Consider the following 60,759-nt stretch of genomic DNA (forward strand, 5'->3'; position numbering starts at 1 on the left):
GGAAAGAGCTAAAAAAGAAAAGCCCAAAAGCAATGCAAAAAGGGCAGATCAAACCGACCCTTTCTGCTCCTTGCTCTCTAATTGCTTACAGCAGGTTCTTCCAAAATCTGGGGCAGAAGGTTGGTTTCCAACATGAATATTCAGCTCAGGGATGAAAACGCCCATGTGGGCTGTCGGTGTGGGCCTGGCCACGGCGCCGAGCTGGGCAAAGGGACGCAAGCCAGAAGCAAGCAGGGCAGCACCCTGCTCTAGCCTTGGGGTTGGTAAACTTTGTGTCTTCCTCCCTAATATTTTCCCTAGAGAGCAGAAAGGGGTGTAGGAGGCAGAGAAGGTTGCAAACCCCAATGCGCTGCTGCAAAAAATGCCTCCAAGGTCATCTTGCATTCTCCCTGTTGAGAGGATTGTCCCATTTTGGTGCATGGGATTGGGAGTGGGGTGGCACCAAGCCAGCTGCCCTCCCCCTCCACCCCTTCCCTCCCTCCTGAGATCATTTTCCTGTGGATCTGGAGGGTCCTGTATTGGGGTGAGGGCTTCATAGTCAGCATCACAAGCATTGAGAGTTCTGAAGGCGGACTGATTCGTTGCGGGGGGCTGCTTGAGGAAGAGAGGAAGACACTCTGTGCAGCGCACCCATCACCGGGGCATCCCGGCAGCGCAATGCCACGGGAGCGCACACTGCGGCTGCAGCCTGGGAGCCGCATCCACGCGCTGTGTGTGCTGGGCACCCACATGGCCACCGACGTCTACGGGTGAGTGGGGTGTGATGTCCCCCCGACCCCAAATCCTTTTCTCCCTCTGCAAATTCCCTCCAAACCCACAGGTAGGTGATTTGATGCAATCCATCAGCACAAATCCGCAGCGGGCTTTGCAAAGCTGCACAAGTCCCAAAACCCTCCAAGCATCAGCATGTGCATGTGTTTGCAAAGGCAGTGGGTTTGGTCCATTTCTCAGAAAATTGCTGAAGAGCATTGGGAAAAGTCGGGATGGGGCATTTCGAGCAGTATCCATGGGGACAAATGGCAAAAGAGAGGGGAGGAAAGCAGCAATTGGGGAGAATCTTGCAATGTAACCCCCATGCCCCTACCGGAAAAATTCCAATGCTGCCCTCCAAGGTAACTGCAAGAAAAAGAAAGGAGACATGCTTTGATCCCTGTGCTCACCCAGCTGCTTTTGCAAATCTCAAGCCAAACAGCGCATCTGGCTTCCCTCTGGGTCCAACCTCCTCCCGGTGGGATTCCCCAGGCTCACAAACTAAATGAGTTTTGCACGAGTAATTAAACAGAAAGAAGCAATTTAAGAAATGTCCAGGCAGCATCAAGCAGGTTCTCAGGTTTCCACACTCAGAATCCCAATAAGTGATGCTGTAACAGCGATCCTGTGCCAGTACTCGAATGTCAGTGCTCAAAGGGAGCCTGGATTTCAGGAGACCAAAAAGAATAACTCCAGATAAATGAGAAATTAGGGATGGGAGACGCAAGGGGGATGCAAGAGAAAAGCTCTTTGGACTAGAAATGGTGCTTTAGCTGTAATAAAATCACCCCAAAATTAGAGTTTCCCATGGTAAAATTTTCCAGCTTGCTGCTCTGATCTGGGAAACTCTAGTTGGCAAATAAACACAGATTTAAAGTACACACCAAGCTGGGTTATTGGGTTAGAACAGCACAAAATGCTTTGGCTGTAATTACAGAAAATAGCAATCTGCACCAAAGGCTACAATAGTCATTTTGCTAAAATAGCACATTCTGCCCTAAAAAATAAAACACTTAAAACATTCCCAGGCAACAAAGAAAGGTAGAAAGGAGACGGTGATGAGCACAGAGTCATGCAGTTTGGGTGATGAGATTAATTACAATTGGGTGATTTTGTGTGCCAGATGTGCAGACCTATGAAAATAGGGTGCTCACACCTTTGAAAATAGGATGCCTTGCTTGCAGGGCAGCCCCAGCCGGGGCGGTCGCCTTTGGAGTGAAGCACACAGAGGGGGTGAACGTGGAGGTGGCTTTTCAGGGCCGAGCCGAGCCAGGACTACTGCCTGGTGTGTCGCATTGGCCACTGAATGAGGGGACGGTGCTGAGGTTCAGCATGAGCCGGGCCAGCACTGAAGTCAATGACAATAAGGTAAGAATTGGTGTGCTGCATGCTAGACCCCTTTCCTAACTGAAGAGCATCCTTCTAAAAGCGAGGGGATTTGGGTTTTCCAGGTAATTGTCATCTTCTATGCAGAGGGAGGACAGCCCATTGACCAAGCCAGGATCTTCCTCACTGGCATCGGTGAGTATGAAGACTCCAGCTATGAGCGGGTTTGCTAGGTGGAGGGGTTCATTTACAAGTACACCATGTGCCCTATCTTGGATTCAGGGATCTCCCTGGACGTCGACGCAGATCAAGATGGCGTGGTGGAAAAGAACAACCCCAACAAGGTAACCCAGCTGTATGGGAAGTCCTGTGGCTTGCAGGAGCCTTATCAGCGGACACAGCATCCCCACTGCACTGAGCCCTGGCATGGTGTTACAGGCCAGCTGGATGTGGGGACCTGAGGGACATGGGGCCATTCTGCTGGTCACCTGCGACAGGGACAGCCCCTTGAGCCCTGCCCCAGACTGTGATGACGAAAGGGTATTCAGCAAAGAAGGTAACGCAGCCCCAGTCCCAGCTCCACTTCAAAAATAAAGCAAAATCACAGCTATTCCCCCCTCTTTAATTTTTTGAGGCACAAAGGCTTGTTGGGGAATTGGCTGCTTTCTGCCCTGACTCAGCCAAGCTGCTGAGTAAGCCTCCCATGTGGGATCATGCTTCTGTCCTCATACTTGGAGTTAATTACCACCCAGAGGTCATACCAGGGCACAGAGTGTGGCCAAAAAAACAGCAGGGCTCAGCCAAGGGATGCTTGGGGCCAGGCAGCCAGGAATACATGCCTGTTCCTGGAAAACCAAACCATGCCAAGCCAGGCCAGGGACTGGCTGTGCCAGGGACAAAAAAAATTAAGGTATTTGTGCCAAGCAAAAACCACAGGTCTTGCTAGCAGGATGATATTCCAGCATGCGTGCCAAGGTTGGTAACAAGGAAAGCGCACATAGCTGGGCATTGGACAGCACAGCTGCACCCAGGTTTATTCTTGTATGCACCCAGATTTGCTGGATATGTCTCGGATGGTGTTGCGGATCGAAGGGCCACAGCATCTGCCCCGGGGGTATGAAATTGTGCTCTACGTTCACATGTCTGATGCTGACAAAGTTGGGGTCTTCCATATGCAGAGTAAGTCTTCTGGTTTGGGATGTTTTATCTCCACAAGCTCTTGTCTTCCTGTCACTGATTTTGTCCCATACTCCCCAGTCTCCATTGTGCCCTCATCATTCCTTTCCTTGGTCTTTCTAGCCTTGAATCTTCTCAAGAGGCATAGGGTGGTAAAGCCATTTATCCAAGGTCATCCAGCAAAGCAGAAGCAAAAAAAAAAAAAAACCAACAACAAAAAAAAAACAACCACCAACCATACATGTCCTGACATCCAGAGCAACCAACATGCTCTAAGATGCATTATCCCTCCTTGTTCCCTGCTGTGGACATGGTGTTTTGTTCCCTGGACTGACCCAGCCCACACAGATGCGCCATTAAATCCATCAGCACAGGGTTTGGTGGCAGGCTGGGGTCTGCCAGGGCACAAGCCCCATGAGAATTTCTTTGCAATGCTGGCTCCATTCAAGGGCAGGCTTTCAGACACCTTGTTCACAACTGCAAAATCCCAAGTGCTGAGCTATTCTTTCAAGGTGTTTGCTTCCACCCACAGAGTTTAGCCTTTGGCATAAAAGGATGATGGAAATTTCCTGTGCATGGGCAGAACAGGTCCAAACCCACCAGGAATTCTGGAAGTGGCCTGCTTTTGCTGAAATTTCCCTTTTGGTCCTTGCAGACCCATTCTTTGGGCAGCACTACGTCCACGTGCTGGGCAGGAGGAAGCTGTGCCACATTGTGCAGTATACCGGTGGAGCTGCCGAGCTTGAGTTCTTCGTTGAGGGGCTGCAGTTTCCTGATGAGACTTTCCCTGGGCTGATCTCCATCCACGTCAGCCTTTTGGAGACCTTGGCTGAGGTTGGGGTCTCCAGGGAAGGGGGGGGGCAGGGGAAGGATGAAACAACCCAAGGGCCATGGGGATGAAGAAGGAATAATTATCTTATCCTAAAATGAGCTCAGGATAAGGTATTTGGGGGGACAGTGGTAAATTGGGAGGGGGAGGTCCCTGATTTCTGCTTGCATCCTCCAGGGAATCCCCCTGTCACCAATTTTCACTGACACAGTGGTGTTCAGGGTAGCACCATGGATCATGATGCCCAACACACTAGCACCGGAGAACGTCTTTGTCTGCAGGTACAGGCCAAGTGATGAGGTCTCAATGGCTAAATGGGCATCAGCCCCACCCAGCATTCCTCATCTCCATTCTGCCCACCTCCAGTGTGAAGGACAACTACCTCTACATCAAGGAGATCAAAAACCTTGTCAACAAGGCTGGCTGTGACCTGAAGGTTTGCTTTGGCTACATCAACCGTGGGGACCGCTGGATGCAGGTAGGTGAGCAGAAGGGAGGGGGCAAAGCCTTCCTCCCCTGATGTGTCCCACGGGAGTTTTCATTCTTGTTTTAGGATGAGATCGAGTTTGGCTACACCCAGGCACCCCACAAAAGCTTTGCAGTGGTGCTGGACTCCCCCCAGGACACAGGGCTGGAGCAATTCCCCATAAAGGAGCTGCTGGTAACCCCACATACATTACAATGAATTACATGAAAGATGAGAGTATAGCACTATTTCTTCCCTGCACGGAGCAGAGGACTCCAGCTGAGAGTGTATTTCTTCATTCCCATTATGAGAGCAATCATTTAGGTTGAAAATGACCTTTAAGATCATTGATATCAAGCCCCCAAACCAAACTAACCTACAGAGTTCTACCACAAGCCATGTTCTGCTCCTCTCCACTCTCTTTAGGCATTGCCTTGCTTCATATTTAGAAGAAGCAATTCAGCCCCTGAGGCTGCCAACATGTTACACTCCAATTTCTGCTTTGGAGCCCCCCCAATCCCAATGTTACCTTCCCAGTCTCAGACAGGACTGTATAGCCAAACACAGGGCAGCTCCTCCTCTCACACAGCCACAGCCTAAGCCCCACAACCCCCCACCAAGGAAAAAGGAGACCAGAGGGAATTAGCCTGTCAGAATCCTTCTGGAACTGATAGGCTCAGATGCTGCCCACAAACCTGGGATGAACCAGCACCTAGACATCTGAACCCTCCTGGCTCTGTGGTTCATTTAATTGAAATGGGTGGGAGCAGGTGCTGCATGCTCAGTGCCTCTCCCAGCTTCAAACATCCCTTTTTTTTAAAAAAAAAAAAAAAAACCAACCACAACTCTTAGACCATAATTACATACCGTTGGGTGTCTTGGCTCTTTTTTCCCCAGATTGTACATTCCCCCTCCATCCCCATAAGCACATCCCTGCTTCATTTCTGTCACCTTGGGGTGACACTGAGGTTGTTGCATCCAACTGAAGCTGGATTTGGCAGGATGCCTATGCAGGACAGAGCAGTACACTGCGTGCATATCCATTTACTGCAAACACCCGTGTCCATTCCAGCAAATTAGGAGAAATCTGTGTTAACTGAAACACTCCAATGGTTTACTGCTAAGGAAACCCAACACTCAGATTTAATGGAAAACAACAGCTACCTGATCCTGTCCTAACCCACACTGGCCTGAAACAGAGAGCAAGGACAAGATTTATGCCCCCAGTGCCACTTTCACCCTGCCTGTAGGACTACAATCTCTCGGTTGGCCATTAGCCCCTGGCACAACCCAGCAGTAGCACCACAGGTTAATCACCCAACACCTCAAATCCCTGATATATTCAGTTCTGAAAATCAGGCTTAGATGAGATTTAAGCAAAGCCAAGCCCTTCGGGCGGCTCTTATGCCTGAAGAGGATTTACCTTCAGGGGCTGGAGCTCATCCCACTCTGCACCAGGCAGCCAGAAACTCCACTTTATGGCTGCTCCAGCATCTAATTAACTTAACATGGATGCTTAATCAGTAGTTGTGAGATAGCAGAGACCCACACTTCTACCATCCACCATTTATTACTGAGCCTAGATGCCCCAAACACTCTCACTCTTGCTTTTCCTTTAAGGCTGCATCTCCCTCTCCTCAGTATTTTCATCTGCTGGAGCATATCTGAGCTCAGCAGGAGGGATAAGGACACAGACAGACCCAGGGCAATGCCCACAGCCATTTCTCTTCCTGCAGGGACCTGATTTTGGCTACGTACGCAGAGAGCCTCTCTTCAAGGCCATCTCCAGCCTTGACTCCTTTGGCAACTTGGAGGTCAGTCCACCTGTCACTGCAGCAGGGAAAGAGTACCCACTGGGAAGGATCCTCATTGGCAGCAGCTTCCCCACGTAAGATAAGAAACCTGTGTCTGGGGGCAAAGGAACTACAAGTACCCCTAACTAGCACCTTCATTTCCTCCATCTTGGGAGAAATTTGTGTGCATATGCATAGTAATGGATAAATACTTATTCCCCTTTTTAAGATCAATAAGTACACAGATGTTGTAAAGTGTTGTATGATCAATCAGTATACAGAGAAGTTAGGCTAGTAAGAATACCACATTGGAAAAGATAATCAGAGATAAATGAAAAACACTCACCAGTACTGTAGATTCACAAGAAACTCCACAACGAACAATTGCCAGAAAGACATCCTTCCCCAGTGGCAGTCAGTCCTTAAATGGGTCTAGGAGAGGTGCAGCCAGGCTCCACCTCTCCTGATCACACAGCTGAATTGCCTTCACCTGTGCTCTTGCGGCTGACTCAGTGCTCACCTCAGGTAATCAATCAGAGGTTCAGGCCATGATTCAACAGTTCCCATACACCCTTATTCCCCCTCTCAGGGGTTATTGACATTGAGCGATGTAGCTAACTGGGCACGGTGGCGATGGGTTGATGGTTGGACTTGATGATCTTAGTGGTCTTTTCCAACCTTAATGACTCTATGACTTTGCCTCCAGCCCTGCAGGAAGGAGAATGACCAGAGTGGTACGGGATTTCCTCTTCGCCCAGCAGGTGCAGGCTCCTGTGGAGCTCTTCTCTGACTGGCTGGCCATGGGCCATGTCAACGAGTTTGTCACTTTTGTGCCCAGCCCTGATGCAAAGGTACCCCGAAACCCTGTGCTGTTCTATGGTTTCCCTTCTGGGTAACTAATCGCATCAGGGAAACTACCAAAGCTCATTTCCTTGAGAGTCCAAGCTGGTGTTTCCTTGGCTTCTCTCCCATGTCCCCAGAAGGAGGGCTCAGGCCACAAGAACATACATTCTTATCTAATAGCAAACGTCTTTATGTTTAAGAACTTAACCTTAACCTTCTTGCAAAAAGGCAAAAATGAGCCTGCAGGGGCAGTTTTCACAGGAAGAAGTACTAACATGGTGCTTTGGGATAAGCTCCTTTTGGTGACCATTCTTCCTCCTGCTTGCCCCAGAGATTTCGAATGCTGATGGCTAGCCCTGCAGCATGCTACAAGCTCTTTCGGCAGAAGCAGAAGGAGGGCCAAGGTGAAGCTACCATGTTCAAAGGCAAGCGGGCAGCGGGCAGCCTGGGGGGAATTGTGCAAATCCCAACCAGGGTGGGTGGAAGCCTGCTGTTCCCTGTCCTTAAAATAAAAGTTGAGCTTTGATGTAGGGCAGGACAGTCCAAGGGCAGCAGCACTCAATGCGCCTGGAGCAACATGCAGGTGTTGGGGACATGAAGAAGGGGACATTTTCCCATTCCATTGCCCTTCAAGGCTGGCAAGAGGGGCTGACATGCCTGTCCTTGCAGTAGGATGCCTGCCCACCCTCAAGCCCTATTTTGGGAAAGCGAGTGGGATGGGATAAAGCTCTGTGCATTGAGAGGATGCTGGTGGAGTGGGACAGAAGATCTCTGTAAATGCCAGCTCCAGCAGAGTAGCACAATGGGGGTCTCGTGTCACCCCAGATACATTCCAGTCACTCTGCACTGGCAGCCAGTTTGAGCAGCCTCTGATCAAAGTTTTGCTTGAGATTAAATTCATCTGTATGCATTGAGGTCAGAGAAGGACGTCTGTGCCACCATGGGGCCCTCTGGGACTCTGCCATCTGTCTGGGATTTGGCTTCTGTGGAGGGGATACCTCTAGTTTTATGGAGCTTGGGCAGCAAAAAAATTGTTATTCTATTAGCAATATATTTATATTCCTTGTGCAGGAAAATGGATAATCATAGAATCATAGAATGGTCTGGGCTGGAAGGGACCTTTAAGATCATGTAGTTCCAACCCCCCTATTATAGGCAGAGATACCTCCCTCTAGATCAGGTTGCTCAAAGCCCCATCAAGCCTGGCCTGAGACCTTTCTAATGCTTTCCAGGCCTGATGAAAATATTACAAAATGGACAAAGATTTCCCTCCTGCCTTGTTTCCCAATAAGCTGAGAAATGGGACTCCCAGCAGCCTCATCTCAAAGCCTTAACCTCAGGGAACTGGAATCTGGGGGCTTTTTTTCCACCTCTATGCTACATTTTAAGCCAAGTTTCTGCAGACAACATTTCATTTCACCTGTCGGGGTTTGTATTTGTAGGGTATTCAGGGACAGACACAAAACGGGTGACCATTAACAAGGTCCTTTCCAATGGCATCATGATGCAGCAGAATCAGTATGTCCAGGTAACAGCCCATATTTCTGAAAACCAACACTTCTTGTGATAATGGTCCAAGGGTGGCACAACTCTCAAGGGAGAAGTTGCATTTAGGCAAAAGTCACTCTTCTTCTGAGTGAGACAGTGTCCAGAAGGCCATTTTCAGGAACCTTGCTTGCCTGCTCGTCCCCTTGGTCCCTTCTTCTCCCCTCCCTCCAGCGCTGCATTGACTGGAACAGGGACATCCTCAAGAAAGAACTGGGCTTGACAGAGGAGGACATCATTGACCTGCCAGCCCTCTTCAAGCTCGACAAGGGCAAGGCCATGCCATACTTTCCCAACATGGTGAGAGGTGTCCCTGCTGCTCGTGTCCCCTTCAGACAGTACCTGTGTGTTCGGGGTTATTGAGAGGAAAAAAAACCTCGGTCCATGAGGCCCTGCTCCCCAAGGATGTCCAAAAAGCATAGTATTTTCCTGTCCAGAAAGGGAAAATATCCCCATCTGAGCCTGACAGGTTGGCCAAGGTTTGTTATCAGCCAAGGGTTTCTGGAACTTTGTAGCTTTTTGGTGCATATTGCTCATGGTTGGGTTAACCTAAAAAGCTTTAAGGTGAAAGCATTTCAAAGTGGTGAAACGTCATGGTTTAAATATAAAAAGGGAGGAAATAGCACAGGATTTCCTGGGGGAGGGAGTAATGACGATGACCCAATTTGGGATGACCCCAATGGAGGAGGGTCACCAACTACTATAACAATTCTTTGAATTATTCTGTGATTGACCAGGGAGGCTGCTGGGTGTCCCTGAAGCCCTCTGTCACCCCACAGGTCCCCATGCTCATCCTGTCCAAGGAGCTTGGCATCCCCAAGCCCTTTGGCCCGCTGGTGGGAGGTGAATGCTGCTTGGAGCACCACGTGCGCAGCCTCCTGGAGCCACTGGGCCTGAGGTGCCGCTTCCTGGAGGACATTTCCTCCTACCACGGGCGGCTCGGCGAGGTGCACTGTGGCACCAACGTCCACCGCCGGCCCTTCGCCTTCCGCTGGTGGCACGTCACGCCCTAGGCAGGCTGCCTCCATGGCCTGCTTTGTCAGCATGTGTTGTTTTAAATGCAGTGAAATAATAAATTTGCTGTGAGAAATGAGGTGGGGAGTGTTTCATAACGGTGAGAACGGTGAGAGGAGCACTCAGGGCGGCAGTGAGGTGAGGGCGCCATTTTGGGCCTCGGCACTGCCATTTTGCCGGCTGAGCACTGAGGCCTTGACACCTCCTCTGTAAAAAAGGATGAGGATAGGGATCACCTCTGAGTATAAGGAGGGATGCAGCGGTCTGCCACCTCCATAAAATGAGGGGATCCAGACGTGCCGGTCCACCACATCCTCCCTGTGTCACACTCAACATGGCACCCCTACACACCCAAAATGGCGACCAGCCGCAGCGCACCGCCCTCAGAGAGCACTTCTGGGGCGGAGCGGAACTGCGCAGCGCCAAAATGGCGGCGGCCGTGGTGGGAGTCTCCTTGAGGCGCGGCGTCCCCGCGCGTCTCCTAGGGGCTAGGCTACGGCCGGTGAGGGGACTGGAAGGCGGTCCGGGGAGTGGGGGGCAAGGGGGAGACGGCCGGAGGAGTGAGGGGAGGGATACTGGAGGATGGCGGGGGGCTGCAGGAGGGTGTGGGGGGAGGTGGGGGCAGGGGGAGCCCTGGGGGGGCGGGGACGACGACGACAGGATGCAGTGTAGGAAGGGAAGAAGTTTCAGAGGGGTTAGGAGAAGGGGGGTCTGGGGGCATGGGCTGTGTGAAGGGCACTGAAGGGGGTCTAAGGGATGAAGAGGAGTGGGGAAGGGGCCTGGGGAGGGTTTAGGGGGGAGATGGGAGCTGAGTGAGATAGGGGATCCAGAAGGGGATTGGAGAAGGATGTGGGAACAGGAGAAATGTAGGTGGGTCTGGGAGATGTAGGTTTGGTCCAGAGCGGGGTGGGGATGCGGCAAGGAGCTTCTGAGGGAATCTGTGGGGATGTGGCAGAGCCTTCAGGGCTGCGGGGCCCACAGGAGCACCCCTGAGTTGCCTCCTTAGTTTTGGTATCATCTCCTCTGTTTCAAGGAAGAGGAGGGAGCCCCAGCACAGAGGTGGCTGTGGGTGCCAAGGTGCACTGCTGTGTCAAATCCTTGGAAGGATTCTCTGCACGTGTGCCCAAATGCCAAGCCAGCAATGGATCCCGTAGCTCTGGCCCCAAAACTCACGGCCTCAAGTCATTTTGTTGCCAGCTAAAAGCCACCTGGAGGGACCTAAGGGCTTTTTTGCTGCTGTTCAAATACAGATCTGTCGAGGAGCCCAGACAGCGGCTGCAGCTACGTCACGTATCAAGAAGTTTTCCATCTACAGGTGGGATCCCGATAAGCCTGGGGACAAGCCCCGTATGCAGACATATGAAGTGGATTTGAATAAGTGAGTGTACCTGATTACGGAGCGCTGCTTGGCTTCCCTGGCATGCAGATGTGTTGGGGCTGCACGTGCACACAGGTTATCTGACAAGCAGTAATTCAGGGTAGCTGAGAGGTGTCTGAGTCAACAACTGAGGGTGTCAGCAGTCTCATTCAGCTTCAGGCATTGTTAAAACCTTGTTACGGTAGCCAGAGAGGCAGTGCCTCAGGTGTGTTATGCAGAAGGACAATACAAGGGTGTTGTTTCCTGATAAAGCAAATCTTACTGAGACCATGTGGGATCGCTTCCCTTCCATCACCTGTTGATGCCAAGTATGACAAGTAAAATTGTACTGTGAGTGCCACTGTCTCGGTAGTTGTCAGCAATAAAATGCTAACAGCTATATTTATATGGTAAATTTTGGGGCATATTCCAAAAGGAAGCAATTTTACTCATAGCTCACAGTCCCATAACTTGGAGATAAGGTGAAGGTTTTACTGTCTCTTCTTACAGTTCTCTTAACATATAATATGGCTAGCAAGCTAGAAGTAATTAAACTTCTAGTAGCTGCTTGTACACCCTAGTGCAGTTATCAGCAAGAAAGCTCTCATTTCTCAGTGATCCTGTGGAAGGGTACAGTCTTTCCTGTGGTGTAGAAACCTTTGCATGGGCACACGTGCCTCCACTTCCTTGAGCTCCTGTTACTATGGTCTTGCCAGAGGAATTCACGTCAAGCCCTTCCTGAAAGCTTCAGATACAAAGCCACGCAGATCTGCTTGGGAAGCATGTGACAGAAATCAGACTTTGCTGCTTTGAATTGCCCCAGTTAATAATTTCTAGGTGTTGTCTTGTCTGCCATATATAAAATTACATAAGTTGTCCAGGACTTTGCTTTTGCAAGCAGCACTGCCTCCTGTGACTAATGAGGATAGGCAGACTTGTCAAAACCTGACTTAAGAGGTGAGAGCTTTCAGGATTGTTTTCAGTTGTGCTGTCTGAACTGTCTTCAGCAGAGCCAAATCTGGGCCTCAGCAAAAGAAATGGCTGCTGTCCTGCTTTGACCCTGGGGAGGGAAGTGAGTTGTGCCACTGAGCAAGCGATCTCTGTCTTGTTGCAAAATATAGTTTTAATTGTAGCTAAGATGAAAGTCCTTTTAGTTGTTTCTTAGTTGGTGCTGGAGATAAAGCCAGGGGAAAGTATGTAGGTTCACTGACTTTGTTTTCTGCTGTAGATGTGGCCCTATGGTACTTGATGCTCTGATTAAGATTAAAAATGAGTTGGACTCCACTCTGACCTTCCGCAGGTCATGCAGGGAAGGTAAGAAAGATTTTTCAATCTGCTAAGCTGACTGTTGTCCAAACAAATGCTAACGCTAGCACTGCATGTGTGTAACCAATAGAAAACTTCAGGGCAGACCACAGCATGCCACTCTTCTTTTCTAGGTATTGAACATGAAATACCTTAGTGAATCAAGCAGTGAATCAAGCAGTGAAATTACAGCATATAATCACCCCATACTGAGTTACAAGCAAGACACATAAACAGCCCCAGTCATTCCTGTTTCCATCCTAATTGTGTTCATCTTGCCGCCCTCCAGTGATTTCGGTGTAGGAGAATTTAGGAAGGAGACATTACAGCAGCAGAATTGAGGGGAAAGATGTGTTGAATGGAAGTGAACTGCAGCCCTTCGACTAAGCAAAGTGAGTGAGGAAAAGGCCATCCCCTGGTTTTATGCTGCAGAGTTACCAGCTGGTTCTCAGGCAGGTAGTCATCAGCATCTTTGACTGCATTCAGACTTTCCAGTCCCAGTGACACTTTTCCCTGGAAAGAAAGACTTAATTCATGAGAGCTGTTGGTATGCTGAGATTAAGATTATTGTGGAGGAAAATGTCTTCATGGAACAACTTTTGATTTAATTGGTTGGGTTTGCAAGCACTAGAAATTTAGGTAATTGCCTGATGCCTAAAGACGTCCTGACTCAGATCTAAATGAAAAGCATGCTTCAACACAGACATTTCTTGCAGTGTCTGCATAGCAAGTGGAGGAATTTTATCCAGTGTGATTGTTCTCCGTGTCTGATATTTAGATAGCAAACACTGTTCCTGAGCAGCTGGAAGTAATTGCACTGAGCAGTTGTCTTTGAGAATCTAAAGACAGATTCCTAAGTTTGGTTGTTTTGATCTTGTCCTTTTCTACCATACAGAGGAAAAAAAAATCTGATCACGTGTTCCTGTTTCTTACACATGGACCTATGTCTGCAGTCTCTAATTGTCCTGGTCCCTTCTCGAGTTAACTGGAAAATACTTGTAACCACTTTGTGAGTGGGAGAAATGGCTCTGTCCAAGTGCCAGCCCTTGTGGGAAGGATTGCCGGCACACCAGGCACTGAGGACTGGCTCACTCAATGTGAGGAGTAGTGGCATTTTCCTGACTCATATCAACTGATATGTGTCAAATCCTCTGAAATTAGTTACGCCCTTTCAACACTTGTCATCTTTCCAATATAATGTCTTAAGCATCAGTCCAATTTGAATGCCAGAGCTTCTGACCTGAGCAGTATCAGAGACAGCTCTATAATGTTTTTTTTTTGTGAGCCTTGCCCTTTCCTGGGCTACATCTGTTCCTCGTGTTACTGGAAGTCACGAGCAGTGTCGCTTAATGCATTTGTTAAGCTATTTATATGCTATTTGTTCTGTGAACACGTGTTCTCTCACCATGGGGAGCTAATGAAAGCAGGGGATGGCACAACGTTAGCCTGCTGCAGAAAGGAGCTTCTGTCTTGGGAACTTATTTTCACGTTCCTGACCTTTAGGGATGCTTCTGATCATAACTGTAGGGCTGGTGGGGGTCCATCTGGCTCCATTTTATAATCCCACTGTTAGCTGCTTGTGTTTCAAACCTGTCAACAAATCGGAATGCTTCCCCCATCCTGAGTAGCAGCACGTGGAGTGTATGACACGAAGGGATGAAGTGTCTGAACACCACTGGTTTTGCTGTGGAAGTTCAGCATTAAGGATACGTTTAGAGCTTCATGAAAACAACTCCAGCCTTTCTTCTTTGTTTGAATAGCAATGTGCTTGGCCCAATGACAACTTGTAGCATTTTCCTCATCACGTACCAAGATTCTTAATGACATCAGAAGAGAAATCAAGCCAAGGGCAAGTTTGGGGTGAAGAGGAGCTTCCTCAAGAAGGATAAGAGGGTGAACATCCACTGCTTTACTCTGTTCTCTCTCTCAGGCATCTGTGGCTCCTGTGCGATGAACATTGCTGGTGGAAACACTCTGGCCTGTACTAAAAAAATTGACCCTGATCTCAGCAAGATCACTAAAATCTACCCTCTCCCCCACATGTATGTGGTGAAGGATCTTGTTCCAGTGAGTATCTGCCTTCTTCATCTTGTGACCAATGCTGACGCCATTCCAGACAGCATGGGGTTCAGGTTGGATTAGAAGGGATAATGTTGGGAGATGGCAACAAGATCACGACCCACAATTCACGTCTGAACTCCTCTTGATGCTCTCTGGCTTGGGTGGGTCTGCTTACCAGTGGTGACTAAATCTAGCCTCGTTAGGAGGAATGTGGCAGGCTGACGTACAAAATACCTCCTTCTGTATGAACGACAACAGATGTTCAGTCTCTCAGGCATCAATTCAACTTAACTGTGATCTTTTTGCCTTTTGTCTCCTAGGACTTGAGTAACTTCTACGCACAGTACAAATCTATCGAGCCTTACCTGAAGAAGAAGGATGAGTCGAAACAGGGCAAGGAGCAGTACCTGCAATCCATAGAAGACCGTCAGAAACTGGTTACCCTTTGTTAAAATTATTTTTACCATTAAAGTTCCTTACAGATAAGACCAGGGTTAAACATTAATGTGCAGTAGCGTCTAGTTCCTTTAATGACAAAACTGTTACAAAGCCTGATGTGGGTGGAAAGCGCTCCCTGAAAAGCAGTGTTGTGGCACGTCTGCATTGCTGGGGGTAACATTTGCTAATGAAATGCAGAACGCAGTTGTGCTGGGGACTCTGACCTCATTTCCACTGTCTGTGCTGTGAAACTCTGCCTTTGTAAAAACACTGTGAAGGGCTTGTAATATTCATGTGGAGATCAGGCAGTGCTGTTTATGCTGGGGTGTAGTTTGTCTAACGCAGCACTGTCTGCGTATCTGACTGCTGCATGCTAAGCAGCACTGTCCTGTTGCTGCATGCTGGTTTTATGGTCCTGAAACTAATGGCAAAAGCTGAGCCTGTACAGGGAGGAGGGGGAAGATTTTTGAAGAGTTTATAGAGCAGGTAAGTTAGTATCTGGATTTTTTTGTCTCCTGCAATAAGTGTTGATAAATTGACAGTTTCTCTTTTGCCTCTGACCTGATCATTTGCTCAACACTTTGAAGCTCAGCCCTGTCAGTGCTGTGATTGTTGCTGCAGTATTGTCTCTGAGTAGGCTCATAGTGGGCAAGCAGCCTAGATTTTGGCAAGTGGTAAAAGGGATGAGCATGAGCAACACAGAAGAAGGCTGATTAAAGAGGATATAATGAAAACACATGAGCTGCAGCCTAATTGTCTGCAGCGATCTTTAAAGTTGCCCATTATCTGTGTTTGCTGTGAAGCTAACATCTGATGAGCAGACGTCATGTACCTAAGGTGTCAGCAGCACCATGCAACTAGCTGTGTGCTGTCCTAACAACCACAGGATTTTAGTTTGAAAGAATTTCTTTCCAAGAGCAACGGTTAATTCTCCTACACCACTTCATAACGTTATCTGATGGCACCTGTAAGGACTTAAAGGGATTCTCTCAATGATTTCTTAAAGCAGCATCTTTGAAGTCACTTTCTCATTTAAGTAAAAAAATAAACCTAAAAGTAGCTGCAAGAGCCACGTGAATCTTCCTCATGATTAGTAAAGTTGCCTTACCAAAGCTGCTCTTGCTTTGGGAAAAGCCTGTGTGCTTGGACACGCAGGCATCTGAAAAATTCTTACCTTTTCCTCATTGGGACATGCCAAAAGCAAAGAATGCATAAAAATCCAGCAATTTCCACACTTGTCTCTTCAATTTCTGCACTTCTGTGGTTGACCATGGTCTCTCATCTGTGTGCAGGATGGACTCTACGAGTGCATCCTGTGTGCCTGCTGCAGCACCAGCTGTCCCAGTTACTGGTGGAACGGGGACAAGTACTTGGGTCCTGCTGTACTCATGCAGGTAAGGACAGATCCTGGGTGTCATGGGAACTGCTGAGGGACTCCTCATTTAAAAGCAGTACAGATATACCTGTGAGCACAACATGACACCTGGAGGTGTTCAAGAAATATATAGATGTGGTACTGAGGGACGTTTGGTGGGAGTAGCGTGGTGGTTGGACTAGATGATCTTAATGGCCTTTTCCAACCTTAATGATTCTTTGATGTAGTAATGGACCAGAATTCTTGAGCTAATGTTGGTTCTAAAATACAACACTGATTACTTCACCTTGGGAAATCATTTGGTATGTCAATGACACTGACTTTCAGGCCTATCGCTGGATGATTGACTCCAGAGATGACTACACAGAGGAACGCCTGGCACAACTTCAAGACCCATTTTCTCTCTACCGTTGTCACACTATCATGAACTGCACAAGGACTTGCCCAAAGGTAGGTGTTGTTCCTGCATGTGTCCCTTCTGCAATTGTTTCCAAACTGGCAGGGAAATGCCAGTGGTCGGTTTTGTTTTCTTCAAGCTCTGGTTGACTTTTTTCTTTTTGAAATGGTGAGTTATCAGCAGTCATGTTTGCAGTAGTGACTGTGCAAGAGAATATGACAGAGTTTACACTACATTACGCATCACAGAAACGTCTCTTCCTCATGATTTTAAGAACCTGACTGTTTCCAGGATTTAGGTATATGTCTGTAACATGCTGTTTGTGTGAGGGACACTGCCAGAAATCCGATAGGGAAGATAGTGTGATCAGTGATGTGAGTAATACATATAACCCCTCTCACACCCCAGCAGTAGTAGCTGTTCTGATGTATTGTGCAACTTGCATAATAGAGAAGATGACAGCAAGTTTTCAGTGCCGAGGGGAGTGTGTTTTATGCTGACATCCTGCCAGAAGGCATTTCCCAGGTCTGTTGTCTGTGGTATTTCTGCTGAGAACTGAGCAAATTTTCTCAAATGAGAGCATGCCTCTTCCTCTTCTTGCTGTAACCTTGTGCCTGTTGCAGGGTAGATAATTGAGTTTCATTTTCCTGCCGGCTGTATTGCTTGCACCCAATGGTAGAGTAAAATTCTTTTTGAGCTCTGAAGTAATAAGAAGCAAACTTTTGAGTGGATCACGGATGTGGGAAAATAAGGTGCTTGAGATCTGGGCTGACAGGTGTTTGTCAGGAGCACTGCCTGCTGGTTTTGTTTAACATGAGTCACTGACTACAGATAAATCCCCCCTTTTCTACAGAGCAGATTATCGTGCTCACATGCCAGCTGTAATTCAGCTAAAGGTGAAGGTTCTGTTTGAAGATCTGACTGTACACAGTGTAGGGAAATAACACACGAGGGCTTGGTCTGTTGATTTTGAGACGCATCTATAGTTGATAATACATTTCCCTTAAAATCAGCTTAAATCACATCTCTTACCTTGATCAGCTCCGAAAAAAAGACTGCATAGTGAGCTGTGCTCCGGGGTCATTTCCTGCTCATGCTTTGTCTCCTTGTGCTGCCATCACAATGCTATAGAAGGACATTTGTGATCTTCCCACTCTTGTTTTCAGATTAAGCATGCTTGGCTTGCCAGCAGTAGTGCAGGATTGAGGGCCTCTGTGATGCGATGTATGGAAACCTTGCTTTAAAAACTTGGTTGTAGCATCTTCATCTTGTGACTTAGTGGTCTTGCTGCAGTGCCCTCAGTATCCCTGGCAGCATTTGATGGAAATGCAACACTAGGCTGGGCTCCAACTTTAAAAACTGGTTGCTGAGCCTCTCCTCTGCCAGTTGTTCTTATGAACAGCAGCATATCTGTGAGTTTAACACGACTTTGATTGGGGGAAAACAGGGAGGCTACTCAAGCGTGATGATGTCTAGAGAAACTAGCTGGAACTTTCTCTTTGTAGGGTTTGAACCCTGGCAAAGCAATTGCTGAGATCAAGAAGATGATGGCAACTTACAAAGAGAAGGCAGCTGCTGCATGAAGCCATTCCCTGACTGGAAATGTAACACACAAACGTGCTTTATCTGCAAGTAACTTGCACTTGATTTCACCTGGTTCCAGCAGGAATGTTGGTGTTTTTTCCATATGCTTGTGCGTACAATAAATACTGTAAAAAACAAGAGTTGGTAACTCATTAACAATACGTAACTGATTCCTTTGCCTCTTTAGTGCACTGCCTTGTTGTTGAGGAACCCAGACGTCTCAGTTGCAGTTTTAGTGTATCCAGCTGCACGCTGGGAAGACACAAAGCTCTTTTTTGGGAGCGGAGCCATTTTTGCAGTGTGTGGTTCAGGGTGCTGCAGTGCCCGCATCTCCCAGTATTGTGCCGTGCTCAGTCCCACGGGCTGCGTTATGTCCGGAGCTCAGCAGCTGCAGCCTGTGTGTCCCCACGGCTGCAGTTTGCAGCCAGCAGGGGCTGCAGCCCGTGTCCCTGCCATGCATCGTGCACAGCACCCATGGGTTGCGTGCTGTGCTTCCGCTTTTTCACTTCCGTTTTTTCCCTCTGCGTTTCGGGACGCAGTGGCGGCACACAGCGGCGAGAGCAGAGAGACGCTACTTCAGCTGATCAGCAGGCTGACGACCATAAATCTTGGAGGAGGAGCAGAGCTCTCGGCTGCTGTCCTGGGGGATACCTTTAACTCCGGTGGTTCCCCCCACGCCGCGCTCCTCGTTGCGGCGCAGAGCAAACCGCGCCCGAGACAAAGGACGCACGCGGCGCCTCCCGAGAGGCCGCGCGGCTCCGGCCCGCCTGAGGCGGCGCTCCGCCCGGAAGTCAGCCTCGTTCCCGTCTGCGTGAGGGCTGTGCGTCGGCCGTTTCCCGTCTCACCGGAAGTACGTAATCGCTCCGCGACCGCAGGAGGGGCCGCCGCCATGGTGCAGCTCGGTGAGTGACCGCGGGCGCAGCCTGCCGGGCTGGGAGCGGCCCGTGACCGCCTCGCGCTCTCCCCGCAGGGAGCGGCCTTCTGAAGAGCTATCGAGGCGGACACGTCGTGATCCGTTTCGCCCTCGGCGGCTGCACCAACCGGCCCTTCTACCGCATCGTAGCGGCGCACAGCAAACGCGCCCGGGACGGGAAGTACCTGGAGCAGCTCGGCTGCCTCGACCCGCTGCCCAACGCCCACGGCGAGAAGGTGGCGGGGCTCAACCTGGAGCGCCTGCGGCACTGGCTGGGCTGCGGCGCGCAGCTGTCGCGGCCTGCCGAGAAGCTCCTGGGTAGGTGCGGGGCGGAGGAAGGGCGGCGGAGTTGGTCCGCGTCGCTCAGCGTTCCTCCTTGCAGGCCTGGCGGGGTTTTTGCCGCTCCACCCCATGACGATAACCAACGCCGAGAGGCTCCGGCGGCGGCGGCGACGAGCGCAGGAGTCCGTTGTGCCCCCTGCTGAGGGCGGCTCGCAGGAACCCGGCGCTGCGGTCTGAGAGGCGCCGCGCGACCCCGTGTGCGCAGTGAGTGCCCTCCGCGCGTAAGACATTAAAGCGTGATTTGTGCACTTCTGCCTGTGCTGCTCTCTCCCGACTCGGCTCTGAAAAATTAACAGCCAATTTGACATGCAACAGCTATGACGGGACCTTCCCAGCTATCGTGGAGCACAGAACCACACCAGGAGGCACAGAGCTTTCCCTAAAGGCACAGCAGCAGCTTTCATTTGCTTGCAGCGCTTCTCACGTTTGATTCCTTGGCTCTGATGCAGTTTTAGTGCACAGTTTGGTGATCCGTGAGCACAGGCAAACAAATGATCTGCATCTGCATTTCTGTTTTAGTTTCCCCAGAGCAGTTCTGAACCCGTTTGTTCTCTTAGAAGCACAGGAGGTTTCTGTCTCTGAAGACAGCTTAAGAGGGAGGGGGTTTTAGCAGGATAGAAGTGCACCTCACTGCGTTAATACACTGCTGGCCTTATCCACAGGAAGTGCTGACAGGCTGATAACAGCAAAATCCATGCTTAAAGAAAGCTCTACATTTAAACATGAACTTCTAGCATAGTAACTCTTAGCAGTATTTGATACAAATACTGTCAAACTCCCCATTCTTGGTTAACATTACTCACAAGAACACGAATCTTCACTCTCAGGCTGTGATTTCCTGTTGGCTGCTCCATTTGTTGTCTTTTGTTCAAGGAGACTATTGGATTCCTAGGAAAAAAAGATAAAGTTACATACAGCTTATATACATGGCAAATACTGCATCAACTCCATAGCTGACTTCTCTGTCTGCGGCTTCAGTGTACTCAAGTGTTTTGCATATGAACTAGTCTGACTAACACTGCATACTTACTTCCTGCCCCTGCAGTACACGCATGTTGTGTCAAAGAGGCAGACTGAGAAAGATGTCACCTTCATATTTTCTGTCAGTTATCTGCACTATTTGGGTTTGGGGCTAATGATATTGTCTTTCAGATCTAATCTAAAACTCCCTGCTAGGCATCCAGCAGCAACCTGCAAGCACAGAAATTCTCATTATCCCACAGAGTTACCATTTCCACAGTGTATTTTTGAAAGGAACAAAAAAGTAGAGTAAATGGGACTTTTAACATGAAGAACTGCTTACATAATGTATATCTGCAAGTCCAGCAGCTTATGCTGTTGTCTTGTGCCCTGAAATCTCACTCTAAATGCAAGCCCATGAGCAGCAGCACCTTCCTGTCTGTTAAAGTCTCTGCTGCAGAAGCAGCAGCTTGGGGCAGAGGAAGAGCCACAGTTGTTTTCTTAGTGAACGTCAATGAAAACCTTCCTGGCTGAAAAGCCAGGTTAACTGAAGCATTGTCTTGAAACCAGACGTGCAGACGTTTTCAATTTAGACAAATGAGTGCACGAGGTCTCCCCTGGCATTTCTACTCCAGAATCATACAACTCTCAAGATATTTATCGTAAACTGTGCAACCCATGATGTTGCGATGTTATAGCAACAGCTCTGCAAAAGCTTCTCTCTAAGGCAGCCTTCCAGTCTGAGGAAGAAAAAGATGATTTAAGAAAGCCACCTCAGACCTGAGGACAATTTCTTCTTTTTTCTTTTCCAATTAAGTGCATCTCCAATTTAGTACATGTTGATTACTTACGTGTTAGCAGAAAACAGCGTTTAAAAGTAACTCTTCAAGCAGTTCCCAACAGAGGCTTTGGGTGTTTGGGTTTTTGGTATCATTCTGGGTGCTGAAGGAGTATTGGTTCTTCTTGCTGCCCCCCTATTTTTTTTTCTCCTGGAAAATATCTTTCTTCATTTAGAGATTCAGCAGAAGTTTCAGTTATTCGGTTCTCTCTTTTGAGGCATGGCAGAAGTTGAATGAACTAAGATAAACTGAAATGGTTACATCTAGCTTAATCACAAACATGAGACAATCCATTAGGTATTTCTTCCTCCCTCTCCCCGTTTTCCCTTCTTCTGTACATGTCATATAAATACAGATATGAGCACCCACAAATCACTTCCATTAAGCAACTTTAATTTTTATTAAGTCATTATCATTAAACTTTATGAAGTCTAAACTATGGCACAGCACGATATCGCTTTCTTTCCTCAACACTTCCCTCTTACTTCTAACCAGCAGCCCACAGATTTAGACAATTTGAAGAGTGCATTCCAAAAAGTAAACATCGTATTGCAGCTCAGTTCAGCAGTGACCACACAGTAATTTCTGTAAAACACAACATGTGACAAAGGAGGAGAATAAGCAAATAAGTAATTTCTGTTTTTTTGTTGTTGTTTTTGTTTTTATGGATTTCGTACAACTTCCAAGGAATTCTGCATCATGGTGACATACTGGACACCAACATTATCACTAAAAACCCAAATCGAGACACACTGACATTGAGTTTAAAATAGAAAATGTTACATATATTCGATTGTGCAGTGCACTTCAGCATAGCAGTAGTTTTATAACTATATGTAAATGTATTTCCTACTCTTATTTACAGAGGGAAGGAGCGACAAATGTGACCATCAAATAAACAGAATACCCCAAGTTGGAAGAAACCCACAAGGATCCTTCGGTCCAACCCTGGCTCTGCACAGCACCACCTGAAATTCAAACATTATGTCTGAGAGCATTGTCCAAATGCTTCTTGAACTCCGTCAGTTGGGCTGTGACCATGGCTCTGAGGAGCCTGCTCCAGTGCTGGAAAATACAATGATATATACATATTGACATACAGCTTGATAAATACATTGATTTTTTTTTTCCTTCTTCTGTTTTTCTCTCTTTAAATATCTTTGTTTGCAACAAAATCATCTGAAATCCCAGCTATGTAGAAAAGGAAAGCATTCACAATCCACTCAGTGCAACAATACTGTCTACAAAACTTAGAAGGAGAAAACATTTTGAGAACATCCCTTCAATAGGAACAAAACGATCATCTTTTGAGTTTATAAGTTTGCTAAGACAAAGAATTAAAGGTTACACAGCAGACCAAACCAATTTCCAGTCATCTCTTTAGATTGTTGGAAATCAGGCACTCAGAAGTGCCAAATGTGCTGCTCATAAACCAGGTCCAGTTTCATCCCAAAGATTCTTGGAGATAAGAGGTCCCGTAATGAAAGCTGCACGACACAGGTATTCCTGCAGGTGTGACAGTAAGCCATGCTTTCTAAGCCAGAATAGATGGGATCAAGATGAACAGTCATCAGTCTGACACTCCTTTGTCTCGGAATGCTTGGCTTCATAACTTCAGAAGCGCTCCTCCAGGAAAGTAAATATCAAATAGCACAGAACTTATCACAAAAAAAAAAAAAGTGGGGAACTGCTAATAAAAATGAAAGGTTCTTACACACTGTACATTGTTTTAAGCACTATTAGTGCACCACAACAGCTAAAGATTATGCAAGTTATTTCATTTTGATATTGCACATCACGCATGAAAATAAACTTAGGTGAACAGTCAAGAAAACTCACTGAAAAAGGAATGGAATTCAGAAAAACCGCTGCTTCTGTCACTAGATAAGAACAAAAAGAGCCTCTGAAGGGATGCCTGCACAGTACGCCGAAGCACTAGAATGCCCTTCAGCCATGGGAAACCTTTGCACCTTACTTGAATATGAACACAGACTGACAAGAATCCTGTAAATGCTTCTAGCTTACATGTTTTCATTTTTGTTCTTCAATTTAAAGACTCTAGAGATTACCTGCAAATTGTGTAAGATCTCAGGCATTTACTACCTTCCATAGCCAGAATAATTAAGAGTTTCCACAGGTAACAAAACACCACCTGTCCAAGTAATAAGTCTTAGTAGTTTCACAGAGGTATGCAGATGTAGCTCTAGCTGACAAATCACTACTTCCTAAGCAGGCTTTAAAACGTCAGAAGGTACAACTGTACGAAACATAAGGATGATGTGCCAGTGGCTTCTGGCTTTCACATAAATGATTTCTCTTAGATTCTTAACCTAATTGTGAGAATCAACTTCTACCCAAGGAAACTTGGCTCACAAAACCCCTCCTACCCATCCTGCTAACTCAGTATTACAGTGTCAGTTAAAAGCCTAACGTAGGAATATGTGCAGATCAGGAACCATCATTGTGGACCACAGTCAGCACTTACAGAGCAGGGTTTGGAGCCACTTCCATCCCACAGCAGCTTCTTGGAGCAGTTCTGCTGGCTGGAGCTCGGTGCACATGGAAGCCCAGCCACGGGCCTTCACAGAGTACTTGCATTACGCTCCAAAGTTCTGAAAAGCCAGGCCAGGGCCAGGTCTGACATGTGGAAGGTGAGACCCACGTGTTGCCCTCAGTGCTCCCTGAGGTCCTGTAGGAGTTGCAGTCCTCAACAACCAAATGCCAGGCAACTTCTGCTCACAAAGCTGGTGGCACACCACGACCCTGGTCCTCCCACAGCAATGGAGCTCCACAGCTCACTGCCACCCAAGACATCGGGATCCACCTGCCTGAGCACCGGTCTTCTGGGTCCTCCACCTCAGGTCAAGAAACATCGTCCCCCCTGAGGAAAAATGGCACCGTATGGCAGTTGGAGGGAAGGTCCCACACTGCCACCAGTGGTTCCCACTGCTGTGACCACAAGTCCTGGAAACATAGATCAGCCTTTACCAACTTGGGAAAGATGCACAGTGCCAGGCACTGCCCTCCTGCAGGCAGGGGAAAGTTCAGTGAAACTGGCACACACCTCTTCTGTGGTTTCCCACGCCCGCTGCCAGCAGTCACCCACAGCCCACCTCCAGTCGCTGCCATCCTAAGGGCCCATGAGCCCACCTTACCATGATGGTTGAGGACAAGAATGGTGCAAGTGAGGTAGCCAAGGATGCAGCATTCTCCCATTTATTGGTCCTGCACACAGGGAAGGAGCGGGCTCTGCTCCTCGTTGGGTGGCAGTTCCTCAGCAGACAGGGTTGGCTCATAGATGACGCAGAGAGAGGAGAAGAGGCAGCCCAGGAAGGACACCAGGCTGGCAAAGTACATGGTGCCGCTGGCACTGCCCACAGCTGTCGTCAGTGGCCCCATGGCCAGGGCCACCAGGATCTGCGCCAAGAAGTACTGGCAGCTGAGTAGAGAGATATCAACACCCATCCCACGCCGTGTACCCTCCACGTGCGAGCCTGCAAACTTCAGGGAACACAGTGTGAGGAGGTGTCACCAGGAGCCCCATTCCCCATCCTGCCTGGGGCTCACCTCACAGCTCTGGTAGTAGTCGCAGAGTAGAGAGTAGGGCAGCGTGCAGAGCGTGGCAAAGAGAATGCCGTAGGTCGTGCACAGTGACAGTACTACGTAGATATTTCTGGAGAGCGTGGCCAGCCCTGTGCCCAGCCCAAAGGCCAAATATGCAATGAAGTACAGCGTCCGTGTGCTGAACCGCTCCTCCAGCTTCTCCAGTGCAGCTGCAAGACAGCAGTGTGGAAGTTTGCAACGAACCATGACTGTCCCCTGCAGTCAGCAGGACTGCACCTTTGGGCCCCACGGCCCAGACGTTGGGGCAGCCACAGCTCAGCAGTAACCATCACAGCTTTGTGTAATGGCAGCTTGCCATTCAAGCACAAAGGCAGACACGCAGTGCTGGTGGTGCATTATACCACGATGCTCCATCAGAGGCACACGGGCACTGAATGCCACTGCACCCAAACTACGTCTGCGCTGGCTGCACGTATTTCTGGATTCAACGTACACTCAAAATGTCACTCCTGAAAGGAACTATGTTATAACAGAAATGTGTTATCACTGGACTGCTGCCCTCCTCTGCTGTCAGAGTAGGCTACACTAAGTAGCACAGATAACGTGGTGATAACCCTGCTTCAGCTATCGTGCCACATGGCAGGCTGTGTGCAACATAAAAGCCACAGTTGTTACTGCAGAAACACCGCTTAAGGAACAGGTGTATCTTTCTGATAGGAGTGTCCGGGATGACCGTACTCAGTACCTGAATAGAAAGCAGCACTGAATGCATAGATGCACATTCCCCAGCAGCCCATGGTGACCCCAGCGTTGTACTTCTGATACTCAACTGAGTTGTGAGGGGCTTTTGGATTCCCTTCAAACACTACTTCTCCCATGAAGTCAGTGTAGAAGAGCAACATGCCCTCGAATGAGAGCCATCCTGAAAGAAGCCAGAAGTAATCCATTAGGACTGCAGATTTTCATTCTCTCTTGTAAGCCATGAATACTGCCATACAAATCACAACTGGAAACAGTTCATGCAACGTATTACATAATGTTTAGCCACCTTTATCTGAGACTGCTGCTCCCTGTGCATTATGCTGTTTGTCAAAGATGCTCGTGATTTTAACTATCAAGATTTATCCTTTGAATTCACATATGGAATCCTGTAGGCTTAATGCTGGCCATGGGCTACTGGTTTAGCAAGAAAGAAAAATCAATCATAGTCTGAACTGCCTGGCTAAGTTTCACACAGTTGCTCATTAGATATTAGTTCCAGATGCTGTTGTCATCCTGCATTTGGTTGTAATAATCTTGTAGAATTCTGCTCAGCGACTTCAGTTTCAAAGCATTAAAAAACCCATGTTGTTGCAATTTAAAGCTCTTAGTTCAGTATTGTTTCTCATTCTAAATCGAGCATTCTAGCTCGATTTAACAGATGCACTAATCTAAACCAAAGTTATTCCTTTTCTAAGCATGTAAGTTTTACAGTTCTAGGGTGTTTTTTTTTTTAATCATTGTTTTTTTTCCCCAACATTCTAAGAAAATAAATAACAAAGTACCTTACTGATGAGTGTATGCAGAACAAATTATGTTCTCTTCAGTTTGCAGCCATTGCAGCAATAAAATACTTACAAACAATCACACAACATAAACTACCTCATGGTGAAAACTGGAATGAACTTTCTCATTACCTAGGAAGTGGTTGATGCAGAGGTTACGAAGAGCCCTGGGCATGTGGCAGATGGTTGAGCAAAGAAGTCTCATGGAGAGTGGTTGCTCGGAGGTCTCTCCTGATCCATTCAACTCACTCTCATACTTAACACCATCCAGCAGGATATTAGCAACCTGCAACATAAGAACTTCCAGGTCAACAGACATTAAGAATAATCCAAATCACCTTTGAGCAAACCTATGCAATATTGTGCACCTATCTAATGATCTGAAGGTTAAACTCTGCTGCTCAGTTGTTCATCGGGGGATTAAGAACAGTGTACTCAGCTAAGAATGTCTGCAAATTCAGCCTTGGAACAAGTGTTAAATGCAGCACTGTGCTACAGGTTTCAGTGTACTTGAAACAGTAGTCTGCACTGTTCCAGAGTATTTGGCAACCACGTTCAGACGCTAGCATAGGAAAAGCACAAATTTCATTTCTGTTAATATAAGCTGTACCCACAGTCAGGTGAATTTGGTCCCTGAAGTTTTAGAGATGGTGAAGTAAAAGTGGACAGTTTTAACTGAAACACAGTCACTGCTCACTGCCTTGAGTGGCTGATTTCTACAGGCACAGCACACATAAAATCCTGACCCTAACAAAGTCTGCTCTCACAAACTGAGAAGTACAGCAACAAACAAACAAATCAACCAAGCAAAACCAAAAATAAATAAACAAAAGAAACCAAACCAAACAAAACCTCTCCCCTCTCCCTCCCCAAAGGAAAAGAAAAAAAAAGAAAAAAACTAAACAGAGGACAGTTTACCTCATCCTGGATCATAAAAAAATGGGTCAGCATACAGAGGTCTCAGACATTCCAAGTTATCACCAACAGTGGGAGGTGAGGTCAGAGTCTTATCCCTGGGTAAAGAAAACCTCACCTCCCTGATGAAACCAGATGCAATGACTGCCATAAGGAGAAGCTCATGGGAGATTCCTATCCCTGGCCCTATTTTGCAGGTATTTCTGTGGAAAGGGAAGATACAGGCTCAATAAAAATGTGTCCTTTTCTGCTCTCACATGGTAGCTTCCTATGTGGTGAAGGAGAGCTAAAAATGCCAACCTAACTTTCACACATGGCCTGAGGAGGAGGGGAACGCTTCCATTTCTGCTCTCTTAAACAGGCAGATGACAGACAGCTAACGAATTGTAATTCATACCCTATCCACTATTTTTCCAAAAAGTCACTGCAGGTATTCTGTTCCCCCAATGACTTTTATAAGCAAACTGTCGTGAACAGTCTTTAGCAATGAATTTGTGCACTAAACATTTAAAAATCATAGAAAGAGATTAAACAAACGCTTGGGTTTACATGGTCATACAATTGATTTTCTGCCCTTACCTGTTGGCTGAAAGTCACATTTCTTCTTCTGCTACTGTCTGGACAATGTCCTGTTACAATATCTGGAATGGCCAAGCTCTGAGGTCTTTTCAGGATGCCTGATGACCGTGGCTTTATTGCATCCAAGGAGCCCACTCTCAGTGCCTCTCCATCAGGACCTGAAGTTATGCCCCTCTCCCCTTGCTCCAGAATTCCATTTTCTTGTTGGTAACATCCATCTGGCACCCGAGGAAAACTGACACTGACAGGCTGCCTGGGCAAGCTAGCTGGAAGTGCTAAGTAACTACTGTGCCCACCTGTAAAACAGTCTATAAGCACACTGTCAATATTTGAAGTCCCAAACGACGATGCAAATTCGTTAATTCCTGTCAAGGAATTGTCTCTGCTGACAAAACTGCCATACTTAGGTGTGAGTGGGCTGAGGGGAGAAACGGGGCTTGTAAAACTTGCATATAAGTGAGCTGAGTTATGAGAAGTAAAGTTTTCGCTTACACCCTCTTCAAAGAGAGGTGGAGAAGGAGGGAGAGGAAGACTTGGACTCTTCATCACCTTTTTCTTCCTGCTAAAGGACCCTAGGGGTCTTTCTGGAATGCTAATTAGAGTCAGCACAGTAGTGATAGTCAGTATTATTGATGTGAAGACATAGATGACACGCAGTTGCCCTCCCACAGCTTTTCCAAAACTGGTTTTATCCCAATGTATTCCTCCAATAACATAACCAAAGCCACCTCCAAGACCTGGTGGAAAAACAGAGCTGAGATTATCTTCCCTAGCCAACCCATGAAGTCAGTAATAGCACAGTACCACTTGTTTAATGATTTATGAGAAAATCCAACATGCTACCTCTGTTTTACCACTTAATCCCTTTTCAATTCAAATGCAGTAATAAACACACTTATCTGCACCACATGAACAGTCTTTCTGTACAGACAATGTACAGAAAGAGGGAGAAGGACAGTGATACAAAAGCAATGATATAAATGATTTTAAATGCAAGTTCTTCCTTTGCTGAGGACAAATCATTTTACCTTCAGTAATTTCTGTCCATAAAATAGAAGTGCTCACCAACCTCATGGCAATGCCTTGCAATCAGTGAGCCAGGACTGTTTTTCTGAAATCTATTTTCTTGATTCACTTAGAACACACATCTGTGTTCAAGAGAGACCTAATTACTTCAGAAGAGTAGCGACCTCATTATTCAGCAGTGTGTCAAGTGTACAAAGTGCCACTGCATTACTACAGATAAACAGAAAAATTCTGATGCACCAGCTATCACTCACTCTTCATATGGTGAAAGCATTGACACCATCTTCTTTCTTAAGAACATGTTAAAGAACACAGAACAGTCTCCTGACAAACAGAAAAACTAGACTAGGACACTACAGCAGTAAGAGAGCAGAGTGCATGCTGTAAACACTTTGCTCTCCAATACAGCAACCAAAAATATCCCCATTTCCCACACTTGTTTTAAGTTGAACCTCCTGCCTGAGGGGTCATTTTTGTAGGGTTATAAAAGACACAAGGAATCTTAAGACACAATACAGGACTGTCTTGTTTGACTTCTGTCAGCCAAAAAGCCTTTTGCTTTCAAAGTTAATTCTTGCTTTCTCTACAGGTATTCAGCTTATGCTTATACAGGAAAAGACCAATAATTTACACTCTGCTTTCTCACAGCAGGGCTTTTTGGACTCACGTCATCCAGGAAGCACCAAGAAAGCATACCTGCTAACAAAGCATGGATGTTGAGGCCCCTGTCTTGATCCACTGGGCTGCATACATCCATCATGTAGGCATGGCTGGGATTGTCTGCTGAATCTGCACTGAAGTCCATGAGGACAACACCACAGACTGTAAGAACGATCCCCCATTTGTGGTTATTCACAGTGTCAGACAAGGCACTCCCAATATCCCTGCCATTCAGCATAAGCGAGAGTCCACACAACGCACCTGGGAATAAGAACAGTTAAATTAGAATCAACCAGTTACTTCTAAACAAGAGAAACTGCATCTTTCCAAGTTCTCTAAAAGCATTACACTACTCACACAGCCCTGCAGTGAGCACTGTTGATCCTGTTCATACAATCACAGACCTGGGAATGTGTGTGGCTCACAGGATATACATAATCTTTTCACACTGTTAAACCTTACAAGTGCCTGGAGTTGTGGCCAGTCAAAGGAGAACACTCTTGACCTTCAAAACATCACCTCTTCCAACTGTGACCAGACAGTGGATCTCCAGCTGACAAAACATCATTACCTCAGTGACACTCACCATCTTCTTAGACCGACAATACTCAACTTGAGAGGCCCACAGCTACGTATCATAGCAGAGAGATGCATAATCTTCGAGCTTAAAATCATTTCTACAATACGCACCTACTGCTAAGACCAGAATGAAAGGTCTTCTCCTCCCAAATCTTGATGTGCATCTGTCACTCCAGGCCCCCAGCAAAGGCTGCAGCAGGAACCCTAGAAAAGGAAATGACCATTAAATCGAATTCTTCTACAAGCCTGTTTCACAGAGGGTTTTCAATGGGTAAGTCTGAAGACAGTTAAAGGCAGGACAACATGGCACAGTGATATCTCCAGTCAGTATCAGTCACTCTGATGTACAGTTTAGTGCCTGGCATTTCTCACACTGGGGACTGGACAGTGTAGTGCACCACTGCTCATCCAGGACTGCTATGACAATGCAATTCACTCTGTGTCACCAGCTGAAAAGAGTACAACAGTGTTAAGCTCCTTACCAGCTATTTTCCTTACACCCCTTACGTTGGAGATCTTTTACTAAATTAGCTTGGAAGACAGCAAGAGTAAACATGCAAGTTGAAAAGGTACCCATCTGTGAGTAGGGGCCTATCTACTTTCTTCTTCTGAAGCACATCCTAGAAGGACAGGCAGAAAAAAAAATCTCCAAGCAGCCACAGCCATCCTACGGCTTTTCCTGTAGTAACAGATATACTCCCACCCCGACTCTGCTAAGTAATCCAATGACAGTAACAGCAGTGATTAACAGCTTTTCATCACTGGAATACCTCATTTGTTCTGGAAAATTCAACTAGAAGGCAAAATCACTACTTTTTAAACACATCCTGTGGGTGTGTCTCTGTATATTTCTTTCCACAGGGATGTAAACATACGCACCGATCCTTTCTGCCTTTTTTTTTTTTTTTTAGTACATGAACTCAGTAACAAAAGCTTACTCACTCTTGCACAGTATGTGACACTCTGAGAAGTTGCTAAAAGAACAGACCTTCTGATCATATCAGGCCCATTTCTGGTAAGACACAGCAGTAATTATTTTCCAACCAGTTGTTTAAAGCTATGGCTAATACTTCTTAAACGTGACATCACAAGGAATATACTTCTGAAGAGCTGAGGCAGAGAAAACTGTATAACCCCCCGCGGGGCAGAATAAAACAGGAGGAAAGGAACAGCATACCCAAAAGTTACCTAGTATGGGGCTGATGAACCACACCATTCCGTACAGCTGGTCTGGCAGCCCCATCTGAAGCAACACAGGTGTAACATAGGCTGTTTCCATGGCATAGCTAAACTCAAGCCCAAAGAGAATACACCCATTAAACAGGAGTTCCAGGAAAGATCTCTGAGGCTGGAGATCCCCAAAGCCAATCAAGTCAATAGGACATGGAGTATTTGGTGGTGGCGGTGGCGAAGGGCGGATGAATTTTTTCCTTTTCGGATGTCTCTTGAAGTTATTAGCCCGGTGACTTATGTGCTGTGTGACTGACCCAGGATAGCCCGGAACCTGTGACCTCCACGTTTCCTGAGAAGCCACACTTGGCAAAAGTGCAGCATCGCTGACAGGAGGTGTTGCAGATGGTGGAATCATCATGGCTGACAGTCTGGAAGAAAAATAGCTCAGCATAAAATGGTTGAAATAAGAAAAACTGTGGAATTTCCTTTACTGAAGTTCAGGCCATTTCTGAGTTATTTCACATATAGAGTACACAGTGAATACAATCCTGATGGGTTGAACTCCAGACCAACAGTGCCATGAGATACACGCTGCTCTCACCTCCAGCTTAGTGCTGCATTCTTATTTCTGCCCTGGCCACAGGACACAGCACCTCACAGCCACAGCACAGTGCTTTGCTGGGACACAGCACAGCCTTAGGCTGCTCCCAATGTACATCATTACCATTAGAGAAATACTGGCTGTTCCTTCCACACCATTTTCTAAAAGTGTAGGGCAGGCAAGTTCAACCCACTGCCTCCTGCTGAAGGCCAAGTCACACGCTATTAAACAGTGCTCCTTCCCTTTTTACTTTTTTATACAGACTCCCTGCAGCCTCCTCTTCTCCAGCTGCACAGCCCAGCTCTCAGCCTGTCTTCGCAGGGAGCTGCTCCATCCCTCAGAACATTTCTGTGGCCCTGCTGTGGATGTGTTCCAAGAGAGCCACGAATGACATCTGTCAAAACAGCAGCCACACACCTTAACCAGCAAGGTCTTGGGGACACGTGGCTCTGACACCTACCTGCACAGCTATGGTGTGTCACGAGCAGGGACACTAACCCACTCAAGATTTGGTCCCTGGTGTGACTCAAACCCTCACTGAGGGCTGGAACTGACTGCTGTTGGCCCTGCAGTGCTGCGCAGCCTCCCCAGGCTTCCCACCACCAAACAAACCAGCCCAGGGCGATGTCCATCACAGTTTACAGGTAGGCCATACCCTCAGGTAATGTCATCAATCACCCCACAACTGTAACAGGAAATCACCCAGCAGGAATCAGAGGGGTCTCCCCGAAAGCACACCAGTGGACACGGCGGTCCTCACAACTCCTCTGGTCCTGCTACCCCGATGGCAGTTTAGAAAGCCGAGGTTAGAAAGCTCCTCGCGGCACACAGCCGGGAGCCGGAGCACGAACTACACAAACCGCAGACACCCAGCACGGGACGTTCGTGCCACCTCCGCGAGCCGCTGTCCCGGTGACGCCCGGAGGAAACACGGACTGTAATGCGGGGCTCCGCGAGCGGCGCCTCCCAGCCGAGCGCTGCGTTACGCAGCGCAGGGCCCGGCCCGCAGGCAGCCCGGCCCGGCCGTCGCCACGTCCCCGTGCAGCACTCGGACCTCCTTGGGCCCCGGCCATCGCCCCGGGCCGGATGCCGACGATCTCCGCACCCGGCAGCTGACGCCGCCCGCTCGCGGCCCGCCCAGGCTCCGCTCTCAGCCCGGCGCTCCGCTCCTACCGCGGCGCACCGTCCGTCCGCCCGAGCTGCCGCGGGCCCCGAACGGATCGTTGCCGTCATCACCCCTACGGAGCACCGCGCGCCGAACGCGGACATCTCGGGCCGGACTCCCGCAGCACCGGGCGCCCCGGGCCCGGCCCCGCCGCCTCACCTCGGGCCGCACCGCGCCGCCGCCGTTGCCGCTCCCCGTCCCTCCCCCGGCGGCGGAAGCGGCCGCAGCGCCGGCGCCGCCCCCAGAGGGGAGTTTGGCAGCAGAGCGGGCGGTCCGCAGCTAAAGGGGCCGTAAGGAAGTGGATGGACTGCGGCGGGGTCTGCGGTGACAGAACACGGGGAAAGGATTCGAGCCGAAAGAGGAGAAGGTCGGGACTAGAAATAAGGAAGAAGTTACTTACAAGGCACGAGATGCCCGGAGTGGCTGTGCAGGCTCCTCTGGAGGCTCCTACGGAGGCATCCTAGACTCAGCTGCACGCCAGCCTGTGTGACCGACTGTGGGGCACCTGCCTCGGCAGGGGCTGGACTCGATGACTTTGAGGTTCTTCCCAAGCCCTGCGATCCCGTGATTCTGACTGCGCTTTGTCCGACATCAGAAGCCGCTCACAACGCTGAGCTTTGAGCTGAGGAGCTTTGATAGGCCTGTAGAGCAGGGCAGATTGGCACTCTGGGACCCAGCAGCCTTGTGGATCACAGCGGCTTTGTCTGCACGTGTACTCCACAAACTGTTCTCCTCCTACAGGACAGCAGGAACCTGCTTGCATAGAAGCAAAGTCATCAGGAAAAAACCGTGCCATTGTGACCATATCCCCTTCTGCTCCTTCAAAAAGCATAATCACCAAGCCTGCCTCAAACCAGTCTGCACGATATCCAAGTCAGCAGGGCTGTCACACAGTGAACAGCTTTCCTTCCTGTAGCATGGAAAAGCTCTGAGCTTCTCGTGCTCAGAAGGAAACACTGCGCATTTCTTACTCCCTACGAGGAATCATGGCCTGGCTTCATCTATCACTTCTGACCACCCCAACCTGGCAGTAATCCAAAGAAAACTACATCCTTCATTTACTACTCCGCATCAAAGTGACAAATTAATTACTGCTCATTCACTAAAGTCTCTCAAAAAGTAAAACGCAGAAGTGTCTCTCTTACTTCAGAGAATGAGATTTGCGGTGGAAGGTTCAAGTGGGAAGAACCGCTCCTTATTTGTTAATAAGCAGAAAAGTCAGCTTTAAAGCACTCAGGTTTTGAAGAAATGCAGAGTATTTGACTGAGTCAGCCCTGCTGCACTGAGCCTTAGCGCCACAACCAGTTTGGGAAACTCATTAGCAATTATATTCTTCAGTGAGAGGGTGGCCATAGCCACAAACCTGCTAGCATTCAAGAAGCATTTGGACAATGCTCTTCGATACCTGGCTTCGTTCTTAGGTTGTCCTGTGTGGAGTCGGGAGTTGGACTCGATGATCCTCATGGGTCCTTTCCAGCCCAGGATGCTCTATGATTTTATGAGATTCAGTCCAGATACGCGAATGCTTTTGTTCCACTGCCAAATCCAAATGAAGTCTCCTTTCCACATGTACCTGAAGAAATAAGTTTATATTATTGTAAACATGCCGTCAAGTCAGCAAGGTCTGTGGCTCATGCTGTATTTGCACTGTGTTCAACAAAGTATGACAGAAAAAAAAGCACAGCAAGTTTAAACAAGCGTTTCAATTATATGCTCTTAATGCTTATATGGTGAGAGTTTACCATGTAAATTACACCACCCTGGCTTCCCTTACATGTCAACTGAGTGGGTTCAAGGAAGTCAGTGGGAGGCGAATACAACAATGTGAGAACATAAAGAAGTTTACACACCACCTGCATGTCTGGCCCTAGCATACTGTCATATGACTTTTATCTGAGCTATTAATCAGTTCCTGAGTGTGGATTCCACCAGACTCCTAAACTGCCTACATTAATTAATGCAATTATATGTTTAAAGATATTTTAAAAAGCAGAAATATCCCCACTGCTGACAAATACACAAAGCAGGCAGGGTAAAAGCTGGCGGACATTACTTATATATTTATTTCAATAAGCCGGCTTTCTAGCAAAGCACCGATTTGGTTTGTGAAAAACTGGAACACTGCCATGGAACAAACATCAGTAACCTGTCAGTTTAAGCTGCAGCTGCTAAACCAAACTGAAACAAGAGATTACTGTCTTCCCTGTCACGTTACCTGAACGGCTTGATTCCTTGCTTCTTGTATGAATCCTGTGAGCTACAGCTTCCGGCCATCACATCCTGTCATTATCAAGATCAAAGCTTTCTTGGCTACCAGGAGTGTTATTTGTGCAATTCAGACTTTTAATCTTCTACTGGAAAAGGAAAACAGAGCTCACATCGTTAGCGAGTCCCAGAAATCCTCCAATCACTGCTTTTCTGAAGGCCAAGCACAAGGGAGGATGGGGCCACTGCTGTACTGCAGGATGGGGGGAGCGATGGCCAGGTGAAGCAGCACACAGAGGTCAGACCTACAACACCTGGTTCCATACAAGCACAGCTGATATTGATCTATGCAGGCCTGTCACACCAGCACTGCCCTTGGTGGGACAGGCATGGCACTGCACGCAATTGGCACCACAGAGGTTCTCTAGCAGCTGGGCCAGCAGAGGCTCAGGACTGGCTCAGAATACACACACCTGCAGGGGATTCCACGTTCGTGCACGAAAGTCAGTGTGGCACTGATATCAAGGGCACTGCAGAAAGATGGGAGGTGTGCCTGCCTTTTACTATGCATTTATTAAGACTTGGTTTTATAAACTGGCTGTGTACCTTGTTTAAATTGACTCTGGGAGCCTATGGGAAATACTACCCCACTTCCCTGTGTTTACCACAGAGGAAATGAGAAACTCACCAGCTCCCTAAGGCCAATTACTTTCTTCAAAACCCAACACTGCTCTGTGTTCCTGACTCAGTGCAGTGTTCAATTCTGTGCTGAGATGGTATCTATATCGCATTGCAGGATGAGCTGAATAGCACTTGATGTTAATTGCAACACACAGACTGCTCCCTTCTGTCCTTTATACCAGCTATCAAGAAAAACCAGAGAGTCTACTTCTACTGTTTTTAATTTAGCCTCTTCCATCCATACTGACTGCCTATCAGACAAGAGAGGCAGAGGGTGTCATCCATACCTATCTCTGCACAGCTTCTCAAGCCTAAGGAGAAATACTGCTATGAAATCTAGTCCATGAACCTGAACCAATACCTTCTGAATTGTCAATAAAAGGAAAGGAAACAACATACTTTAACAAGAGTTACAGCATCTCTTTCAATTTAAAAATCACATCATTCTACCAAGCCAAAAGACATCTTGTCACTCTCTTGCCACTCTGTTCCAGCATTTACAGAGAGTTCCCACTGTGAGAACAGATCAATTCAACAGTGGCATTTTCTCCATTACGCTCTGCTCGACTCTCACTGCACAAAGTTTGTCTTGCTAGCACACTGCACCCTCTTCCACACTTCAATATAGGGTTTTGGGGTACCCCGTGTTATCTAACGCCTTGCGTTATGCTGACAGCACTGCTGTGGATTCTACCATTAGTGATTGCCACAAAAACAACTGTTGTATGTGCACTCACAGCTGATGATCAGAAGCCTGTTGTCACCTTTCTCTATGGCCAGCTGACCGAAGTCATGATCTCCATATGTGTAACGCAGATGGCAGAGCAGCTGTTTACTTCTGTTTTGCACAGCATGCATCTATGGAGCAACACACCAATTACCTAACAGTAAGTCATAAACTACAATGAGTCAGACTGCTAAGTCCCTGCACTGCATAGATGAGATTTTTACTCCCATCACCTGATAACATAATTGCTTAATTAGCTCCTCCTGAATGCCATGGCTATGGTAGAGGAACGTTCCCATGCAGGACGTGGTAAATCTGAATACAAGAAGCAAGTGAACAGTGCAAAGGTAAATGATTCCTCCACAGCAAAACAGGTATATCTTCCAGTTGTATTTCCTATGCTGATCTGCTCCTTGCTCTCATGTTTTAGGGACAGAATAGAAACAAGACAAAACCATAAGAGTCTGGCCACAAAAATACTATCAGGGGAAGCCTCTCCAACCACATTTATTCCCGGACATTTGTTTTTCTGACATTCTACTACATGCTTATGGAAGTAAAGGGGTAATCCCTATGCTGGCAGGGTTTTTGAAACACCTGCTGCATCACTGAGCGTTATGCTACTGCTTTCCTTCAGGCAAGCGGAAAAGACACCGTTAAAGTGGTGCTTATCACGCCGAGCACAGGGAGACTCCACAGCCCCTCTGGGCAGCCTCCGCCAGTACTCCATCACCTGCACAGTAAAGAAATCGTTCTTGATGTTTAGACAGAACCCTCTGTGTTCCAGTTTATGTCCAGTGCCTCTTGTTCTGGCAGTGGGCACCACAGAAAATAGTAAGGCTCTTCTGCACTCTTCCTTTGATATTGATAAGATCTCCCTTCTCCCGAGCCTCACACAGGCTGAACAGTCCCAGCTCTCAGCCCATCTCACAGGAGAGGTGCTCCAGTCCCTTGATCATCTTGGTAGTCCTTTTGGATGTTCCAATATGTCTAGGTCTCCCTTGCACTCGAGGGTCCAGATCTGGATACAGAACTCCAGGCGTGGCTGCACCACTGCTGAGCAGAGCATGTTGGTAGAAAGCCTCACAGGTCTGGCTGTTTGAGATGCACTAGTTCTCTTTCACACTGCAAGCTCATTAGATTTTAAGAACATTTCCAAGCTTATAAAGCAGCTGAGCTGACCTAACACGAATGCATAGGAAGCCACAGGAAACTGAAGAACAACCAATTATCTGCAAGTGAATACCATTTTTCACAAAGACAATACAAAATGCTGATGAAATGCAGGTATTCACTTTTGGGACTATTTGCTGGCTGGTGAGTTATAAGCTTTCACTTCAGGCTGCAACCATCTGCCAGCTGACCGGCTGCTAGCTAAGAGTGATTCAAGGAACCACTGTGCTGACACCGCTGCTTTCCCAGTTCTACCACTTGTGATTCATGCTTGCACTCCCCCTCTTTTAGGCGAGCACCCAGGGGCCTCTCACTGGAGCTCTGATACATGCTGCTCCACAGAAGGACTCCTTTCATCCAAAGCATCACCATGCTCAGAGGGCCTTGGGATGTCTCCATTTCAGCAATAACAAAGAAGAGTTAATAAAGAGTGAGGAAGTGTCAGAAAAAAAAAATAAATACATTTTGCTTTGACTCCAGGGGAGAGGGAGCTGGCATCTTTTTGAGAGACAATTTCCTGAGTGATGCTGTGGGCGATACAGGAAAAGCTGTCATGTTATGTCAGGGATCCAACACCCACTGCTTCCACAGCACCAAATGCTCCTTTCCCTCCCGGCTAAAACGCACATTAAATATGATGAGCCTGCAACACTGAAGGGAGTTAAACCACAATCAGATCACTTTGCTTGGCTAAAAGTGTTAAATACAGACACAAAAAACCTGATAGTATTTGTGAAGCCCTGGAAGGGAAAACCCAGGTTGCATGTGTCTATTTGTAATAAAGTAACCTTCCATGAAAAAAAAAATCCACACAGGTGATGCTCTCTTCCCCAGATCCACACACACTGCCCAGATAGCAGAGAAGTTTCTGTAAAACACCAGAATTCACCCACATTTGCTGGCACTTCAGCCTTCTACTAACAGAAAAGAGCAGAAATACAGCCCCCACGCATGGCACACAAACTGACAGGATGGGACACAGTGGTTCTGAGACTTTTCTGTTGCATTTCCTTAAGCAACCTGTATACACTAAAAATTTGTGGATATCTTGAGACTTCCTGGGGTCAGAGGCATCAAATTCCCAGGAGCAGAATATCCCAGTGCCATAAGCAGCCACAAAAAAGGTCCAGGTTTTACAATTCCCAGCACCTTTGCTTGCCAACTGCTAGACAGGTGCTTCACGAGTCTCCCAGCATCACCTACCCTTCACCTCATACCTTCAACTACATGCATCCTCACCTCACATCTCATAGTTTGCCCATAAAGACCATAGCCTAGATTAGCTGCTGATCAGGATCTGGAAGGATCAAAAAATTGGAAGAGGCCACAAGATAGGACAGACGGAAGGTCACCGAAAGGAATGAAAGACATCGACAGCACAAGGAGCCTGGAAAGAACAGGGACCCTGACTGCTGAACACATACTGAACTGTGAGTCAAGGAAAAACCTCCGTGTAGGAATTACCAAAAAGTTCTCTCAGCACACGTTCCCGAGCAGTCGCACAGCAGTATATCTGCACCACTGTCAGCACCTGTGTGAACAGTTTTCTTAGACTGCCATACAAGACAACAGCTTCAGGGAATCTTTTCTGAATATTCGTTACGCAGGATCAGACCAGACCTTGGTGTCTCTGTTAAATTCTTGAGTCACCTCCATGGGTTACCAGCCAGAAAACCCAACATGAAATGTGGTCTGGTGTTCTGTTAATAATATACTCTGTGTTTGTTCATGATCTTTAATCACATGGCTTTGTGCTCTGTGGAACATCCTGTCTCTCTCGCCTAAACCAGTTCAGAGGTAAAGATGCTTTGGACTCAATCCAGACTGCATATGTATGTTTCTGTCTTGCTCTGGAAGCTGTACGTCAGTTTCAAACAAGCTGGCACAGATTGTATTATCGTATTTTCCTGGAGGAAAAAAATGAATCTGCCTATGAGATGAACAAACAGATAACCCTGCACACACACCCCTGCTCGCCCCTAACAACCCCCTTATCTCTACAAGGACAGAGGAAAACTGGAGGGTAAAGGTTAGCACACAATACATTTGTTAGGAAATTGCTTTATAAGAAACAATTTGTCTACTTCTACGTGCATGGGACTCCCTTCCAAGCTGGAAAGCAATCTGTAGACTCTTCTGAAGTTGTGAATGTGTATCCAACTCCCAGCCTCATAAAAGCAGCTAAAAATAAAAAATTAAAAACAAAAACAAACAAAAAAACAAACTACCACTGACCTAAGACCACATCAGGGTTTGGCATCTGGCTGAAAAATCATGGACTTCTTGAGGTTTTAATTTCAGTGAATTACTCAACTGTGCAAAATGGGAAAGTGAGATGCAAAAAGGCTGTTATTGTACTGCACTTGTAATTTCATGTTACGTAAAAAGATACTGACCCTGTATCCAGGAATAACGCAAATGGACTTAGAATTAACATCGTGTGCAAAGCATCGCTTAGGGTCATATAACAACATTAAGATATCTCTGTCAAACTGACTAAAAAGACCAGGCACAAATACACACACAAAATCTGTCTGCCAGATTTCTTGGCATATTGGACAGCTGCTCTGTTACACGTGACTGACACGTTGCTCAGCCTCTGGGCCAGCACAGCGGGGTTTCTTTTAGAACTTACCACACTACTCTGCTCTAAAAATCAGGAGGCCAGGCCACCGCTATGGATACTTGTGTGCTTGTGTTTTATTTGGCAGACTGTGCATACAGCTTTTCAGAGCTGAATCCTTACAACTCGATCACACCAAATAGCTGGTAATGACTTGCACTCACACAGACAAGTGTGCAAATATGACTGAGCTTCAGGACATAAGTGGGCTGCAGACCAGTAGGACACTGCTCCCCTTCTTTGGAACCTTCCCAGAAGGGAAATTTGAGAATATTCAGCAGCAGGAGCAGAACAGAAGCAGGATCAAATATGTTTTTCAGACAACCTGATGAAGCCCCCCTCCTGCACAGTACAGAGTTTGGTGGTGCAGAGCACATTAGATCAAAGAGCACAGGGAGGACACTTCTACCCCTCTGTAACATTCCACGTAGCTGTGATCCAAAGGCCAGTTATTAGTCCTACCCAGTACTGCATGCAGATTGCAATAAATAACAGCTGTGTACTCTTAAATCACATCTATATGCTCCTTGAAAAATCTTACATCCTGTAAAAGGGAATGTGAATCTCTAACACAACTAGCCTCTCATTTTAAATTTTATCAAGATAAATTTTATCAGGACTTTAATAATTTTTAGTCCATTTCAACTTCATCCAAGCAGAACTTGATAAGTTTAAGACAAAAGGAGATGGCAATCCATGTAATCTACCAGCAGAGGCCATACCTCTATGTAACAAGAGTCAATTCTGACAAACTCCACAGAACCTTTGGAGTTTGACATATGAATACAGAACTACAAATTCTCAGCCAATTTGCTTCAGTTTGCTCTGATTTCCCTATTTCCTCACTTACTGCTGAGCTTCAGGGTTCATCCACAGCTATCACAGCTCTCTTACCTTAATTCCTCTTCAGGCTGCTATAGATTTTACTGATAACAGGGCCCCATATTCAAATCATGCCCTACTGAAGTCTCCCCTTCATGCTTTATGTTGTTGTACTCTATGCTCTTACTCAGGTCCCAGCACTCCTACAGATGTTCATGCAAGTGCTCTTCTCCTTTGATTACAATGCACTAGTATCCTAACACAGAGAAAGGTGTTCACATCTGGTTACACTTCTTGGCACAAAGAACCAAGAATGTCTGTTTTCAGAAGTCTACAATTACAACTACTGCTGAAGATTAGCAGTGCCTCTGAGATGTAACTTCATCCCTTCATTGGCATGGTTGTAGCTGAAGGCAAACAACTGAAAGAAGCAGCATGACTTGGAGTACAAGTTATGGCATACAAAACACCAACCACCCCATCAGTCGGTTCCCCAGCCATAAAACAGACGCTAGGAAAGCGGTCTCAGGACTTGCAGTGCGTGTGCAGCCTGTAGCCCAGCACTGGGTACAAACACGCGAGCAGGAAAGACTGCTTAGGACAGTTCTGACACTCTGACACCACTGTGCGGTGCTAGAGACCAAGGCTGGCAATGCACTCTGCATTGGGAAGTTCTTGCTAGCGTCGCCTTGAGTTTTTAAGCATTATTTACCACTGCATTTTAAGCTGAATATAAGAAATGAAAAGGGGAAATTCCAGACTAAAGTTTCTCTACTCCTCAGGCACTTCCTGCACCAGTGACAAAAGCAGAACACAAATTGTCAAAAAAAAAAAAAGCTTCAACTTCAGCTAGTGACCTTGTCTTGATTTTAAGCAAAAAATATTTGCCTTCAAAAATTGACCTGGAAGCAACGCTGCCCACTTTTGTGCTCCTAGACTCAGAGTTGCTGCTAGCATACCTCCAGCGGACCACGCTCAGAAATAGGCTCTGCTTTGCCTCATCCTCAGTTTCTCTCTCAACTTTTCCTGCTGCTCTTCAAGCAGAGTGGGCACTTCACTGCCACTTGGTCTTCTGGGCCATCCTTTGCCAAAAGGAAATTACAAGCCTTCTCTCTGCTTGCCTTGTAATCACTCAGCTAATGGAAGAACGAAGTCCAGCAATCCCCTTACAGAGAAGGCAGATAATTCAAGCATTATCAAGCTAAAAGTGAATACTGCAAATAATTGAATAAGCCACAAAGTGTTCCCTGTACAACTATACCATACCCTGTGATCATAACGAGGGTTAACAGTGAATTCTCTTCTCCCATACAGACACGTAGGCATAATTAAAGCAGGGACAGAGAAAACAAAACTTACAGATTATTTTTTCTACAACTATTAATCCCTCTTTTCTTTTATTATTTTAATTTCCTTCCTGTCCTGACTACATTAGCCTGAAGGGCCTTGCTTTAAACAGGCGGATGCAGCATCTGATGTCCTTTGAGCATCGTATCTATATATCTATGTAGATCAAATACAACGTGCTGAACATAGAGGACATTACCGTTTGTTTGGCAGAGACTTTAGTGAAGACTTCAAGATGCTGGTTTTTTTCCTGCAATGCAAGGAAACACTGCTACCTTCAAGCCCTTCAGCAATAAACTATTAATTCCTTTGAGTCACAACAGAACGGAGACATTTCTTAAGAAGAACATTTTCTAGGTCTCAGTAGGGTGAGACAGAGCACAGTAGGGGAATCTCCTTTGTGCCGAGTGATTCCAGGTGCAAAAGACAGATAATGCAAATGAATCAGCAGTGCCTCTGGCTCTAGTTCTGAAATAATTTCTCTCCACATCAGGAGAAACACCCTGAGCCTAAGAACAGGCAGAGAACATCACTTTCTAAATCACCTCCCACAGGTGAACAAGTTGCAAGTTAACTTGTTCACTGCACATCAAACACCACCACGGGTCTCCGGGGCAAAAAAAAGATGGGCATTCTAACATGTCCCAGGTATTGCATTGCACTTCCTTCACAGCATCTCGGTAGCATCAATTAAAACCAATCTCCAATTTGCACTAAAATAATCTGATTTTAAATTCCTTCTGAATGCAGTTGATCTTGCCTGATCTTTCTCTGGTACAGGTGAGGCACAGACATACCCCAGATGATGGGTCCTGTCCCCACTATCTATTTTCAAAAAGGCCTTTTTGAAGGCCCCTATTTTCAAAAATTTCATCAGCATTATTGGACCAGATGATGGATTCACCATTACTATGCTGTTACCTTACAAATGTAAGGAAAATCACAGGGTAACCTCAGAGGCACCACATTCTCACCATCAGCAAAGTCCATCACTCTTGACCAAAAAGACCAAGGCAGTTCATTTTGTTCCAGCAGATAAACCCTTTCAGAAAGAACGTTATGTTCTCCCATTAGAGAAGGTTCCAAAACACACACTTCTTGTGGGAAAGATGACTTAATTGTAACCTAGAGAAACACACCAAGTAATTTAAGTAAGAATGCAGTGAAAATGCCTATCTGGAGTAGTTCCATGTGCTCAGAACAAACTAAATTGTGTCCTGGTAGGACTAAATGTAAGGCAGTTTGTTTTTGCTACAGAATAGGGAACTTCCCTCCTGTTTACTGGTTATTTGAAGGTCTTACTGAAAGTATGTAAACATGCAGTGTAATCACACTGTGAGCTTATAACTGGAATAAGCAGAAAGTGTTTTGTTTTTCAACGTATAAATGGAGAGATCAGTAGGAGGAAAACAAACAGTATTCTCTTTTTGTCAGGCATGCCTTCCTGTATGAGAACCCCAGTGCTTAGCAGATGTATAACCAGGTAAGCATTCTCCCCGTGATGCAAATATTCCTTACAACTACAGGCAATGTTGATGCTTGTAACTGACAGGCTCGTGAAAGATTTAAATAGCTAGGGGAAAATAAGCCATTAGGACTGCCTTTAATTATTCGGATGCCTATAGTGCATTCAGAACCTGAGATCTTTAGGGATAAACATGCCTCAGCTTTTAGCATTACACCTAAAGACCGATTCTTCCACGTTGGCCTTTTCTCTCTCCCTTCAGCCAACAGCACATTGCTTTACAAATAAAAGAAACTACTTCCTGTACACAAAATCACATACAATGAGATTTTGGAGAAAAAAAATTGCTTGTTTGTTTTTTTAAATCCGCAACAGAAATCCCTCCCCCCCACACACATCCTTTATTTCTGTTTAAGACTCACAGCCCGCCTGCAGGTACTGCTGCCCTCTCTCTGCCTCTGGGAAAGAATTAAGAGGTAATTAAAACACGGAGCACACGGTACTGTTAGTTGAACAATGCAGGTATACCCTGATACCTCACGTATCATTGGCTTACTTGCTGAGCAAACTGACCCGGTGAGTCAGCTATTACAAGAAAATGATGTCACACATAAAAATTCTGAACTAGTAACCTCCAATATTCTTTGAACACTTGGGAATAATTCCTGCATTAGTCAGGGAGCAGTGAGTGTAAGCTGCCACTGCCTCAGTGAGTCATGAACAAAAGACTTGGCACCTCTTAGAGCTTTGTGCAACTCTGCTTGTACTCTTCCACTACAGGCCAATGTTTCCCAAACTGAGCACACAGTGTGAGCACGGCTATGACCCCACTACGTCTCTACTAGGCAATGACTCATCCAAGTACACTCCAATCAATTTGAGTTCCATGATCTGTGCTTCTCCATGTTTAGACATATATATTCATTAAATCAGAAGCATTTCTACATTAGATCTTTATGCAGAAAGCTTCCACCATCCAGACAGCGTCTTACAGGAAGCATAAGATCAGGCTTAAGTGTTTCGCATCAAAACAATTCATTTCCAATCCCTCATTAAATCTGCTAAATTACAAACACTCGTATCAGTTATGCAGCCTTTACTGGCTTTGTCACTTATTCTGTCAAAAATGAAACTTCAAAGCTTGCTATCTTGGTAGGTGTTCCTGAAAGCCTCTCCATCAAGCAGGAGATGCAGCACTGTAGATTAACACCAAGCCTGCTCAAAGCACCTGGGTATGTGTCAAGGGAACAAGTCTCTCTCAAGTCTGAGGCGGAAACCAAAAGCTTCAACGTGCAGTTAAGAAAAGCATCCACTATTATCTACATGGTTTGGAATTTGCCTGTATTTGGACAGCAGATCTGAGCTGATGTTCTACTGTACAGCTCTTAAGATTAAATGAACGAATAATGAGTATTAATGGATATAAGGCTTGGATCTCCAGCAGGCAGTTTGCTATACTACCGAATAAAGTAGTTTTGCTTCATAGCCCTTTGCAGTGGCATCTGGCTGGTGTATAGTGGTTCCCAACAACCTCTGAGTCACACGGATGAAGCTGTAGTTTCTGTACAGCACTTATGTCTGGTGTTTGGTAGAGGGCAATGGGAGAAGAACAGCAAAGGAGAATAGCAAGTAGTTGAGCAATGAATTCTTCTCTGATCAGTATGCGCTGAGTGCACCACCTCCCACAAATAAGAGATAGGGAACCTCGAGTTCTCAGAGGCTCCATCTCCTGAGACTGATTATCTCCAATTACTACTTTGTTTTTGCGCACATATATTTCTCTTCCTCACCAGAAGCTTTTATTTTACTTTTATCCTTAGGGATGCTATTACTTGAGCTCACAGTGTTTCCACTCGATGAAAATCTGCTCAGATCCTCTGCGCTGCTCATCCTTGATGCCTACAAGTGCTTCAGAAGTACATCTTTTCTTTCCAAGGTCTGACAAGGCAATAGATGATACCTTAGCTTCACTGACTCTTCCTTACAGAACTTCTTCCTTACTTAAGTCTCTCTGGTCAATCAGAAACAGAAATGGTTTGTTCACAGAACCAGTGGTAGGAAAGTAGAAATTCCAGTTTCCTCTCTCAGCATTCCATGCAGAGGAATCAGTCGCAATGTGCTTTTCATTTTCCTCTGATTAACAAAGGAAGTTTACACATACTTGTTTGGTACAGACTTTTAAGAAACAAACTGGATTAGTCAAGTAGAGGCTGGAGCTGTGGAAAGTGCCTTATTACTTCATAGAATCACAAAATAACCCAAGCCGAATGGAACCCATAAGGATCATCGTGTCCAACCCTGGGTCCGTGCAGGACCACCCAAAATTCAAAGCATGTTTCAGAAAGTAATGTCCAAAAGCTCCCTGAGGTCCAGCAGCTCGGGGCTGTGCCCACTGCCCTGGGCAGCCTGAGCCATGCCCACCTGCTTTGGTGCAGAACCTTTTCTTAACCCCTCACCTGACCCTCCCCTGACACAGCTCCATGTTCAAAATGTCAGACGTTGAATAAGCACTGAAAGAGGCAATCTTTCTATCACTGGTGGCAGTAAGTAGATACTTGGGACCAGAAGAAAAGGATCCATCTAATTCTGTCTTCTCTAAGCGAGTTGTCAGTACCAGCTTCCCTAAAGCAATAATATAAGTTAAATATTAATCCTACATGCAAATAGGAACTTTTCTTACAGAGAAAGAGCTGATCTGGTTATCAAGTTTCCCATGTGCAATTCCCCGTCACTTTAAGGTCAATGACACCCACTGCACTTCAAGCAATCACCCTGGCTCCAGTGCCTCTCTCCGCTATGGAAAAGTCACTACCATCAGACCTACAGCAGAGCCTCTATAAGGTCCAGCTCTCACATCTTCATAACCCTGGAAAATGTCTGAGCTGTTAGTTTTATATCTGAGGAAAACAAATCTTTTGGTAAGAACAACCAGCAGGTGACCAAGAGGGGGACAGCTGGGGAGACAAGATCAATAGGTAGAAATGCCAACACTTCAGAAATTCTCTAACATGGGTTTTAGGTAATAGCCTATCTCATCTGCAGATAAGATGCAAGTGGGGTTGAATATGGCTCAGTAAATTGACTTGTCTCCCTTATCTTATTCATAAGGACTCCCTTGTTCGGAAGGAAATTTCCTTACAAAATCTGCTAAGTAGTTATAGTGATGAGAGGAGCACTGCTAAACAAAAGTAAAAACCACAAGGCACGTCCATGGGCTGGAGTCATCCTCTAGGAAGGACTGCAGGCAAGCAGCTCTCAGCACCGCCATCATCACAGAGGACTTGTAAACCATCTTCAAACAGATGGCAGCTCCACATGTACAAAAGGCACCAATAAGCACCCTCAGAAGGTTGGAATGGCCATAGCAGCCTCGAAGAACGAACGGCTTCATTTCCTTACTCAGTTATATACAGATGAAGCACAATTGCATCTTCCCCATTTCTACAGAAAAGCATCACTAAAGGTGACACAGCCTCAGCTCTTCTCTCATTGGTTTTCCAGTTCAGTTTCTTCTGAGCAGCCAGATCTAACACACTGAAGAGGAAGGCTAGCCTCTCCTAAATCCTATCCGACCTGAAATACTGGCTTTGCTGGCCAGAGGCCCAGGGAAGGTTGTAACTGTGACACTGTGTGCAGCACCTACACTTAACCTTTTCCCTCCCAGGTTACCAGAACCAGCATTTTAGCAACAAAGAATGCTTCACATACAGCTTTTCATTTCTCTTGCCAGTTGAGCACTCCTAATGCAATGCTAAGCAGCAGCTGCCATCAGTGCAATGCCTGCCAAACTGTGAGTCAGCCGCCGGGCTGCGCCTGGCCTCCCACCACCCCAGGGCCAGAGCCTTCTGTGCCAGGGCCTCCAGCACTTCTCAGGTAGGGCTTCAGCAACACCCTCACCTTTGGCCAACTGGCTGCCCTGTCCCACTCCTCCTGCCTCAACTCAAGCAACGGTCAAGTCAGCAGCGCCCTTTTTGTTTCTCCTTAGTTTTGCCTAAATAAAAATCCTTAGGAATCCCCGTTGCACATAAGCATACTTTCGGGCAATCCTGCAACTGCATCATAGTTTGATATGTTTACAGAGGTTTCTCTAGCCATAGCTAGCTCTGTATCAAAAAGTACACTATTTTTCCAACAAATTAATGGGATCTTACCAGCAGCTGGGACTGGCAGTTGGAAAATTCCTTGCCTTAAGCAGCAGCCACCCAGAGCTTCTGTTCTGAGGCTCTTATTGAGAAATATGACTTCTTCTGAAGTTTTAGGATGGCCTTATGCACGATTTAAAACAGAAAATCCAGACACTAATACATTCAGTTCCTCGGTTTATCATTCATTTATGGAAGTGAAGTTTTCAAAAGTTAATTGCTATGTTCATTTTAAGAATTGTTGAAGTAAACAATGCACAGGGTCATGCAGATAAATTAAATTCCAGCAAGCTGGACAAAGACACACAAAGCTTTCTGTTTTCCTGCTTTCAGTATGAATTGGGCAAATCAGAGTGGAGGGGGCCCTCAGGAGGTTCCTCATCCGACCTCTTTCTCCAGGTGGGATCATCAGATCACACCAGCTACCGCATGGCTATGACCTAAGAATCCTGTATGATCCTGCGAAGAAAGATCCCATGCCACCTCTTCTGCTTGAATTTCTTCAAGGCCCAAGACTGGACTTTCACATTCTGCACCCAAAAGCAGCACGGGAATCTCGTCCTTCCTCTCTTCTGCAGCGTTCTACAGAACGTCACAGAAAGACTCCCGAAGTAGCAAATAGTTTGCTTCCAGATCCCGCCTGGAGACCACCTGGCAGGAGCGCAGATGAAGGCACATCTTCCACTATGAGGCACCGCTATCACAGCTCCTGTGGCACGTGCCAATTTCCAAAGAACTTGAGGCAAACGAGAGATGCAGTCCCGCTGCGCAAGTCTTCCCTGAAGGAATTCCAAGTGAATTTCTAGTAACTGATGGCAAACGCTGACAGACTGCTTCCACACCCCCACCCAAGGGGAGAAAAGAATTCAACCTTACAAGCAAAGACATTACAGACTGGGAAATCCCAGCTACCTTAAGCCCAACTCCAGCGGCTGGATCATACATCAGATGACTTTGAGTCACTCAGCTATCAGGACAAATCATCAAGCCAATCCTTTCACTTTGACACCAAATGCAATGACTCTCACGACACGTCTTCCCACCCCTTGTTTGTCAAGTAACACTGCTGATACCCTCTCTACAAAACAAACACCAGCTACCATAAGCTGGTGTAAAAGCAAGCTGTTCCAGCTTCTCTCAAGTATGGATAGCAATGGGACAGTATAGGTAATTTACCAGAAACTGTAAATTCAAGAGATTGAATATATTTAATGTACCTTCTATGGCACTTAATAGTCTCAGGCACCTCAATCTCTAAAAAAGCCAAGTGTGTTCTGAAGATTCCACATAGCAGAAAGCCTCTGGAGAGTCACAGGCACTCGGGAGTTGTCATGTAGGGCACAAAGCCCAGCTACCAGGCACTGAAATGAACTGCAGATCAATCGGTCTCATGGATACAGGTGGTAACTTTGGCTAGTCACACCTGCCAGAGGAAAAGGTAAAGCTTAAAGCAATTTCTTTTCTCTAGGCTGAGTTTAGTTTATCTTACTGCCCACAGCAATTTCAAAGCATGTGTTGAAGGGCACTAAGAACAATTCCTCAGTAAACAAACTGGTAGGGGAGAACGGCGCTGAGGCATCTGCCAATATCCTTGTACCTGACTGTCTTGTGGTGGGGTTGTTTACACAAGGAGCATCTTATCCTCACCTGGCAACGTGTCCTGATGTATTACTGTACATTTTGTTTTACATCAAACAATTTGTTTTACACAATATGTTTTACTCAACTTCAGCCCTGCGTACTGCCTCTAACACAAACCACTAGCAAATACAAAGAAAGCACTCAGCAGAAATGGAGCAGAGCAAACCTTTGCCTTCTGTCCGTTGCCTGCTATGGATTTAGCAGTCAGCTCTACTGACATGTCACAAATGATGACTTATGGCCACTACCTGCTTCAGGTCCTCCTCCTCCATCATTCGGTGCTGAGGCACAAGGAGATTCAGAACCAACCCTTCAGAGTACTATGAGCTCACCCTGCCCTGAAGCAGCACTTTTAATGGTTAATTTACTAGGACATGGACTATTTAAAGCCACCCTTTCCTTAAGCCTTATCTGTTTGTTTTAAGATACATGAATTTGTACTTTCACTACACGCACTTCTGGATTAGGTTTTCCATTGAAATACAGGCCGTCACTTGGGAGAGAGCCAGCTGGCATCAGGAGACAGCACAGCTCAACTGCTGTCAATCACTGCACTGGAATACAATACCATTGTGATGGACAAGGAAAAATGTGTTTACCAGAGGTTATCACCGGTGTTTGGTGTATGCTGGGGACAAGCATATGAGCAGACAAACATTCTCATAGGCAGTGAGCAGCATGGGGGAACGTGCAACAGCGTGCCGGCAGAGTACTGAGCACACAGATCCCTGTGTGTGTGTGTTTTTGAGTATGTTAAGCTTATTTTCAAAGCTACAAGAAGAGGGTTTAAGAGAAATCATTAATCTAACACTAGAAAAATTTGTCCTTTGCAAAATCCCACCATTCCCCATTGATATACAGACAGCATCTTTCCCTGCTAGAGGGAGAGGATAAGGAAAGCAGGAGGTAAAAATCTGCAATGCTAGAAATCATATCACAGACCCTTCACAAAAGCCTGATTTTTAAACTTTCAGGAAGCTTATTTTTAATCTCCCAGAAAACTGACAAATCCCACCAGCATTAGAGAGAGCCTGTGTGTCAAATCTGAGTCACATGCCTTTGCTTCATCAAAAAAGTATTTGATGGCAGATTTTGTTCAGCTTATTTACAGGTTGGCAGGTCATTTTTCAACTTGTCAAAACATGTGCCAGGCATGAGTGCAGCAGCCAGATAAGCTATCGTGTAGGTAGTTTCTGAAAACAGCATACAGAAACACACGTTTAATACAGATGATTATCATTTATACTTTGATTCTAGCTTCATTCTACTATCTTTACATCACTGTAATTACACTCCACATTTCCTTCATGATTCATCATTGCATAACAAACTAGATAGGTGCTTTATGGGTGTGTTGCAGGTTTGCACAATTAACTCAGTCTATTGGACTGGAAATGACGATTTGTATTAACTGAAAAGATCATGTGGCTGTGTAGTTTGTGGGTGTTGGTTGATTAGAATGGAAAGTGCCAATTAGAGAAGGAGAAAACGACAAACTCATTATGTTTAAGGAGAAGTACTTATGTCTTCCTGGAAATTTTAAAATTTATCTGCAGTAGGGTTCACAGTTGTTAAGCTCCAGAGAAAATGATTCTTCCTGTGTCTGTGAGCACACTGGGATAGCAAACGAGGAGATGGAGGGATAACAAACACATACGATCCAGGAACAGGATGAGAGAACAGACCAAGAGCCTCCTAGAGTCACTTTAGCACTCCTGAATGCAGATGGCTATTCTTGCAACAACGCCAGCACCAAGAAACTCTGGTCGATCTTGGTTTTCTTTTTTATTTTTTTGCCACATTTCATAGGAGATTCAATACACTGAATATATAAATTACGTATCATGCATAAGTGATCTCTTAAAAACATAATAAAACAGCAGGAATTCTGGCAATGAGACACTTCAGTTTATTTCAATGTAATTAAGCACATTCTGCCACTCAGTGTATCCCCAGCCTTGCTTTTTCTGCTAACTTGCATTGATGACAGCTGCAACTTTCAGCAATTGCTACAAGGTTCAAAAGTACGAACCGTGCGCCCGAGTTTACTCTGCAATATTTCTCAACAGCCCGAAATACGGTCTGTGTGGGCGTTGGATGCAAGAGGAAGCTCAGCTTCTGTCCAAATGAATCCAACCAATGAAATCTGAAGAGAAAAAAGCAAACAAGCAGAAGCCCACACAACCTTCACCACCACAAGCTGGGAGAGAGAAGAGATGGCAGAGTGTTGCACAAAAAGGTTTTTCTGAGATTCACTGTGATCACAGCAGCTTTTCTGCCCTTCTCACCTGCTTGCAGCCAGCGCTGCTGTGCACATTTAGAGCTGAGACCTGTCCTACAGAGACACGTGTGTGCACATTCCTATGACAAGAATCTATGAGTGACATCCACGCTTTAGATGTTCATTTTGAAATGTTTCAAGGTAACATGATCTTCAAGTGCTCAGCTCTTCAGAAAATCACACAAACTCATCCAAGTAAACTTTAGGCCCTGAAACTGTAGCTGTCATTCATGAAGAGACGTTAAAATCATGTCTGATTTCTGAAGCGACAACAAAACACAACCAAACCCAGCAGCACAGTCTCATGGGGGCGTCCATAGTAAAGAACCAGCAGTGCAAATACAAGCACCCGCCTCAGTAAAAGCAGTCAGCAGACTGTTGTGTCCCCTTCCTCACGAGCTGCTGAGGCAGAACATGAAATACGAATAAAAGGAGCTTTACAATGTCTAGAGGCCAAATTACTGCACAGTACATTTCCACAACAATGCACTCAGCACTGCTTCGAACCATCGCTCCTTGCTCGGTAGCTTTTCATCTGAAATCGCTGCTGCAGTGCACAGAGCACCCACAGCTGGCACACCACACGCCCCTTACATCCTTGGATACCCAAAAGACGTCTATGTAGTGAGCTCACCATGATAAAAAAAGCACGTTGGAAAAGAAAGAGAGTAGAAAACTAAGGTAACAGACCAGGATAAATTCTTGGGAAGGATGAAAACAAACACCAGCTGTGCTGCAGACCCCTAACATTGCAAGTGAGTGCATCCCAGGAACTCCCATAGAAACACTGCCATACAAACACGCTGAGCCCATCAGCTGGCACAGAGCCCTGCGGCTCTGGGAAGAGAAATATTGACCGGGATTTGAGTCAACCCCTCCGTTTCAAATGGTCCTCCCAATGAACTGCAGTTGGAAGTTTCTCAGCACCGCCCTGAAAGAATCCAATTAATACCCAAGCAGCACAAGCTGTGGGTATTCCAGCACAGCAGAGCGAGGCTTTCTGGCGACCCGTTTGTGTGCCTGAAAGCAACAAGGAACTCGATTTGGAAGAGCTGTATAACAACGCGCCTACGTCAGCAGTATTTATGTAACATTTCTTTGAGGCATTCCAATGTTACTGGATGGAGAGTGAAAAACAGATGGGACTGTGGCCATTTCTGGGAAACACAAGTGTGAACCACCACCTATTTTTAATTTATCAAGTTCCATTCCAGTCTAAGCTGCTACAGAATCTGCGTCAATCTTTGTGTCCTTTTTTGATCTCTTCCCTCACTTAGCTTATGCTTATGTACTGAAAAAGCCTGAGCACATGATTACCCCATCCAGGCAACATGCCTTTGAAATGGCTTTTTAATCTACACTCTCCACTCCCTGACAGACTGACTTTTGCAGTATGTCTGTATTTGCTGTCTAGACACTTGCATATGCTAACCTCTAATTTAGCCCTCCCTTACTGACCCATGAGTTTCCTCCCTTCTGTGGGTCTTCTGGCTAAACTGGAAATGCAGCTCACTCATTCTACCCTATACCTGCCTGCTGTAATTGCATTCGTACAAATCTGACCAGTGAAATAAGCGTATGTTCATCATTTACAACAACGAATCCTTACGTTGAAACAAGTTTTGCAGTGCTCTCCTAATCCCCTGCCCTTCTTAAAGAATGAGTGGTCCTTTCCAAAAGGATTCAGAGTATCTGTGTAGACAGGAATCTGAGCTGAATCCTGTGCTGCGCACCCAGTTACACAGGCAGAAAATGATGGGAGTATCTGGTCTAAACGTGACAAGGAAAGGAAAATACATACATGCCCTAAGAATAGCCAAATCTGATGTCAGTCTAAGGCAATATTGCCCCTAGCATGGAGAAAAAAAAGAAAGCGTCCTCTCCCAGCAATCTGACAGAAGGCACTTCCTCTGCAACCTTAATGAGTGTTTTCCTTCAGTCTCTGTGTGCCCAGTTTTTCAGCCCATGTTAATGCTTCCGGTGTTTGCAGTGCTCAGGGATGTAATGAGGGTGTGCAGATGAGAGCTCACCAAAGCCATTCTGTACTTCCACTTTAAATACTATCTTTGCACCACAAACCACTTCCATGTGCCTGAAGCATAAAAGATTTGCTATCTGTGTCAGCTTCTACAGATGACTTAAGAGGCAATTTAGCATTATCCAATTGCTTTAAAGTCGAGTTCATCCAGGGCCCATTATTCAGGCTGTGTACAAGGCTGGATTTCAGCATCAGGACTACACAGTTCCATATTGGTGCCAGTGCAATCTGAGAGCCTGCACTACTAATCTAGATACACCTTACTCAAACTCACTGTCCCTGCCCCTTCCTTGCACACCCACACATCTTTCTCTACCCCAAACTACGTACCACAGAACGCTGCATAACATCCCTTTGCACAGTGAGAAATAACATCAAATTTATCCGCTTCCAATTTGGGTGAGATAATTTATTGACTCGTGTAGCAGCATGAATTTACTACTGCTGCGTGACTGACTTGGATTTGCTATCAGTTCAGTGAAACTATAGCAGTTTTGTTGCACCCTGTACATATTATGATTTCCTTCATATTAACACATGCTCCAGTTCATTTCCCTCACTCCAAACTGATCGATGTTGAAAGCTTCAGTAACTAAGAATTTTAGCTACTGTGTATGTTGGTTACATTCTCATAATGTGTACATCACAATGATAGGAGAGAGCTATCCAGACTTCTTAACCTCAGCATTCATATTTAGAACCACTCTGTCGGACTACCACAAAGCAGAACAGAAGCTGAGAACCTGAATGAGGCATGAAGATACATAAGGGTCACACAGTTTAATTTCTAGTGGGCACATCCTTATTCTGCTTGAAGTAAAAGGTTGTGATTTTCATGGAAGAGATGAGGGACACAACTCATTCATTTTGGAATCCAGCACCCAAGCAGAGGCCAATGTGTTCAATATTAATCTACCATATAAATTAAATTCAGAACCTTCCACGATGGAAAGGTTTGTTCACAGACCATCTTCCATGCTGCTTCTTGCTAGGTTTTCCTTTCCCAACCAACCCCTTACTATGGGGCTGATAAAAGCTACATTTAAAGTAACTAAAGAGACAGATTGTCTCAGTTCTACAGGAGCACCTCTGGAGGTGCTGCAGAAGCATATCTAAGTTGCCTCCATTCACATCACTAGTCACACAAAAACGAGCTCTGCTGCATCTAACTTACACCTTGTTTGCCTCTCTTTAGAAAGGATTTCTCCTCTCTGATTACTCACCTCAATTACTTCTTCTAGTCATCAACAAGGCAGAAAAGACGACTATCTTAGTTACTTACCCCCTTTCAGGTAACCAAACTGGAGGCGCACACAACAAAAATCGAACGGAGAAAAAATCCATACAAGCTTCCTGCTCAACAACAGCTTACACACGTAAGTAGGATTAAGCTATAGTATAGCAGCAGCCATTGTAAAATGAAGTTACTGTTCATAGAATGCGACAATCTATAGAATGACCACATAAGAGCAATATATACACACATTTAATATAGAACATCAGGTACGTTACTTCCCAAGTTAGTATCTTAACATGAAATGTAATTTCGTAGCTACCAAAGGTGATGCTGCACCTTTCATTGCTCCAGCTGCTGATATTTTTAACTCTCTCCTCTCAAACAGAAATAACAACTGAAAATGTTAAGTGGTAAAAATGAGAACTTACCAAAAGAACAAGATCATTAAGAAGGTACACACCCTCACCTCCACCAACAACTCTTAAATGAGGGCTGGGAAGGATCCTGGCTCCATCCCTTCCATCACTCAGTACATTGCATGCACCTGAGCTCCCTAGGGCTGGCCCTGCCTTCCACCAGGTGCTCCGTCACTGCTTCAGGCCGTGACTTAGCATTTCTGCTACAACATTAAACAACTAGAAGGACTAACATTACTTGGAGTTAGTCTTTAAGGCAATTATCAAATTGCAGGGAATAGTTCACACTTGCCTACAGAACTTCGAGGTGGTTGAAAAGTTCTGAAATACTGTATATCACAATGAAAGGGTAGAAACTACAATGTAACTGTCAGGACAGAAATCAATTTCCTCTGCACACAAGTTAGCACAGAATCTATTATAAGGAGATTATGATGTTTTACTTCTTCAGTACATTCCAACAGCAAGTGACATCACTGATAAATGCTTTTATCCAGTAAAGTAATCAAAAATTAAATGAAACGGGACTTCAGTGAACAAAAACTAAGAGTAGTAAAATTCAATTGCATTACTTGCACTTGACCCAAACACTAAACTACCTGACAAAATAACACTGACAGAAGTACGGAAGCTATGAGGTATCATTTCCAGGCAAAGCTTGAACATCCTCTCCACGAGCCAAAGTTTCCCAGGTACAATCAAGTTAAAAACCTGAGCACCTGTTACTCCTCAGTTTGCACCAGAAGAGGCCACTGCAGCAGTTCATCCTGCTGAAGCCACCTCAGTGCTCTGAAGCCCATCTTACAGAAGGCTCGTCTCCTGCATTGTCACAAGAGCATTGAGGGTTATTCGCACCATCAGTAAACATCAGCACACCAGAACTAAAACCAAAACCAGGCCACCTCACTGCTCCGCGCATTTATGCAAACAGGACAACTTAAATGTAACAGAACTTTAAGTTGCACGTGCAGGAGGAGACACAAATCTCAGCTGCGACTTGACGCCACACACCCTGCAACACCAGGGAATGCATTTTCTTGGCAGTTTTCTCGTCGTTGGGGATTTCAGAGGCCTTTGCTCGCCAAAGCAATGAGGGCACAAAGCAGATTTAACGAGAACTTTTCAAACTAGTAAATAACGGTGCATGAGAATTAACACAAAGCCCCGGAAAGAGGAGGCTGGCAGGAGCAATTCCTGCAATACTGCCAGTCTTTTGATTTCCCTTAGGGCGGAGCGTCGTTTTGTTATTGCTGCTTTTAGCGCTGATGAAGCAGTCGAGCCTCAAACGCCTCAAGGAGAGCACTCGCCGTCCCTCACACACAGCCATCATTTCCACACAGAACGCCTCAGACACCGACAGGGAGCCGAGCGCAGACACGAAAGCCGCACCACTTCTCACCAGCCGGCGCGGAGGCAGCGCGGCAGCCGGTCGTTCCGGGGTGGGGCGGCGCCAAAGCGCTTCCCGCGCTGCCACCGCCTACGGGGGGCGTGGAGCTCCCCCCCCAACTGCAGCAGACCGGAAACACATACCGGAAGTGCCGGCGGAAGTCCAAGTTGCCCCGGCCCACTTCCGCCTCACCCCAGCTAGAGCCCGCCTACTGAGCGCCACTTCCGCTCCGCCGGAGCCGGCGGGCCCTATGGCGTGAAGGTGGGGGCCGGCGTACCGAGGCCGGTTCCTGCGCTGCCGGCACTTCCCGGCCGTACCCCGCAACGCCGCTCGGTAGCCGTGACCGCTTCGGACACGCGCGCGGCCGTCGCCGCTTTAAAGGCTTTTTCTGACGCGCGCGCAGCGCGGGGAGAGAGGGGGCGCGGCGCGCGGGGCGGTGCTCCGTACGGCCCCTCCTCCCGCTATAACAGCGGCGGGCGGCGCGCAGCGCGGCACTGCCGGTCGCTGCTGCGGTTCGGCGCATGCGCGTCGCGTCGGCGCCCGCGCGGGGACATGCGGAGCTGCGCGGCATCAGGGTAAGCGGCGGCACCGCCGGGACTCGGGCCGGAGCCGCTCCGCCGACGGGGAGAACGGAGCAGGAGCCGGGGCGGGCGGGCGCTCCTCGGGAGACGGCGAGGATCGGTTGGGCCGCGGCGGCAGAGCGCCGGTTCGGAGCCGCCGTCCCGGCCGTGCGGCCCAGCCCGGGGTGCGGGGCGAGGCGGCGGCGGCGGCGGGGAGCGAACGGGCGGCGGAGCGGCGCGTTCTGCTTCGTCCGTTCCGGCCGCGCTCGCCTCGGATTTTCGGGATCCGCCGCCGCTCCCCTTTACAGCCATCCGCTGCGTGCGCTCCGCGCGGCTCGGGCTGCTCCGCTCTTCCACGTCGCTTTGTGCCCTGGTTTATTTTCTCCCCGCGGTACTTAACTCGCACGGGAGGTTCATTCGGTCACTGCACGAAGGCCCGCTTTTTGAGGGGCTTCTTGGCGAAGCCCCGTGCCCGTCGCTCAGCAGTGCAGGTGTTATTTCAGAGGAGAGCAGCTCCCCTTCTCAGCACGATAAAACGTATCGCAGTGCTGCTGATGCTGCGCTCATGATCGGGAATTGTTTCCCGAATGTAAGCCGGCCCTTTTCACGTTAGCATTTTCAGGAGGGTGAAGAACCGTACCTTAAACGCGCATCTCAAACTTGACGAGCAGAGGCAAGGCTATTGTCCTGCTGTTTACTTATTAGCTTTCTGCTGGTGCCTTGCAAGATACTCCCGGTTTGCTGTATAGGACCATGAAATGGCAGCCAGGGCTTTACCTGAACCCAACTCCCTGATGAACTCTTCAATGTAACCCTGCAGAGATGACTGTTAGAATCCCGATCCATTCTCTGGTCGGGCGATTTGCCTCTGTGTCCATCACCTTCTGCGTCAGAGTTGTGGAATATGTTGTGTTTGTGGCTTGGTGTGATCTGAGTGGTGGTTTTCTGCCTGCACTAAGTGGGCATCATCTGAGATGTTCTACAGCAGAATGGCTCATTTCTGGTTGGCAACAGATTTAAAGCAACCTTCTCTTGAGACTGCTGTTGCTCAGTGGCAGTTATCTGGTTGCAGAAAAGACAGGAGCATTTAAGAGATGATGTGACCATGATAGAAGAAACATTATTGAGGGAATTTCGGGGGGTTTTTGGTTTTGGTCTGTTCAAGTATTGCAGTAAATGTAATAATGTAATTTAGGTTAAGTCCAAAACACTTGAATATCAGAAGGAGTGGTTCTATCTCAGGTATTTGTGCTAAATAGAAAGTCAGAGGATGGGGGAAAGGAAATTACATCACATCGTCAAATAAGGAACAGCTAGCTAGAGTGGATGACTTGTAGTGCAAAAATGTGCCCCTCCTCCTGTGAATTGCTTTTGAGATTCATTACAGATACGTGGTGGCAAGGTGAGCAAAAATAAGTTGTCAATTTAAGGTAGCCACATATTTTTTCCCCTCCCAGAAGCGTTAAGGAGATCTCACTCCCACGCTTTCTTGTGTCTTACAAGCCATGCACGAGCTCTTAGCCTGTGTTGCATTTATAAAGTTTGTCCAAGATTGATGTAGGAATTTGGGAAAATCTTCACAGCAGACATATCCACTATGTGAAGTGTTTGTAGATGTTGTACAAACCAGAATCCAGTTTCCCTTATTATGAAACTAGTTTGCCTCAAATAGGTTGTAGCAATGGGACTGGGTTGTGAACGGGGAACAGAGTAACAAGGTTTTGTTATCAGTGATTGTCCTGAGCTAAGGTATGTAAAAATGCTTCTTCCTTCCTAAGTAGAAGAATGCTCACAGTGTGGCTGCAGTAATTAGCGATCCACACAGCGTGAAAACTATATATTGGGTGGTGATGGTTGTTTCCCAGTGCACTCCAACGCTGGAATTGCCACGGTTTATATCGACACTGTAGTATTAGTAGCTGTAGTTTTATTCTGGACTAACCACGTTCCTTTTGAATAGCACTGAAACTGCACCAGCTTCAGAAGCGCTCAGAGCGCTGCGATCGAAGTGCCAGAATCCATGTGGAAGTAGGACAGATGAGCAGAGCAACCGGAAACCCGTTCTGAGTAACACACGTTGTGCAAATGAGGAGCACGCAGGCACGAGGGATCCAGAAAGCTGCGTAACTGCGTGGCGTCCACTTTCTTTAGCTAACGCCTGGTATTATTTATGGTAAATATAGATCCTTAAATCTTTGAGGACGTGGTATCAGGCCAATGTTAGAATGGAAACTCCCCCATTAGATACCCTCCTGGCCTTTCAGATAGTTTGTTCAAATAAATGACACGTGTTTTAAAATTGTACCTCAACTCTCTGAGCTCAGGACTGAGGAAAGCAGCGCGCAGTTACGTGGCTCCCTTACCTCTGCGACCCTCCTGGCTGGAGGCACGGAGGAAGTTTCATAACTCCGTCCATTCGCAGCTCCTCATTGAAGTGCTGTGACGAGTCACCTTCTGTGCATTCAGAGAGGGTTGTTAGGTGCAGGCGGTAAAATGTCTATTTTACTTTCAAAAAATAACAGCATCTATCGAAAAAAGAAGAAAATTACCCTTTCCTAGAGTATGTAAATATTTAAATTCATCTCTGAAATTGCACTTGACGTTCCAGAGGGATTTCAGAGAGGCAATTGTGCAACCATCAGTCTTGAGAGCTGAGATTTAGACAGCGTTCACAAAGCTGACACAGTAATTATTAGCAGTAGTTTTGGCGTGGGATCTGATGGAGGTTGGGCCTCTTAACAGGCCCTGCAAGGGCTGTGTGTTATCATAGCAAACACATTACATGTGCTCTCAAATGACAGCAGTGCTGCCCCCCTTCCTGTCTCTTTTTTTTTTTTTAATATTCTAATCAATGTCTCATGCTCCTGTCAGATCCTGTGTGCTCACTGAGGTAGA

General features: G+C 46.6%; 5 protein-coding genes across 15 annotated transcripts in view; 4 read left to right on the forward strand and 1 right to left on the reverse strand.

Annotated features, from left to right (window-relative positions):
- The first annotated feature begins 652 nt into the window (after positions 1 to 652).
- On the forward strand, positions 653 to 9,785 carry LOC100546062 (protein-arginine deiminase type-2). The gene is made up of 16 exons (XM_003212187.5): positions 653 to 749; positions 1,935 to 2,118; positions 2,202 to 2,271; positions 2,359 to 2,420; positions 2,515 to 2,632; positions 3,130 to 3,255; positions 3,908 to 4,086; positions 4,259 to 4,362; positions 4,448 to 4,559; positions 4,635 to 4,742; positions 6,284 to 6,435; positions 7,047 to 7,191; positions 7,515 to 7,608; positions 8,626 to 8,711; positions 8,903 to 9,028; positions 9,508 to 9,785. The coding sequence occupies exons 1-16, from the start codon at positions 658 to 660 to the stop codon at positions 9,739 to 9,741; spliced, it is 1,992 nt and encodes a 663-aa protein (XP_003212235.1). The 5' UTR covers positions 653 to 657; the 3' UTR covers positions 9,742 to 9,785.
- A 323-nt stretch (positions 9,786 to 10,108) lies between these two features.
- SDHB (succinate dehydrogenase complex iron sulfur subunit B) lies at positions 10,109 to 18,397 on the forward strand. Its single transcript, XM_003212173.5, has 8 exons — positions 10,109 to 10,244; positions 10,993 to 11,120; positions 12,328 to 12,413; positions 14,335 to 14,471; positions 14,786 to 14,902; positions 16,196 to 16,297; positions 16,606 to 16,728; positions 18,181 to 18,397. Exons 1-8 carry the CDS (start codon positions 10,170 to 10,172, stop codon positions 18,256 to 18,258), a joined length of 846 nt encoding a protein of 281 aa, XP_003212221.3. The 5' UTR covers positions 10,109 to 10,169; the 3' UTR covers positions 18,259 to 18,397.
- A 616-nt stretch (positions 18,398 to 19,013) lies between these two features.
- MRPS16 (mitochondrial ribosomal protein S16) lies at positions 19,014 to 22,447 on the forward strand. Of its 3 annotated transcripts, none has more exons than XM_010722684.4 (4): positions 19,014 to 19,161; positions 19,230 to 19,490; positions 19,555 to 19,735; positions 22,179 to 22,447. In XM_010722684.4, the coding sequence occupies exons 1-3, from the start codon at positions 19,149 to 19,151 to the stop codon at positions 19,689 to 19,691; spliced, it is 411 nt and encodes a 136-aa protein (XP_010720986.1). In that variant the 5' UTR covers positions 19,014 to 19,148; the 3' UTR covers positions 19,692 to 19,735; positions 22,179 to 22,447. The 3 variants fall into 3 exon arrangements, with proteins under 3 accessions (XP_010720986.1, XP_003212223.2, XP_085098422.1); XM_003212175.5 differs by having other exon boundaries at positions 19,555 to 19,718; XM_085242296.1 differs by lacking the exon at positions 19,555 to 19,735.
- On the reverse strand, positions 21,686 to 33,872 carry SLC45A1 (solute carrier family 45 member 1). 7 transcript variants are annotated; one of them, XR_014887849.1, is made up of 10 exons: positions 33,009 to 33,272; positions 31,369 to 31,781; positions 30,292 to 30,384; positions 29,638 to 29,862; positions 27,916 to 28,652; positions 26,554 to 26,707; positions 25,623 to 25,799; positions 24,881 to 25,086; positions 24,469 to 24,814; positions 21,686 to 24,194 (listed from the first exon to the last, which is right to left on the reverse strand). XR_014887849.1 is itself a non-coding variant. In XM_085242279.1 (9 exons), exons 2-9 carry the CDS (start codon positions 31,769 to 31,771, stop codon positions 24,530 to 24,532), a joined length of 2,280 nt encoding a protein of 759 aa, XP_085098405.1. In that variant the 5' UTR covers positions 31,772 to 31,781; positions 33,520 to 33,872; the 3' UTR covers positions 21,686 to 24,529. The 7 variants fall into 7 exon arrangements, 5 of the variants coding, with proteins under 5 accessions (XP_085098405.1, XP_085098404.1, XP_085098403.1 ...); XM_085242279.1 differs by lacking the exon at positions 33,009 to 33,272 and adding an exon at positions 33,520 to 33,872 and having other exon boundaries at positions 21,686 to 24,814; XM_085242278.1 differs by lacking the exon at positions 33,009 to 33,272 and adding an exon at positions 33,279 to 33,403 and having other exon boundaries at positions 21,686 to 24,814.
- Positions 33,873 to 57,493: 23,621 nt separating this feature from the next.
- The window catches only part of ERRFI1 (ERBB receptor feedback inhibitor 1), an 8,268-nt gene continuing 5,002 nt past the window's right edge, over positions 57,494 to 60,759 (forward strand). The window contains exons 1-2 of one of the 3 annotated variants that reach the window (XM_085242289.1): positions 57,494 to 57,879; positions 59,825 to 60,037. The gene's annotated coding sequence lies outside the window, so the exon portion shown is untranslated. Of the gene's footprint in view, positions 60,038 to 60,759 lie in introns of all 3 variants that reach the window. The other 2 variants (XM_010722687.4, XM_085242288.1) reach the window with 2 other exon arrangements.

This window comes from Meleagris gallopavo, chromosome 23, assembly GCF_905368555.1.
Source record: "Meleagris gallopavo chromosome 23, MGAL_WU_HG_1.1, whole genome shotgun sequence".
NCBI lineage: Eukaryota > Metazoa > Chordata > Aves > Galliformes > Phasianidae > Meleagris > Meleagris gallopavo.

Coding starts and splice junctions, on each gene's coding strand:
- LOC100546062 (XM_003212187.5), top strand. CDS start 658: ATGCCACGGGAGCGCACACTGCGGCTGCAGCCTGGGAGCCGCATCCAC. Junction 4,743..6,283: donor TCCCCATAAAGGAGCTGCTG/GTAACCCCACAT, acceptor CTCTTCCTGCAG/GGACCTGATTTTGGCTACGT. Junction 7,192..7,514: donor TGCCCAGCCCTGATGCAAAG/GTACCCCGAAAC, acceptor TGCTTGCCCCAG/AGATTTCGAATGCTGATGGC.
- SDHB (XM_003212173.5), top strand. CDS start 10,170: ATGGCGGCGGCCGTGGTGGGAGTCTCCTTGAGGCGCGGCGTCCCCGCG. Junction 11,121..12,327: donor TATGAAGTGGATTTGAATAA/GTGAGTGTACCT, acceptor TTTCTGCTGTAG/ATGTGGCCCTATGGTACTTG. Junction 14,903..16,195: donor TAGAAGACCGTCAGAAACTG/GTTACCCTTTGT, acceptor ATCTGTGTGCAG/GATGGACTCTACGAGTGCAT.
- MRPS16 (XM_010722684.4), top strand. Junction 19,491..19,554: donor GCCTGCCGAGAAGCTCCTGG/GTAGGTGCGGGG, acceptor TCCTCCTTGCAG/GCCTGGCGGGGTTTTTGCCG.
- SLC45A1 (XM_085242276.1), bottom strand. CDS start 33,223: ATGTCCGCGTTCGGCGCGCGGTGCTCCGTAGGGGTGATGACGGCAACG. Junction 31,782..33,008: donor GATGGCCGGGGCCCAAGGAG/GTCCGAGTGCTG, acceptor TTTTTCTTCCAG/ACTGTCAGCCATGATGATTC. Junction 29,863..30,291: donor CATTCTGGTCTTAGCAGTAG/GTGCGTATTGTA, acceptor TCTTATTCCCAG/GTGCGTTGTGTGGACTCTCG.